This window comes from Camelus dromedarius, chromosome 29 (assembly GCF_036321535.1).
Source record: "Camelus dromedarius isolate mCamDro1 chromosome 29, mCamDro1.pat, whole genome shotgun sequence".
Lineage (NCBI taxonomy): Eukaryota > Metazoa > Chordata > Mammalia > Artiodactyla > Camelidae > Camelus > Camelus dromedarius.
Window position 1 is genome coordinate 9,101,505 of NC_087464.1, and position 72,089 is coordinate 9,173,593.

The 72,089-nt window shown below is 39.7% G+C and overlaps 1 long non-coding RNA gene across 3 annotated transcripts; it reads right to left on the minus strand.

Moving 5' to 3' along the window:
* Positions 1-2,038: 2,038 nt before the first annotated feature.
* LOC116149326 (uncharacterized) lies at positions 2,039-44,187 on the minus strand. Of its 3 annotated transcripts, XR_010378248.1 has the most exons (4): positions 44,045-44,187; positions 41,366-41,448; positions 18,872-18,983; positions 2,039-2,205 (listed from the first exon to the last, which is right to left on the minus strand). It is a non-coding gene; the product is annotated as an uncharacterized LOC116149326 (long non-coding RNA). The 3 variants fall into 3 exon arrangements; XR_010378247.1 differs by lacking the exon at positions 44,045-44,187 and having other exon boundaries at positions 41,366-41,512; XR_004132900.2 differs by lacking the exons at positions 2,039-2,205; positions 44,045-44,187 and adding an exon at positions 15,070-15,104 and having other exon boundaries at positions 41,366-41,512.
* Between the last annotated feature and the right edge of the window lie 27,902 nt (positions 44,188-72,089).

Here is a 72,089-nt window from a genome sequence, read left to right on the forward strand (position 1 = left end):
AAACACTCTAGTCAGTTCTTTTCCATTTAGTTACATTTGAGAGAGTTGGCTGCCAAGCTAAAAGGCCCTAATGTATTCTCCTCACTCCAGATACATCAAAGAAAGAGTGAAAAGATATTGAAGTAAAGTTTTCAAAGCTTTTTCTTTCTTTTTTTTTTCTTTTTTTTCCCCCTAAAGCTGGCTACTTAATGGAAATGGCTACTATGCAGTCTGCAGATTTTCCTTATTAAAAAAAAAATAAGGGAAATCCATTTGATGGTTTGTAAAGAGTAACTTCGCAAGTTCTAAGTACTTCTAATCCAGGTGCTTCATAAAAGTGGGAGCCTAGGTTGCTGCTTTCAAGGCAGGAAGTCCAGACTTGAATGTGGGAGCTGCCTTAATGCCAGGTAATGCAACTGCAGCTGAGATTCAGGTGAAAAAATGTCTTAACCTTCTTAGCAACTGACACCAGTCCTTGTTACTACTCACACTTTCATCTTTTTTATAATGTGCCCCACCTTTAAACTTCGTCTTAATTTTGGAGAAAACTCCTCATCACATTGGGGATGCTGTCTATGCAGACAGATTTTTATTCACGAAGATTTCCTTCTACTCTTTTCCAAGGACTGGCATTTACTCCCTACCTGAACGACACCTTTGCACATTGTCCAACAGCTGACAGACATCTGCTGTCTTCCTGATGAACTGCTGAAATCTTGACAAGGTCCAGCTGACGGTGACAAGTAAAATGAAGAGGTACCAGCCAGCTTCGAGTCACCTCAGACTCACTTTGTCTGCATCCAAGGAGACTCTGAGAAGTTATTTCAGCTCGGCTCTAGCAGGGGAGGTGCGCCTCTCCTTCTCAGAGTCAGCAGTAACCTCACACTTGGACTCTTTCTGACTTTTCATTCTGCAGCATCTCTCTATTTCCATTTGTAGATAACAGAACACAGTGCTCTCCTCTGAACTGGGAAGTCCTACCTGGTCACGGCAAGACTTGGGGGTGGGACAGGGTGACGGCGGTCAGACCATCTACCTGAATCCCAGAGCTAGAAGAGGCAAGAATAACAGATCATTTACAACCGGTCAATTATTGTGAGAAAAAGGAGCAGAACTTAGATGGATACAGTCAGACCTGCTTTGTGATAGACCAGAACTTATATTTTCACATATGTTTTGTTTTTCTCATGTACTTATTTCTGTCTAGTTGGCTAGTTGGTCTAATATGCACTGATTGGTGGGCTCTACACTCATTTAGTTACCATCCCCCATTTTCACAAAGGATTGAGGTCACATACAATAGGTATATGCAGTGAAATGGGCATGATAGAAATAATAATAAATCCAAAGAAAGCCTCCTTAGGAATCTACACCTATCAACAAGACCCTGCATACCAGGTGGCTTATAAATACAATTTATGATATTTAGACTCTGTGGGCTGAGTATGACATTATGTCTTTCTAGCATTTCATGTCTCCAGGAGGAGAGAAAGTGAGCTGAAGTACATGTTTTGCAGTCCCACTGATACAGAAGGACAAAGGCACAAGGCCCACAGAGAGGTTCTGTTGGACAAGGCAAAGCAATTTTCTCAGAATCCTACTATCCTTCACAGTTGGACCCACCTAGCAGTCACCTGTGCTCTGGTCCCGTCTCAGACCCTGGGGTAACTCTGATTCCCAGTTGTCAACAAGACCCGATGAGACACAGAGAAACAAAATCAATGCGAAGCAGCAGCAAATCTGTCTGTCCGAAGCTGGTCCTCCATCCCTATTCAGGGACAGTCCCCATTGTGGGTGGCTGGTTGGCAGGAAGCATTTCCAGCTACTGTCTCTGGAGACAAACAGGCCAGGTGCACCCCTGCCCTATCCACTGACAACCGGAGAGTGAGAACCGAACAAGACTTGATGGAAACGATGCTCTTACCTGGGATACAGAAGTTGAGGGGGCAGTACTTACACAGGAGCAGCAGGAACGTAGTTGGAGTGGACCTTGGTGCCAGTGGGGTCAAGGGTCCAGGCAGGAGGGCCAAGGAGCACATTGCTTCAGACTCCATCTCCCAGGTCCGGCTCTTTGGGCTTCACGTTGGTTTGTGAGCAATGGAATATCATTCTGACACCTTCCCTTCCTGCTTAAGTTAGCCAGAGGTGGCTTATTTCATTTACAACCTAGGACTCCACCTGATGCATCATTTGTTGCCTGAATTCTCACTTTGTCGGGCTGTCACTCTGTTGGGGGCATATGAGAAAATGGAGCAAAATTACATGGAGAGTACTGATAACAGGACAACAGCTCGGGCATGACATGGTCAAATGTTCTGTGAACATCACTGAGGACAGGGACGCCACAAAGAAGGAGGCAGAAATTCACAACTTGGGAACTGACGAAAAAGGTGGTCCTTTGCCCTTCACAAGTCCGGTGGGTAAAGAAAAATGGCACCATTGCAAATAAAGGATTGGTCTAGATCCCTTGAATCATAGAGGTTTTCTTTTAATTGAAGTATAGTTGATTTACAATATGGTGTTAGTTTCAAGTGTACAGCAAAGTGGTTCTTTTTTTCAGATTATATTCCATTATAGGTTATTACAAGATACTGAATATAATTCCCTGTGCTATACAGTAAATCCTTGGGGCTTATCTATTTTATGTAGAGTAGATTATATCTGTTAGTCCTATACCCCTAATTTGAGTCTCTCCCCCTCCATCTCCCCTTGGGTGAATCGCATAGTTTAATTTTCCTGCCTACAGAGCACCTTCACGCCTCAAAGTAGAGTTATATGAATTACCAACGGCATTTTACCTCCTCTCTTCTCCTGAAATCGGAAACACTGCATCAATCTCCTTTATAAAAAATAAATATACATACATAGGTTTTTCACTTTCAGGCTTCTTTAAGATGGGAAAAGACCCCCATGTTCCTCACTTTAAAGGATGCCTGCCTGGTAACACATGGTCAGTATTAAACTCTGCCTTTTGGGCAAGAGCGTCCCAATGCTGCCCGATGGTGAGATTTCTGTAAAACGGGAGGCTGTACAGCTCACACTCATCCACAGTGTTCCTGGGCATTTGTCCAACTCAGCAAGGTCTCTATACCACCCTTGCCAAATTTCAGCTTCAGAATTTCAGCCCTTTGGACAAACTCAGGCTACCTTTAGTTCCTGATTTTACCATCCACTGTCACTCTAGTTTTACAATAATCCAATGATTGCTAAACATCAATAATTTCACCCAAGCTACTGTCAAATTTGCTGTTAAATGGGATTGGGTCTCTTTATCAGGTTCTAACCTCTTTGGGTAGAGAAGCATTGTGGGGGGGCAGCAGGGGATCTGATTTATGGATCCACCCTCATTGTCCTGGTATCCTGCTCAAATGAGGGGTTCAGTGCAGAGAGATGGTTGGGAGAGCTGCTTCCCCTTAGGGCAGGTAAGGGACATGCCTGTGATGGGCACGCCAGCTAATGCCTGAGGAAACAGTCATTAGACCCACTGCAGAGCCCTGAGACACGGCTCCAGCTCAAGGTGAATTAGATCAGAACTGGGAAAAGATGCCTGGCTGCATTTAATATTAGCTTCCAAAATATCCAACTGCCAAGTCATCAAGGAAGGAAGTCCCCAAAGTAGTCTGGTAGCACAAGAAAAGTCCCTTACTGACTAAGCAGTCTCTCCTTTCTTCAAGTTACCTACCTGGACACTCCCCACTCTCCTCTGAGACAGTTTTCCTCTGTTTGTGCCCAGCATCGGCTCCTTCCCTGTCTTTTATCCCTGTCCTTATCTGAGGGACACATTTTGCTTTCCCTCACTTCATCTTCAACTCAGACTAGCCCATCTAGGGTGCTGAGCCTCCAGGTAGAACACCTTCCACCTTTCAATGCCTCCATCTAAGTGCAGACCCATGTAGCTGGTCCCCTTTGCACTGAACCAGCTCCCTGGCACTGTCACAAAAGTCAAGGGACTCATTGAGAGCAGACTATGCTGCTAAAAATTCTGACTGGGAGTTAGACTGTCACTTGAAATCTCTCAGATTTGAAATCTAAGTCTAACCATAGTTACCTGTGTCCTTGAGCAGATAACTAATCTCTCTGCCTCTCAATTTGTTATCTGTGAAATGGGAACAAGAATCCTACTTCATGGGATTGTTCTATGGCTTCAATTAAATTGTGATTAAAGAATGTCTTTAATAAATATCTGCATTTTATAAGCTATTACTTACAATCAGACATAGGGACCCCCCCCCCCGGCAAAATGTCTTCCAACATTACCATAACCCCTCAAAGGAAGTCTCCCTTACTTCCAAGCCCAGAGGAAGAAGGCAAACATCTAAAATACTAAGAAACATCATTCAGGTTGTCCATAAAAGAGGGTCCGCAGAGAGCTTGTAGCACAAAGACTGAAGCCCTTGAGAGAGATGGTGTTGGTGGCCCCAGGGGCAGTGGGTCAAGTCTTGGGTCATAAATTATTGGAATTATTGTTTTAAAACTACATTGTTGTATCTTACTCTGAAGATATTGTTGTAGTGAGGAGAAAGAGAAAGAGAGAGAGAGAGAGGGAGGGAAAAGTAGGGGCCAGATCGTGCAGAATCCTGCAGGCCATATGTCAAGAGTCTATCTCCATGCCAAGAGAATAAGAGGACACCAGTGAAGGCTTTTAAACTAGAGAGTGACATGATGAAATGTATATTTTCATCACTTTAGCTGTCATATAATAAAAAATAGATTGGAGGAGGCAAGAATGTCTGGTCCCTTGGACTAAGGCAGTGGCAGTGGAGATGAAGACATGTGGGTGGATTCCAGACATATATATATAAGAAATGAAATCAACAAAACTTTCTAATAGTTGGAATATGAGGAAGCAAGAGAGAAGGAGTCATCAAGGACGACTTCCAGCTCTTCGGGTTGAGTAACTAACCAGAAGGGTGACGGTGTCATACACCGTAGGAGGCAAGCTTTGTTTAGCTTTGTTATGTGTGGGAGAGAGATTATAAGTTATGTTTTGAATGTTCTGAATTTTAGGAGTCTCAGGTCGCACCCAGGTGACAATGGAATGTAAGAAGTTAGTCATGACCCAGTCTGGAACAATAGACATCAGTGAGGGTCGCAGGGTATTTCTTCACAGTAAAATGTCCCACACTACCCATTCTCCTCCTATTTTAGTATGCACAATAAATTAAAAAAAAAACAGATCACAATAAATAGATATAAATTCTTATCTTCTCATCCAGAGGTAGAGTGTATTTCTCCATCCTCTGAATGAGACTTAGCCACTTTGGCAAATGGAGCCTTAATAACTATGCAAACAGGGATTTGAAAAGACTTGCATTAGGGCTCACCCCCCTTTTGCTGTATATGCAATCCTGATACCCCCATGTGATGAGTCCTTGGTAGCTGGCTGGAGGGAGGAAGATGAACAAAGGCCACACCCTGGCAACTGCCACAAATGCGTGTGAAGCTGTCCTGAAAACTGAAATCATTCACACCGAGCCAGAGCAAAAGAACAGCTCAGCCGACACAGAGAAATCATGTGCTAAATAAAATGGTTGTTATTTAAGGACAATGTGTTTCACGGGAAAAGCTAACTAATGCTGCACAGGGTATTAGTCATTCTTGTTTTAAGCTGGGCACTTTTCCCAGACTCCCTTGCAGCTAGATATGCTTCTGACCAAGAAAATACAAAGAAGCATGACAGATTCTGGGAAATTTTCTTAAAAGTCAGTTGGTATGACCATCTGCTTTATCTTCTCTCTTCTCTCACCTCCTTGTCTGCCGCCTAAACTGCAGATGTGATGACTGAAGCTCTAGGCATCTTCCTGGACCACTGGAACAAGAGCATATTCTAGGCATGCAGCATTGTAAGTGGGAAGAAACCTAGGTCCCTGAAGACTTCATGGAGAAGAACCGTAGTAGCTCTGGAATGCCTGCCTCCATACATTTATGTGAAGGAGAAATAATTAACTTCTATCTCATTCAAGCCACTGTTATTTTGAACCCAGTTTACTTACAGGTGAACCTTAAGCCAAAGAATTAGAGCCATTATCAAAGTGCTAGACATACTAAGTATGCAGTTATTGGTCTTTGCGTGAGCCCAAGTTTTCTGCACCACTCACTTTTGTTTTTATGTTGCAAGTCAGTGCAATAAGCCACCTAGTTGCTTGGTCTGGATCTTCCTGCCTCATCCCAAATTATAGCAATTGTCTGACTATCTGGGAAGGCCCTAGCTGGTCCAATGAGCTCTTGCTTGTGGTAGAACTTCACCTTCATGTTTGTTCATCTTCCTCCCTCAGTATGCCAGCAGTACTTTGTTCAATCCACAGAGCCTGCCCTTGGACACTTTGCAATGCACCAGCAAGTTTTAGTTTCAAATCAGTAGTGCTTGCTCCTTCTTATACTGTTCACCAAATTAAGGTGGCATGGACTCATATTAATACTAATACTTAGTATTATGTTAATGTTTGCCCTGTGCTTTACAATTTATGGTACACTTCTACTTGTGTTCCCTATGACAAAGGGTGTTTTTTTAGACCAAAGTTAAAATTTATTTCTGAGTTATAAAATCAAATGAGTAAACAATATTTTTAATGAAATAGGAGGAGATTGAACAAAACAGAAAGGAATGGACTAGAAAACATCTGAGTCCATTGTACGTAGTGAGGTGGGTTTTCCGTTGTGAAATTATTATTTCATTGACATATTTAAATACATATGTATATGCCAGGTCTTCATGTAAAATGTGATTTTTAATTTAGGTGATGATCAAAAAGCCTGAAGAACAGCGCTACAGAGAACATCGACTATTTCCCCCTACTTGTTTTCTATCATGTTCCTCTAGTTAACATCACCCCCATTTTCAATAGGGAACCACCCTCTCTCATTCATGCCTCATAGAGAGAGGAGGACACCTGACTTAGGCCTGGCCAAGTAGACAATTACATCCTTTTAGCCACAGAATTGTCTCAGGAAGTAAAAGTCTCAGTCATTTCCAAATCAGCTCAGACATTATTGGTAAAGAGATGCTCTTCCTTCCACGAAGCTGTGAGACGAGGAAGATGGAGTCTCTCCCTGCCCTTCCCCTCCCTCCACCCCAGGGACTGCTGAGAGGTTAGAATTGTGAAACTGTGGTGGCTGTTGGCACCATCACACCACCAGGAAGCACCTGCCTGCGGCTGGGATGGATGGAACTATGGACCAAGTGTGAGCCCAGATGAAATGATTTAAGCTCCCTCCTCTAGTCACACCAACAGCCTGCCTATCTCTGGAACTTTGGTTATGTCAGCCAAGAAATTCCCTTTTGTACTCAATCCAAATTGATCAAGATTTCCATCACTTGCAATCTAGAGTCTGGACTACCATCCTGTCTCATTGGATGGTAGGAAAAAATCATCCATGTGTTATTTCAAAAGAGGAAACTGAGGCTCAGAAAAGTTGTTCCACCCATGTTATGCAAAAAATAGCAGCAGAACCTGAATTCAGATCTTCCCACTCCAGAGCTCACATGCTCCCCAGTGTATGATTCGCCTCTCGAAGGACTGCATTGACATCTGTGATAGATGAAACCATTGTGCCTTCATGACTGAAACACCAAATGGCATTTCTAGAGACTGAGTTTTATGGTCATCTGGCCTTGTGAACAACATGGACACCACAAAAATCAGATGCCATGATTTGTTTGTTTCCCAGGAGTTTGAAATATCTTAGTAAGATTTACAGACTTTATAGGGGGACTTAGGTGGGACAGGAAACAAATATATATCTCATCATTTTGTTCATTCAGGGTCACTGAACCTCTGACAGAGTCTTCTGAACCTCAAGGGGTAGACGCCATTCTTTACTGGTCAGACAAGGAAACCAAGACCCACCTAAGCCACAGAACCTAAGAAACTCCCAGCTCTGTCACACCGCAAAGAGGGACTGATCTGCTGATGTAATTTTAATGAGTTAACTGAACTTGCATCTCATTTAACTAGGTAAAACTCAGCATAACTCTTCAACAAAAAGGTCCATGAAGCAGATAATGCTGTGGATTTTATTACAATGGTTTATCAAGACAAGCATGTGTTGCCCTTGACAGTGGTGATTGTTGCCAATGAAGCTGTTCCCCCAGCTCCTCTTCACAGCCCACCTGGCCAGGTTTTCCTTCCACGGTCTCAGCCTCTTCCTGTTGCCTGCCTTGGGTCACTGCTCCTCTTACTGGATCCCTCTACATTGGGATATTCTGCCATATCCAAAACCCCTGTGTTAATAGCAAGCAGCTTTCAATTGTATCCCAAAACTCAGGATGCAGAAAGGTCTGCCTTTCTTTTTTATTTTCTCCTTCCAGCTCATTTTATTGATTTATAATCATTTTACAATGTTGTGTCAAATTCCAGTGTAGAGCACAATTTTTCAGTTATACATGAACATACACATATTCATTGTCACATTTTTTCACTGTGAGCTACCATAAGATCTTGTGTATATTTCCCTGTGCTATACAGTATAATCTTGTTTATCTATTCTACAATTTTGAAATCCCATCTATCCCTTCCCACCCTCCACCCCCTTGGCAACCACAAGTTTATATTCTGTGTCTATGAGTCTATTTCTCTTTTGTATTTATGCTTTTGTTTTTGTTTTTGTTTTTTAGATTCCACATATGAGCGATCTCATATGGTATTTTTCTTTCTCTTTCTGGCTTACTTCAATTAGAATGACATTCTCCAGGAGCATCCATGTTGCTGCAAATGGCGTTATGTTGTCAGTTTTTATGGCTGAATAGTATTCCATTGTATAAATACACCACATCTTCTTTATCCAGTCATCTGTTGATGGACATTTAGGCTGTTTCCATGTCTTGGCTGTTGTAAATAGTGCTCTATGAACATGGGAAGTCTGCCTTTCTTTATTCTTTAAATAAAGTGAAATACCACTCACACCTCCACATGTGATGTTAGCAAGTGGTCCTCCCTTTCCTCTTTTGGGATCTCACAAGCCTCCTAGGGAGCTGATGTAAAGTCCTAAGTGAGCACACATGTGTCTGTGTCTCACTGTCTTGACACCTTTTTTTTTTTTTTTTTTTGCTTTGGGGGCTGCCTTCATTTATTCACTCAGTTCAAGTCAATCATTCATGAATCCAACAAACATTTGTCAGGTACTTTATTTGCCAGGCACTATAAGAGAGGCTGAAATGAATGGGGAATACAATGACCTGGGCCCAGCCAGCCACCATCTGTTCACTGCTGTGTGGCTTAGCAGGAAGGGAGTCAGCTTCAGGTCAAGGCAGGTATTTAAGGCCTAGTTCTTCATCAAGTGTATCAAATATCCTTCATCTTTGGGTACCACAGTGTCCACTGCTCTCAGAGCCTCAAACCGCCTCTTCCTCTTCAGGAAGCCCATTTACCATCATAGCCTACACCCTGCCCGCCAGTTACTCTGAAAGAACCAAGAATCCATGCCTCTACCTCTCAGATACTCATTCCCTCATTGTGTCCAGACCAGAGAACACTACTTTGCTTCTACACATCAAACAGGACCTACAGGTCTCTCCTTTTGGCTTTGCACACTTTTTTTTCTTTCAAATGAACTTAAATTAACATTCTAAAATTAGTGGTTTTCACATAAAAGTCCAGATTCCCATTTGCTTATACAAATTGGAAAAGTCTGGTAACTAACGCACATGGGAATGCCCTTCTAGAATGACTGTTTCCACTCTGATTTTCCAAGTCATAGTTACTCCCTTTTGCATTGCCCTGGCCCTGCATCTCTCATGGACATATGCGTGCCTGTGGCCCCAGTCTACACTTGTCATGATGGATACTGCTACATGTTCACAAAACTGTCTTCCTTTCCTTGCTGGTCACAGAGCGAGGCTATAAATTCACAGGCTCCCTTATAGTTTTGGAGAGAGTAATATGGGGCTGAATTGTGGACAGCAGACTGAGGACAGGAGGGATGGTCACTCTGAGTAGGCTTGATGCATAAAAACCTCCTGTAGACTCTCCCACGTTCTTTCTCATCCTTTGACTGAATGCGAAGGACTCCAGGTATGCAGAGTAGGGAGGAGACAAGACAGAAGAAGGCTGGGATTGACTGAACAGAATAGAGCTCCCCTGCCGACTGCGTGGGATTGTCAAGTGAGCAAAAATTAACTTTATTTTGTTTTACGCACTGAGTCTTTGGAGTTGCTTGTTATAGCATTTAGCCTATTTAGCCAAAGAGCACACTCTGCTTTTCATTGGAGAGACATGAAAACTTACAAGGCTTTAGTGAGTGGAATATGGATGGGAAGATGAAAAATAATAGGGGCCAGGAGGTCCATCTTCTCTAGCTACTCATGTTACTTTTTCTGGAAGATAAATGTGGGAGTAATAACATAGTACTGGAGGACAGAGAGATAGTCAGAAGGAAATTAACATTTATCAAGTGTCTTCTGTGCCAAACACCGTCCAGATTAATTGTGTCATCACAACCCCTTCATGAGCTACATACTACTACCCTCATTTTATATTTCAAGAAGTGGGCAGGAAGCTCTGCCTCTGGCTTGCCTGAATCTCCTCACCAAAGCACCCACTGCTGGATCATGTTGGACCATTTATAGCTAAGGTCACTCAGGAGGAAGCTTAGGGCTAGGTCTCGCCTACAGGAAATGAATGACCTTGGTTTCTGATGCACGAGGAAGGTCTTTATTTCTAAATGGCTCCTACTTTAGAGTTAGAAGGAAGACCAGGGATCCTGACAGCTCACTGTCCTCCCTCTGTAAGAAACGGAAGCTTAGAGAAGTGGCCGCATCGACCAAGTGACTGGTAAAAACTGGGATTGGAAACTTATTTCTGGAGCCCCAGGACCTTTCCCACCTTCCCCATTACGCCTTAGGTTAGGGCTTTGATCCCTGTCTAAATGCAAATTTTCCTAAGAAGGGCTTTTTATACTTAATGTGATTGATGGGAGTAAGCATTTTAAGTGCCTGTGGAATGAAAATTGGCCACAGGAAAGAAAGGGCCCTGCCCTTCTTCTGCTGAATCAGGTTGCCCTGCGCAACTACCCATGAGCCCTCATCTGAGCTCAGATACAGATGTGGCCACAGCTTTGGTCTAAGTTGACTATAGGTGGTACCCCTAGAGGTGAGAATAGATCCTCAAGTTAGGGACAGAGGTTCAAAAGGCTGCCCCAGGGGCCACACAAGTAATCAGGGATAAGGGAAAGATTAGATCCAATTTCTTCCACCCTGGGGGCAATTGGCAGGTCTGTATCCTTTCAGCCCATATTTGGATCACAACGTCCCAAGTGCCCAAGACAGTCACCATCTTGCTTGTTGAGCACATGGGCCACCTTGACCTCCAGATGGGACTTGAAAAGCAGCTTCATGTGTTTTTAACAAGGAAACAGACAAAAGGAACCCACTTGGACACAGAACCCTGTGATTCATCGATTTTTGTCTTCCAATTTAATTACATTGCAGGAAATACTGGGCTAAGACATGACTGCTTACGATATCTGCATTCATACCAGGATCAGAGCGGTTTCAGGCCATTCTTTCTTTTGATTCTACTTTTATTTCTAGAATAATATCACTTTTCCTGTCTCATTTGTAACTTGATAGCAAAATAAGTGATAAGGTTTAATTGTCTCTGGAAGAAAAGCTTTTAAAAATGTGTTCTGTAATAGGCAACATATTTAGAGCTTACGATAAGCAATTTCTCTCAGGAGGAAGTTTTTCAAGGAAAAAAAAAAATGACTCTAAAAGTAATTTCAGCAGCAAAGTAGATTAGATATCCACCATATTAGTCACAGAGCATTAGATGGAATTGAATTGACTGAGCAGAGGTCAAAGAGTGGCTGAAGTTTTTAGCCCACCAGAGGAGCAATAAAATCCAACCATACTTAAAATCATTAACTTTAAACCCTTTGATATGAGATCCAAAACCTCACTGCTCATAGCGGGAACTCCCAAACACCAAGCCTGGTAAAAGAATAAATCCCTTCAAGAGCTCTACATTTCAAGAAACACTTTAAATGGAGTCGAGGCAACGGAAAGAAACCGGAGTTCCCCAGATTTCTCCAAAGAAAATACAGTCCTACAAGGCTTATTAAAATAAATGAACTTCTGGTCTACCCTCCAAAATATTCTCAGTCAGATTTGTTCCAACAACCGAATGTCATGTGTCAAAAGACTTAGAGTTAAGTTCTGGAAAGAGAGGCCAGCTTCGGGGCTCTGAACTTTCTCCTTTTCATTCCCTCCTCAGCCTCAGGGCACAGCTGAGCTCTCATTGCCACCCCCTGGGAGGTCCTGAGCTCCCACCTGAAGGGTCTTGACTTCTGGGCTGTTTGGTTTTGTTGTATTACTTTTGTTTTGTTTTGTTGTGTTATTTTATTTTGATTTTAATGACAAACTGAGCTCCAGGTCACCAAAGGTGAGAAATCTAAGAGCAAAAGTGCTCTTGCCCATTCAGGAGGGAAGCACCACGAAAGTAATCTCTGAACTTAGAAGCTGACCAGCAGGGACGAGTCAAGCTGAAGCAGCGGCTGGCAAGTAATTAAATAACCTAGAAACAGTCTCATGCCATTAAGTCAATTCCTAAATAAGAGACTAGGAAGGACAAAAGAGAAACGGCCTTTCCTAATTGTTAATTTATCTATTCCTTCCTCCACTTTGTCTAGTACACTCATCATTGCTAAATGCACGGAGTTCTGTATCCATCAATTAACAAAATTGATTTTCTTAAATTTCTATTAAGGCTGTGAATAGTGTGTCTGTAAATAATGAGATGTTCTCTTTAATGGTGGTTGTGAGAAGGAATGAAGTACCGATTTAGGGGTAGGGTGGAGAATTGGCTTTTAATTATCATTGTATTTATGACCAAATTAAAATTATATTTGTTTCTGAGAAAGCAGGTAGTCTGTAGAATTACCTGGGTGCTCAGACTAACGTGCATTTGGGATAATATTTTAGAAAAATGATGTGTTCAATTAAAAAAATAGATGTTTAAATTTGTAAGGCAAGAACTTGCAGCATTTGAAGAAAAACATGTGCGTTATATTAATGAGCAGACAGTAAAAGTTGAACTTTTGGCTAAATGAGGGGACGCTGAGAATTCATGCACAGAAGAACTGGACCAGGGACAGAAGCATCTCCAAGTGGGTTTGGCTGTTCTTGGATGGGTCGAAGGGCCACCACTCACCCTTGATGTTGGGCAAAACTGTATACAATACTGTTTGACGGAGTGGCATTTATAGTGGAAAAAGGTGGTCCTATTAAAGTCAGGAGACTTCAAAAACCCTATATATATGTAAGATATATAAACAGCATTTGTGAAGTTGCTTCTAAAACTTTAGACAGAGAGCTTTAAGGAGGGGGGTGCCAAGTGCTTATAAACAACTTATTGTCCATGTGAGCTTGGATAACTGGTTTACCTTGTTCCTGCCTCATTTTTCTTATCTGCTAGATGGGGTGATAGTAACAGTTCTAATCTCATATGGTTATTAGAAAGATTCACTGAATTAATACATATATAAGCATTAGAACAAATACCTGGTAATACTAAACACTTAATATTGGATTTTATTATTGCTTTTTAAAATACAAGTATTGGATGCACAGAGTACAAATTTTAAAATGTACAAATTAGCACACAGTAAAAGGTAAGATGGTCTTCTATCACTATCCTTGCATTCTGGGTTCTCTTTCCTGAAGCAACCATATTTGTAGGTAACCTCTTAGAGACATTATAAACAAGTAAAATATGGGTGATATGTGTATGTCTATACTTAAACTTTAAAAAAAATGAATGGCAGTGTATTCTGCATACTGCTTTTTGCACTTTGCTTTTTTCTCCTAATAATCCGTCTTGAAGATAATTCTTTACCTGCCCTTATAGGAAAGCCCCGCTTATTTCAGTGTCAGTACATGGCATTTCATTAAACAGAAGGATCATGATTAACTAGGCAGTTCTCTATTAATGCACATGTAGCTTGTTTCCAATCTTTTGCTGTTAACGAACAACGGTTCAGTGTCTATGCTTAACTAAACATCTTTGCACACATGTGTGTTTATATCTGTGGGAAAAAATGACTACAAGTGGATTTTATTTATTGGGTCAAAGGATATGTATATTCTTTGTCCAATTGTCTGAAAGGAGATCTTCCCACGTGAATAGACTTTGTCCAGTAAAAAATATATTATAAACAAAAGGTGTGATGTTACAGCACAGTTTTCAAAGGGAGGAATCTGTTCACCATCCAGCATCACCTGATGCAAAACATCCTATAATTTTTTAATTGTTTACAGTTATTTTTACTAAGTCATCCTCTCCTCCAAAGTTAGAGTGATTCGTAAGTTTGTTCAGCTTGAAAATCTATGGTAGGTCGTATGTGTATACACTTTACTCCGATCACAATATAAAAATAGAATTGGGGGCTGAAAGTCAAAGTAGGAATTATTTTTCCAACCCTGTCATGTGACAGATGTGGATACAGAGGACATACTGGGATGTGTCCATGGATATATGTGGCAGGGGAAGACCCAGAGCTATCTGGTGTCCCCACTCAGGGTCAGGTACCAATCTTGACACAAAATTGCCTCCTGTCCAATTTTTGACCCCCCTGAAGCCCAAATCAGAGGCCAAGGAGCAAAGTTTAAGCATATAAGAGCAATTTTAAATAGCTTATAATGGGGGGGAGTAGCAAAAATAGGAATATATAGTTTATGTATTTATCTAACTGACAAATGAATGAAATAAATAAGGTCTTACATAAATTATGCTTAAAAACAAGCACTTAAGATATCAAAAGTTATTTCAATAATATTGACACTAATGGTTCTCTGACGAGGTGTATAAAAATATCTTTTGATCTTTTTTATATTTTTAGACATAGAAAATGTTTCATTTCCAAGGAGATTATACCTGTAGTTTTCTGAGGAATAAAAGACATTTTTGATCAAAAATCATCAAAATGAGTATAATAATATTTTTACATAAGCTGAGGATTATTTTACAGATAACAATGGAAAAACTGAATTATCTCCCCAAATTTAGGAATTCTTCCTCAGAGTATAACTTCCTTCAAAATGTAGTTTTCCACAAGGTAATCAACAATCAATTGTTTGTCTATCATCCATTTCAAAGTCCTCCGCAGAAGATAAGACACTTTGACTATTAATTCTGAATCAAAAAAAAAAAAAAAGATTTTTAGCATTAACGTCACAAAACATGAATAGTATCACTCATTGTATTATAAAAATTTTTATTTAGAATTAAACCAGTTTGTATAACATAAATTCATATCTGATGAAAGGAAAAACATAATCAAAACACCTTACAGCATCTTTTAAGAGAGGCTTAAGAACAATGTTTAATAAATACTATGTGTGACTACCGTAATGAAACAGCTGCATTGTTTAGTTTCCTACGCTACAGAATTCTCCATAGGACATCTCTTATTTACCCCATACACAAAACACCAAAGTTAGAAGCTGACATGGCTTCCCATAAAATTAGCTCTACTACAAATCCCAAATTATGTACATGGAGTGACTAATTACTTCCCTGCTTGTTTGGCTGGTATCATTAGAGCACATCTCATTTTACTGTTTTTGTATGTGCTTTTACATGTTTCTCCAATTTGATATTATCTGTTACAAACAGTCAGCTTCTTAGGGGCTGCTTCCAAAGTATTTTATAACAAGCCCAGGCGGGTGCTTAATGAGCCTATTACAAGGGCTTCGGGAAGAAGAGGCTTTTGTGAGTCTCTTTCTGCCCCCTTTCGAGTTTAGAAGGTGAGAGAAAGTGTTTGAGAGGAGGGCTTAAATGAGCCTTTGCTGGTTGATCCACCTGTGAATAGAACTGACGTGTTGCAATTAGAAAGGGGGAGTGGCTGGGGGAGCTGAGAGCACTCCAGGGGGCATCTTTGGGGGGCTGAATTGGCGGCCACCTAAGGCTCTGGATTGGGGCCATCTCGGAGCCCTGGCAGCTGGATTCCTGCCTTCACACCAGCATAAATTTGAACAAGTAACTCTTTTCCAGGCTGCTGCTAGTGCCGGCCTGCATATTGAAAAACAGAATTGAGTCCTGTAAATATATTTTGATCTAGATAATTAGAGTCACAGGGATAGTGAAAATTCCCAGGAAATGAGGTCAGACCAAACAGCAATCTACTCCTATCTCTGCCCCTTACCAGCCCTGTGACCTTAAACAAGTTACTTACTAAGCCTATTTGTGACTCAGTTTTCTCATCTGTAAAATGGGCATAATAAACATGCCTCCCTCAGTTGTTTTGAAGATAAAGTGCTACGTGTAAATTACTTGTGATGCAAAGATTTCTTATTAGCTGTGACTGTTCCCAACACATGATATTGACTCCCTGGGAACTGTATATATTTGTATCTTCCTCACTGCCCCCCAGGGACCAAGGTAAATAATAGGCACCCAAAGTCATTACTGAATAAAATTTCTAAGTGTGTTAACACACCAGAGTTGGTTAAGAAAAAACACACAAAAGTAGTGATTACTATTTTTACTGCCTAATAATTTATTAAAATATTATTTTATGTATTTCCCCTTGACTTTCTCCAGCACCGTGATCTCAGCTGGAGTAGGTCTTTTAGTTATTTTTGTATTTCTCTGCCTCAAGGAGTTTCATAGAATTGAAAGTAGATGTTCAAGGGTTCTTCCTATATTTTAAAAAAGATTAAACAAAGGATTTCAAGCTGAGATTCTCACATGGGTATGTGTGTGTGCGTGTGTTTGTGTGTTTTGAATTGAATGCGAGAGGCTTTAGACGTTCAATTACTCTCTAATTCACTACAGTCCCCATCCCTCCTTTGTTTCACACTAACCTACTTCACTTACTTATCCTTACAGGCTCGCTCCTGAAGGAATGTGAGTCAGCAACCCTGGAAGACATGTGTATCCCCGGAGAGAACAGGAAGAAGGGTGTGTGGTTAAAGGGAAGGATGAAGCAGAGATTTTATTGAGGCTGAAAGAAAGCAAGTGTTGGGGGCAGTGCCTCTGATGGGGGAGACCGTGCCCTGCCTGAGGCAGCAGGACCTCAGAAGGGAGACCCCACCAAAGGCCTCCCAGCCTTATCCGTGATTCACCCACATCCCAAACCTGATAGAAAAGCCACCGAGCCCCTCGACTGAAGTGACTGTGAGGAGGACCCTGGGCATGACAGTATTCAGATGTGACCCGAGGACCAGTGTCGGGTGGCTGAGAGGGCATTCCCAGTGCCTTGGCGCTACATCACAACCCAGACTTCAAGCAACTCTGGAGCATGGGGAAGCTGGCGAAAAAACCCTTCATAAAGGCAGAGATTGCCTGACCACCAGCTCAACAGGAAGGCTGCTGGACTTGAGCTAAAGGAGCAAAAAGAAAACGGATAAGGGTCATCGCATGCCGTTTGTCAACCAGAAGTCCCATCTTGCTCCATCACTGTCTTTTTAATGTGATACGTTTTATGCTGAATTAAAATAAATGCTACATTTTACAAGTTTCTATCATCTAGCATAGAGAACTATATTCAGTATCTTGTAGTAACCTATAATGAAAAAATAATATGAAAAGGAATATATGCATGTATCTGCATGACTGAAACAGTATGCTGTACACCAGAAATGGATACAACATTGTATATTGACTATACTTCAACTTAAAAAATAATAATAAAATTTTTAAAAACTGCTACGTTTTAGTGGGAGAATGTCATTATGCCACTTTTTAACTTGTGAGTACTGGAGACTGTTTATACGTGAAAACCTTCAATACCAAACATTTTAGGGGTTCTCCATGCCTACAAGTGCTGTGTTCTGGCCCAGTTGAGCAGTGGCCTTATTTTGAGTGAAAAAACAACAAAAGTAAACTTATACTTTAGGTCGGACATGCATAGTCTAGTTTCTGTGTCCAACCAGAAGTTTCATATTCTTTCTTCCTGTTTGTTTGTTTGTTTTTTTTTTTTTTGGTGGGGGAGTGGGTAATTAATTTTAATTATTTATTTTCTGGAGGTATTGGGGATTGAACCCAGGACCTCGTGCACGCTCAGCACACGCTTTACCACTGAGCTCTACCTTCCTCCTCCCAAAAGCTTCATATTCATTTGCAGCCTGCCTGTCATGAAGGCTTTGGAGTTTCAGATTACGATGCAGAGGCTGACAAGATACTGCTTTGGGATAGCCTGACTCCCTGTAATTAACTCCATCTCCACTCCTTTCACTTGGTAAATGGAACTGGGGGGTTACTTGAAAGAGAAATGATCTTTTAAAACAAAGTAGCTCAAAACCATTGTTTTTCCTCCAGTTGTTCTCTGTAGTAGATTTTAGTGACTAAATGCTTGATTTTAACCTTGCCTTCAAATATGTTTTTCCTTCCTTCTTTCCTTCTTTGCTTGTTTTTCTCCCCTGAGGAAAGGAATACTTCATTCAGATCTTTGGCCCAACTAATGAAAAATCTCAAAAAAAAAATAAATAAAAGGCTGTATATGTGTGTATATGTATACACACACACACACACACACACATATACATATTTTTGCTAATTACGCAACTGACCAACCACTCCAGGCCAGATTTAAATGGGATTTGCATTGTTCACTTATGTCAGAAGTATTCACCATTTAGGCTGCGTGTTACATTTTGTTACAAACCGAAGTCATTTTCTATTAAGCTAAAAGAGTAACATTTCCCAGCCTCCATCTTTAAGTTACATCACCACCAATTTTAGGAGAAATCGTGACCCCGTCACTCTTTCTCAGCAGAGGAGATTTGGCCCCACTCACTGCAACACAGCTGTGCCTCCACCAGTGACCTCATGAGGCAAAAAGAGAAATCCGATTCTATACTCATTCGGGTCTTTGGCCTGTCTGCTGAGAAGGCCTGCAAGGATGAAAACCATGCTAATTACATAAGTGATTTAATTTTGATAGTGTAAGAGCTGACCATTAGATCACAGACCAGATTCAAACGGGATTTGCTCTGCTTCGTGATGTCCGAATTGTTCACCGTTTCGCTGTTTCACAGCAGCCTTTTTTTTCCCACTCGCTGAAGGAATCTGAAAATAATTTCAAAGATACAAATCATCAGGAAATCCTAAAAGTAGAAAGTAGACTGTGGTTCTTACGCTTTAATAAATATACAATCTCAGAAGTCAGCGGATTTGTTGTCCCAGACCTTAAAATGTGATTGATTTAGGTTGCGAGAAACCATTGACTTATTCTCTTCTTACACAAACTCATATAAAATGTCTTCTTCCAGCCGCTCAGGGTTTAGTTTGGAGTGCCTTGTAGACAGTTGATGGCAGCTCCTATGATCTACTGAAAGAGAGACACCATTTCAAATATTTGGCTTGATTCATTAGACAAATGACCCAATGCTGCCGTAGGTTAATCTTGCACTGTGTGGCGATGTTCTTTTGCTACAAAGATTAGTTTCTTAAAGATCCATTAAGTTCTGCATCAAATGCATCTTGTTTTCTATTGTAGAGGCTTACTGAACATAGTCATCTATCTGAACAAATACATTAAGATCTGTTGCCTCAATTTCAAACACAAGTTCTTCAGATCTGCCCACCAAAATTTCTCCTCATAGATTTTGCAGAAATGTGGAAATATTCAAAAGTAGCCAAAGTGAGCTTCCTCAGTTTGACATCATGAATAGAAATCAGTAGAAACAAGGCATCATTTTCTCTCATCGGGACACAGAATTCTGTGTGGTTCAATTTTGAGTAGCACCAATTGCCAAAGAACAACTCTGCAATGGACAGATATTCATTCTCACTGTGGTTTCCTAGTCCATCACTAGAATTCACTTCTGGGGCAAAATCATGGTCATTTCTAATTACACCTATAGTTTCTTAATTACTAGAGTAATTGGTCACTTGTGGACTCACAATCAGAGGCAAATGCCTGATTTCCACTGCCAACAGCAGGTGTAATTATTCGTTAGCAGAATTTTCACCTGAAATTAGAAACAACCACCAAAATTACAGGTGTGAAAAAAAATGCCTAAAATTGGGGCTGAATCAGTTTCTCATTTTGCTAAAGGGAACTAGTAACCCAGAGAACGCAAATCATGAGACTTGTCTACATGACCTCAAGAAATCTGCAGGAAATCATAACTGGAGATTGTACTGGGGGGTTGTGATGGGGAGATTGCGGATAGAAAGGAAGGTACAGAGAGAGGGAGGGAAAAAGAGGTAGCACCAACAGTCTTGGAGAAAAATAATACCACCTCATCAAAATGTGCATCCTTCCTCATCAAAGCAAGCCCGATTTCTATCATCTAAATCAGAATTTAAGAATAATGGGGAGGGATAAATTGGGAGTTTGAGATTTGCAGATACACACTACTATATATAAAATAAACAACAAGGCCCTGCTGTATAGCAGAGGGAACTAGATTCAATACCTTGTAATGGTCTATAAGGAAAAAGAATATGAAAAGGAATATATATATATGTATATATATATGTATGTATGTTTAAGCAAATCACTGTGCTGTACACCAGAAATTAACACACTGTAACTGACTATACTTCAATTAAAAAAAAAAAAGAATAAGGCTCCAGAAATCAATTTTTTTTCACAGAAAACAGAAGACAAAAATGCCAGTACATTTTTTATCTTTAAGAACCACCTCCTCCATGTCTGAAGACTATTTTTCTCCCCCCTCAAAGATGTCTTGGGGCCTAGGGAGCCACTTAAAGTTCCTTGCCTTGCTTGCCCAAGAAACACAAAGTGTTGGTGAAGTATAAACAGAGGGTGCTTTTTCTTTGACCCACTCTGCAGTGTGATGGGGTAGTGTTGTTAGTTTATGCGAGAGAAAATAGCATAGGCTTTCTGAAAAAAAAAAAAAGTGGAATTGGATTAAGGCCTTTGTGCACGCCTCAATGCTGAGGGGAATTAGCAAGAGTTGTAGGCACTTAAAGGGGCCCTCACGCTGCAGCTTATCCCAGATTTTGCACAATAAACATTTGAATATCAACAGTGTTTTGCAACTTGCAGCCCTAATGTATAAACTTCTCTCTTTAGAAACTCCCAAATCCTTCCAAATGTCTGCAACACCCTCTACATAAACATATAGGAGCTGGAGTAGAAAACATCTCGTCAACAGTACAAGTCTGCTTTTTAAAAAGATCTTTCTGCTTTTCTATCTTCAGGGTCTAGGGGCTTTATAACGGCTAGCTGGTTTGAGGACTTCAGATGCTCTGTTTAATTTTAATCATTCAACTTTCTTTCAAGCTCTGCATTCTGATATGGGGAGGGGCGTGTCCCAGGAATGGACAAGGAAACACGGTTGAGTTTAGAGCTGTTTTGACCACGATTTTTGTTGTGGCTTTTTAAACATCGGAATCCAAAAAGCTGTTTTGTTTTAGAAGGACGTTTCAGGAAGTTTTTAAAAAGAAACCCGACTTGGGAAGAAACGAACTATTTTGTCTATGACAGCCGGCTGCCTGCCCTCTTCAGAATCCACGTCTGAGAGCCAGTTCCCACCCCAAACACTAATCTGATACTCAGTCCTCCTGACTAAAGACAGTAGCAAGGTTTTGTAGCAAGAATGTCCAACATCAAACCATTATTTGATGTTTCTGACATTAAGCAAGTTCTTTTTTTTTTTTTTTTCTTCTTTTACAGTTCCAAACTCCCAAAAGTGAAATCAAAGTGCTGTAGAGCCTGGAGGGTGAAAAAAGCCTTAATTCTTCTCTCTTTCGAAACTGATCAGAAGACAGACATAATATTTTGTTTTCTGAGAACAGGGATATTTGCTTTTGGCTGCTGGGGCAGCAGAATTCTCCCCTTCAGCTCTTTGTGTAATCTGTGCAATGGTGTCGCTTTATCAGGTGCAATGCTCCTCATTTTACACTAAAGCAAACACTTGGGATGCAAGCACATTTTTCATCAAAATCTACATCAGCAGTTTATGGGACTTAATGAATAAACGAATCCCCTCCTTCCTTTCCAGCATGTGTTATACTAGAGAAGATTCTAAGCCACTCCGCCTGGTGATAATGTATTCCATCCAGTTGAGGAGTTGGCTGGGAAATATATCTATGGTGACCCAACAGAGTAGTAAAACACTTGTTTGAAATTATTTTTTGTAACTATGTTCATTTCATGCCTGAAAAGGCGGTGGTAAAAAAAAAACAAAACTCATTGCATTGGGGGCTGGGAGTGGGGGAGGGGGGTGGGAAATGAAGACATAACTCTCCTGTCCAGCTCTGAGGCGATGTTGAAGCAGTCTGCCTATTGAATTTAATACAATGATGTGTAGATGAATAAAGTTATCTCCAGTCCTGAATAGGATAGTGTCAGTGGGAGGGTAAGAAGGGGGGAACTTGGAATCTGAAAAGAATTCTCTTTTTTTTTCTTTTTCTTAAAAAAAAAAAAAAAAAAAAAGAACTTGAAGGTCAGGGTCCAGCTGCCGGGCAGAAGTAGAACACAACAAAATGCTGGACAGACCCAAATAAAGACAGCTATAGACACCCAGACATACATATTGCAAAAGTTGCTTGCTTCAAGTAACTAATGTATTAACATATATTCCTATAGGCAAACAGCTATGGCCTCCCTTTAGGCTTAGACACTGATGAAAACGTAGGGACACCGAGAGCATCTCTAAAAATTACAGCTTTAATGAAACAGATGAAACAGGCCATCAAAGGTAGGAGAAAAGAAGAAATTCTAATGATTATGGCTTAATTCTAATAGATTATAATTATTATGATGGGTATGAACCAGTTTCTGACTGACATTCCATTTTCCCCATTTAAGCTTTCATTTAAAAAGGGGAGGGGGGCGGTGGGGGCGTGGGGAACAAAACCAATAGCCTCTAATTATTCTTCAGGATTTGCTGCTTCACTCAATACCAGGCCTTTAATCAAATAGAGTAAAGAGATAAAACCTTTCAATGTGAAATCATCACACAGATCCACACTTTTCCTCATCCTGTGCTTTTGGTATTGGTTTGACAAGTTAACATTCTGATTGTTAGTAATTCGAGTTCTGTGATATCAAGAGATGATCGGAAGCATTTGCAGGGGGTCAGATGGAGGATAACTGAAAGGAGAGGGGGGAAGTTTATGGCAAATCAACTTGATCTAATAAATGCGTGTTATCTGTTCTCAACACTGTTAACTGCTTTCATGTTTTTATTCAAACGTGGTGGTATTTTCCATGAGGCCTAATGATTGTTAAACACTTAACTGTGGTTAAATGATGTTCGTCAGTACTCTGGTAAGTTTTTAGAAGACAGAAAGAATGAGAAAAAGAGAGATGAATGTAGGATAAGGAGGAACTCCAGCCACAGGAGTTCTATGTTTTCTTTCTACAGAGACATATCGGCAGAGTACCTCAAACATTCAGAATTTTGGATCATATTTCTCTACATACATGTTCATTTTTCCTTCCAATTTAAGGTATTTTTGAAAGTGTTCTCTCAACCTCGGTTCATATTCAGGTTGGAAACATGCTGAATGAGTGTTTTATTTCTCTGTCCTTTGCACTAATCGGCAATAGTAAATTAGCTGACTGTGATGATGCCAAATTACAAAAATTCAAAATGAATGAAAAAGCTTGTTTCTGTATATTTTGGCCACAGAATTTTATAAGTCCAGAGTAGGAATATAAACTTACAATCATAAACATTAACATAGATTAAAAGGTGATTTTCACAGGAATTCAATTTCACTTGATATTTGCAGTAGGGCCCAAATCTCTTACAAATTGAAAAGTACTTAACTGCCATGAAAAACTTCTTGAAACACTAATAATAATACTTAATAACCTAAATTATTTTACCAGCTTATGTAACAACCTTATTATTGTCCACATTTTATCAGCATCACTTGTCTAAGAGCCTGTATCCTGTGATGAAAAAGTCCAGGAACGATCTACAGATTTAGCTGTGTTAAGTTACAGGGTGGCACAGCTTTTTAATTAAGACGGTTAGTTCTGTGCTTCCACGGGAAAAAAAAAAAAAAAGGATGCATTTCTTCATCGTGTGTGTTGCCATTAGGCTATTGACACCCTATTGTGCGGTTGAGAGAGGTAAAGTAACCCTGGAGATTATTCAAAATGTGAGATTGTAAACGTTTCTTAAAGATGTCTCTACAGAAAGTGTGGTTTCTCTCGTGTGCAACTGCGGGCTGCAGCGCACAGCTCTGGAGCTGCAGTTGGTAAAGGCGGGATCGGTGGCATGCTGTGTTTAATGCAACTCTTACCAACAACTTGCAGAGATTAGGAGCCTGGCAGAATGATGTCAATGGAGGTTTAAGGGCTCTGCTTTCTGAAGTTGTTCTGAGTTAATAATTAATGGATATCTTTCTTTGATGGCTCTTTTATATTTAGATGCAGCTGCCTGAAAATAAGCCACAAAGGAAACTTGGTTTTGTTTGTCATTAATTTTGACTTCGCTTAACAAATGTTTTTGTGCATCTCAGCATCACAGACTTCCTAATTTGGCCTTGGTTTCATGTGGAGATGAAATCCTTGATTAACAAAACTGTTGTTAATTTGCAGGGGTTGGTGATGGTGTTTTTTTGTTTGTTTTTTGTTTTGTTTTTATGGAGTTATGTTGTTCAAAGTAGTTTTCAAATCTCTCAGATGGGCTGAATCCAAGTAACAGTTCAGTAGTGATGCTAATTTCTGGGGAATATGTTCACAGAGGAGTTTCTGTTCTCAGATAATGTAATAATTTATTCTGAGTTTCTTTAGTATATGACTATTCTGATATTCTCTCCTATGTTATACTTTTAAACGTAAGAGGGAGAATTACATGGCTGCCCACAATCAGCAAATCCTAGGCGTCTTCTCTATACATAACATTTAAGATTTGCTCATGAGTCCCGTCAAATGATGTGCAACAATTTGACCAGATTTATATGGAAGATAATAATTAAGAAACATTAAACTCTGAAGCATATCCAGCCTTGAAGATATTCAAATAAACTGTTGCCATAAGATACATGTAATTAACCTGGATTTTTATCTGCACCAAATTCAATCTGTCTCAAAGATCCCAGTATGATCTTAGAAATAAAACAGCAAATGTAATGTTTATATTATGTACATTGGATATAGTTTGGTAGAACCATACATGAAGTCATTTCAAATGACTTTTTATTCCAGAACAATTCCTGTTGACTCATTTCCAATTTCTGATTATATGAATAATTATTTCTGAATCCCACAGTTCTCCTAAACAGTGTCTATTTTAATAACTGCAATTGATACTTCCATCAGTTAATATACTGTCTTGCTTCAGCAAATAACTAAACATCTGCTGGTTGCATTTACTGTCACTGAGTAAATGATTTTATTTAAAAGAAATCATGTAAATTAGAGAAAAGAACAGACGACACAATTTTCTCGTTTTCACTAGCAGAAGATTTTCCTTTCCCTTAAGAACTGTTTTTGTACATGAAGAAAAGTATCTGACTTACTAGCTTTCCGTAACAAGGTTAGGGAATAAAATTTGATTCTAGAGAAATAATGGGAAACTAAATTCTGTTTGACTCAGGATATTCCTTAATATCCCAACTGTTGCTCTTTAATTAGTTAACTGGGATGGTTGAGATCTTTAATACTAGTTGGTATTCGTGCTTCTTTTTGCCATGTTATGTTATGTTATGCTCTGTTGTCTGACTATAGTCTTAGATGTTAATGAAAGCTTTTGGTCCCTAAATCACCATTTGCTACAGAAAGGGAAACTAGATGCTTTCAAAACTATTTTTTGTAGATTTTTCTTTCCTAAAAGCACTTCAATGTCTTTTTCTCAGCCCCTTCTAATAGCGGCAGATAGCATCCTTTAAAAAAAGGAAGATATAAGCCTTCCTCATCATTCCAACATCCCGGTGCAATTGGTGATCTCCTGTAATTGATAAGAGCATCTCTAGCTTGTTTTTATCTGACAGGTGTCAGATTCAAAAGCCACAGACGCACTGGGGTCATAATATACTCGTTCATGCCCTTACCTGTTTTTACTGAGAAGGTTAAAAAAAGAAACTGCTCCTGTCTTCCTTGATGTGTGACTACTACTTGGGTTGGACTTGACAATACCTTGGAATGATGTGTCATAACTACAGGGAGGGCACCTCTGAAAACTCCCAAACCAAACTGCTAAAAGGTGACAAGGTAGTGAACACGAAGAGGGCAGAGAAGATATGAGAAGAGTTCTTTTAATTAGTACAATCAGTAATACCATTTTTTAAAACTCCATTTGGAAAAAAGAAAGCGAAATTGGCATTTCTTGTGAAAAACATTTTTGCACAATTCAGCAATTGAATCAACCTTACGTAGTAAATACGGGAAATGCTTTTTAAAGAATAATGACACTTGTTGCAAACATTTTCCTTTGGTGATATCTCACAATCACACATTAAAAAATACATTTTTGTCCTCCAAGGGGTAATTACAAGATCAATATTGTGCAAATGATTATGACTCTGTTTCATGATTGGTTTTATGTTTCCAATATTAACAATTTTTTTTAAAAAAAGAAGAATGCTGGACTATTTTAGAGTGATTTTTATCATTCCTGAATTAATTCTGTTGAAGTTCCTCTTTTAGCTAAAAATGGAAATTGTCCTTTTCACTGTTTTTGTCAAGATACATAATTTATTTCATCACCAGTTTCCGGAATGCCATGTATTTTCCAAAGCTAGAAAAAAAATATTTATAAAGAAATGTTTGACGTTCAGGGTTATTCAGAGAAAAGGAGGTGTGCATTTAAAAGTGTGTATGTCTTCTCAAAGAGATTATGCAGATATTTAAGAAATAAAAAAATGATAAAGCACTATCAGATTTTGACACTTTTTAATCTTGAAAAAGCTTCCCATGACATTGGAAGTTACTCTTGCTGTTAATTATACTAACTTTACCTAAATGTAAGGGCATCTTCAAGGCAGGCTACCTCTGTATCAGTCAGATGAAAATTCAAATCTCCATTATGTTTAATAGTACATACACTTTCCATGGCTTCACCTAAACAGAGAATATATGCCTCATGAAGAATGAAGGGCTTAAACCATGTTCACCCCATTAGCTTTAAACTATGACAGGATTAAATATTGTTTTCCTCACATTGATTTTTACCTATTCCTGCTGTTTTTACTGAATCCTTTGCTTTGTACTTTGGTTATGTTACCCTTTGCTCAAAAGAAGTCCACTGCTGGAATATTAGAAAATGGGGGGAGAAAACGCACCATTGTTCCAATGTAATAGATATTGTTTTAGAATGTTTGTCCTTGAGTTTAAAATAAAAGGTATGTTAATAAGTATCCCATTCAATACTTTTCTCTCCAACACTAAGAAGCTTGTTTTCATTTGATGAAAACTATTAATGCTAAAACAAAAATTGTTTTGAATTCATTTATACGGGATATGCACCTACCTCTTTAGTTAAAATCAGTGATCCATTAAGGCTTTCTAGCTTTTTTCCAAGCTGTGAGCATACTGAGTATTTAAGTATGAATAAGAGTGAAGGTGGGGGGTAGGTTTAGCTAAATAAAAGATTGCTTGATATCTTGGGGTTCTTTGAAGAGTTTTATAGGCTTAGAGTTCACAGTTTGAATGAAGGACATTTTTTAAAACTTTTATATGTAGAAGTTTGTTAACCTGCATTTCAATTATGGAATAATTAATTAATTACACTAATTACCTTACTGAAAAATTTTGCACTGTGAGCAATCTACGCTTAAGTCATAAATTAGTCATAGACTCGATATTGAAATAATTAAAATTGTCTTAGAGTGTCAATAACTTTTAGTTTTTCAGCATAAAATGTTCAGTTTACATGAAAAATATTCAGGTATCTGTTCTGGAATATTAGTTTAGTATTTATCAATGTATCTAAATGTTAAACTATCAAAATAGTTTATGCAAAGAGACCAGATATTTACACATTGCAATGTTTTTTTGGGGGGGATTTGTAAATATTGGCACTCAAAGAAAAAAGTGTTTAAACAAATTTTTATGAAGAAAGCCAATTCTTATATGCCAAGAAATTAAAATAAAAGAACAGAGAAGAGCAAATGGCAAAAAACACGATTTACTTTTGGAAATTTTGCCTTTTAAAAATGTTATTTCAGTATAATCAACGGATAACCAAAAAATCTATAAATTGAAGAAAGAAAAAACTTGTAATTCTTTACTAAATGTTTGCTACTTATTTTTAAAAACTATTACTCTTTGTCTGAGAATACTTAAGTAACTTTTCAAACACACAAAGCAAATAAAATGAATCTTGCAGATGTCTATGAAATAATTTTACCAACAAAAATAAATAGGAGGCAAACAGAGTGAGACTTGTTTCAATATTGACACAAATTGATGAGAAACAGAAATTTTACTTTCATTCTGCTCAGAACGTTTTTCCTCTCCTGGTAAAACTCTCTGTCATGCATTGTTTTTTAAGGACAACCAAGATTAAGATGCTGAAATTTTTTTCACTGGTTTATTCCTTGACCATGACAGTCGTTTAGAATTTTAATAGAATTATACCTTTGAAATATCTTTCAGTCTTTATTAAGTGCAACTGCTGCATGGTCTGTACAAATAATAAAGGATATAGACAGAAGTCCAATAGAATGGTTCCAGGTAAGAGTTGAATTGCTTTGCTTGATTTTGGTATATATTATAAGCTATAGAAACTGTAGTAGTAAATAGTATAATTTTCTACAATAGAATACATTTTAATAGCATACATGACTTAAAATCCTAAATTATAAAATCAAAATCAAACCCAACAATTTTTACTTTCTCTGCAAATTCCTGATATTGCCTTTTAAGGTGACTACTGCAATATATTAAATATATCGAAGAAAAACATTTCTTATATATTCCAAGTTGCCTCTCTATTCTCACTGCCCTTGGAATATCTATTGTAGTTGAATTTTATTGTATGAATTATAATTAAGAAGAAGATTTCTTCATATATTACCATAAAATGTAAAAAGCATATTGTCACTAAAAAAAATCTCTGATTTTGATGGTTTATGTAAAAGTTGTGAAATCTGCATAAGCTTAATTTTATTTTTACTGTATTTTAGTCCACAAATAGAAACATAATTGGGTGCATCTAAAATTAATCTTTAAATATCAAAATACTGACAGCACTGACAGAGAAAAATAAAATTCTATTACATTAAAATACACTGTTTTTCTTAAACTCTAATTATCATAATTTAATACTATTTAAATAAATATTAAATGTCTGATTGCTCAATTCAAAAATTTCCGTAAAATTAAATGATTCACAAGAACTTAGATTTTTTTTTCTAATATTAAAGACAATGTTCTGAACTCTATTTCATTTAGTTATGCAATGTAAAGAAAAGGTATTTCTTAAAATACATTTAAATAAATTTGTGTGATAATTTAACCTAACATTTGAGTTAATAAAAAATAACTTGACAAATGGCAATGATCGAGAACAAAAACGAAAGAATCTCTCTTCTTTCCTGAGACTTAAATTACGAAAATAAAGGATTCATTGTTCATAGTGAAGTATTACAACACTCATTGCAATTTTAAATTTAGAAACTTAAAAAAATCATTATAATTCTCTTCATAAGTGAATCTTCTTTAGTATTAAATTGTGAAAAATATTTACTGATCCCACCTTTTTGAATGCAAACTGAGAAGAACTGCATCTTATTTAAAAAGTCCTGAGGCACAGACAGCATATCGTAATTTAAAGAAAAATACAGATATAAATATTTTAGTTTTCTTTGAATTATTTCGATGCAGATTACTTTGTCACGTGAAAATCTCAATCTTTAAGGAAACTTAACTCAATATTTAAATAAGAGCCTACCGTATTAAAATTTGAAACTATTTTTCTGCATTTGGTTGATCTGAGCTACATTACTATTTAATTATAAATATTTTGAAATCTTTAAAAACTGTAACCAGCACCAATTATAGGTATTTTGTTTGTAGTCACTGAAAGAAGAGGATGTTAAAAGTCTAAGTTTTTTAACTGTAATTCGAGGTGGTTTTATTTTAATGTTTTTTTTTTCCATATGAGCATATATCACTGCAGCTTGAAATCAGTAAATAGCTTTTTGTGCTACAGTCTGCATCCTCAGAAGAATTATCAGAGGTGTGAATTATGCTTCCATGAACATTTTTTAGATTTGTCAAAAGGTAACGGAATAAATTTTAACTGAAATTATTGCCTTGTTTATTTACACAGATTCCAGTTGAATTAAAAGTCAAAAATAAAAATAAAAACAGCTTCCTTAACTTTAACTTTTTCCCACATTAGGAAGTTTTTTAATATAAACTGCTCTGAGTTACTTAATCAGGACCGGATTGTGTACTAATGAATGAGAAAACTCTAGAATGAAAAGTAGGAGAGAATCTTGAAGAAATAAAAAGATGCAATTAAATGTAAAGAGAAGGTTTTGAGATAATAAAGGATATAAGATCTTGGGTTATTATATACAGTAGTCATTTTTTTTAAACATTTACTAACATGTTTTTAAAATGCTCGGTGACTTTACACTTGTGTGTATCACATATTTTATGCATACATATATGTATATGTACGTATATACTTTATAATACATAATTAATATTCTATATTTGCAATGGGAACAGTTAAAATCTTTAGCTTTTAAAGTGTGAAAATATTTTACATTCACCAAAGTAAGCAAGGCTGGGTGAAATAAATCTTTGCAGACCTTTTGTTGAGCTGGAGTTAAATGACCTCATTGCCATTGTATCTGCCTTTGGAGCACGTGATGAATAGACAGACTTACAAAGTAAAAAAAAAAATTGAATTGAAAACACATCATTACTTAAGCTGAAGACTTTTCTGATTAATTTAGTTTACTTATTTGGAGCCCATTAAACAAGGAGAAATTTGGCTGTTTTCAAAGTACCAAATGGAGAATTATCATTATTTTGATGGGGCCATCCTACCATGATAGGGCAGTGTTATCAGAATGTTGAATTAAGTCAAGCTCCAGCCTGCAAAGAATAAACTGTATCCATCAGTAAATGTTCTTAATGGGAATCCTGAAAATATTTCATTATTCTTAATTTAATTATGAGGCCTTGAACACTTCAGTATGGGCCCACATTCATATTCAAGAATATGTTATCAGCAAAACCATAAGAAATGGTGCACTGGATCCTGATTTCAACCTGAATTTTTTTTTTCAAATGAAAAATAGGCTTATTAGCTTTACAAACACTCATTTGGTAGACAGTTCTGAAACTTTACAATGTCATTGGTTACATGTTACCAATAGAAACCGGCTTAAACCCATATGTTAATTAAACATTAATTGATAAATATTTATACTGCTTTTATGTGAACAGGAAGTTCAATTATATTGGCCTTATCTGTATAAATAATGGATGTGTGGCCCTATCAGTAAGTGTACCTCAAGGGTAGTGCATAACATTCCAAGAATGTTTACAGAGAAGCATTGTCTTGCATTATTTTCACCTACGTTTAGAATCATTGCTTGGGGGGATAAGAGAACCCACATCCCCAGTGTTTTCAGCATCAGAGGTGATGCAGTCACATACATGGCCCAACATCAGGCATATGGTAAGCCGTGCAGAAATGGAAGGAGTTCTTAGCAGCATTACTAAAGGGTCCCTCTTCCAAAGAGCGCCACTGTCATTACAGCCCAAAGGACGTTCGCTCCGCCACACACATCTTCAAAGGTACTCCTCACATCCCCACACATTTTATCAGTATGATATGCATTACCATCCAGGGCTACACATAGCATAAGGAAGAAATTGGTGCAGGGTGAATCGACTTCTGATGAAGTACAGAAAACAGGCTTGGGAGACAATTCTGAAGCAGAAAATGCACATGACAACAAACCAACGTCTGTGTCTTAATACGATCCACGGCTGTATTTATACACATTGGCAAGACGAAGGAATTGCACAAATTGAACAGATTGGCCAAAGTCACCCTTTAAACTTCTCTCTGTTTAGGTTATTGGCTTGCCTAACTTAGTCTTGATTTGCTCCTTCCCACTCTCTAATAAGATGGCAAGGGGACGCTGGTAGACCCGCCGGCAAAGGGTACTGGGCCACACAATCCATTTCGTGCCCTTTCTGATACAACTGCTCTGAGTGGCGGTGCAGGGTGAAGGGACTGAGCATGTGTGTGATCTGATGAGCCCGGCACCACGGGGGCTGCTTCTCTAGGCAGCGAAATTAAAAACCTCCCTGCAATTTTGCTCTTAATCACCCCCTCCGAGGCTGTAATTGGTGATGATCACTTAACTCTTTCTCTGCTTCTAAGTTCAGATGTGCAGTGTCCCTTTACACCATGTGTTTCTTAGATCCCTCCAAGAGGATTCAGACAGCACCGAGTTCATTGCCTCGCCCACACAGCATTAAGAAGGAGGGTCTATGACTCCATCAGCTCTCACCACTCTAATGCATTTTTTTCCCCTTCTTTTGAGTAAGGGTGAGGAAGTGATATCTCTAAAATAAAAGTGACATAGATTCTGACTTTTTCAAATGTCGATGCCAAAAGCCCATATTTATAAATTAACAAAGGATTACATCACACACATTGGACCTCTAATCGGTGGAATTAATGAAGTCCTTTAAAATTGAAAAGCACTCTCTAAAAACATTTAGAAATGAAGATCAAGCTAGACAAAATGTTATCTTTAAAAAAAATTCCACATATAGGGACATCTGATGGCACTCTAAAAATACTCAATGAAACCAAAGCAGGTTATCTGACAACTAAGAGTGCTTGCCACCTTGGTGTTTCCTTTTTCGTGTTTCTTTTTTAACACAGAGACATAAATTACTAAAAATCACAGACAAACAGGGGTGATTACAGAAGATGCGCAAATCCCAAAGCAGTCCGGAAGGTGATTGCAGGGGCGGGGTGGAGGATTAGTTCAGTTTAATGAACACTTACTGAGCTATGGCGGCCTGGGGGATGCACACACTCAGAGGAGACTCTCTCCACCCCCGATCGTAAGGCGTTCTCTGTCCCATGGGAAAGAGAGTGGACAGTCAAAGGGACATATCACTCAACTACCAACTGAAGCACACAATGACAGAAACACGCACAAATACACAAGAGGGATGCCGCAAGGACCAAGAGTTGCAGAGAAATTCATATTTCACCCAGTAAAGACACCTGAGAAATAAAAAGCAGCCTCACTCACATCGCTGTGCTTTAATTAACACACCTGAGACTTGTAAAGTCATCTCCATGACCAAAAGGATGACCTCAGCAGGACAGGGGCGGGAGAGTGGAATGATGCCCTGTGGGCGTGTCCATGGAAACCCATGTGGTTGCCTCGTGCTTGAATCCCAGTACCGGTGTCCTAAAGCATCTGAGTTAAAGGGGGAAAGAGAGTGAAATGCTGTTGGAAGAGAGAGTCTGTTTCTCTGCCCAGGCAGAGCGATCCTCTCTGTCGGAGCAGGCTCACATCTTATTCAACAAGCATGTTGTGAATGCGGAACCTCAGCTGACACTTTCTGGGAGAGGGGAATGAGAAAGCAATTTTCCAATTTATTTGGAAGACAGTCTTCCATCACACTTAAACTATAAGCCAATCCAACTGGAGGGGAAGTTAGGAGCCAGCATCAGCCTTGTGCTGGGAACTGGCAGGGAGTCTGGTCCCCGTGGCTGGGAGCTAAGGACCATCATTACCTTTACCAACTACTGACTTTGTAGAACAGCAGTGTGACACGTACCTGCCCATCGGGTCTGCAGTGTGAACGTAAATCATCCACACTCTTCACTTCTTTCTCTGGTTTTACAGACTAAGAACTGTGCGAGCCCGAGGTATTTATAAATTCACACCAGGATCTGTAAGAAAATAGGCTCCTGGTCCCTTAATCCGCTGAACGTTTGAGCTGAAGAAAACCAGAGGGACCCCTTCTTTTATTCCCTTGGGAGAAGAAACTGAGGTCTAAGGAGGAGCAGCTTGCCCAAATTAGCAGCTTGCAAAGGATAAAGGTGAGACCAGAACCCACGTGGCTGGGATCTTTGTTCAGTGCTCTTTCTGCAACACACTAAAATTATCTTGTTGTCATTCTGATTCTTGCTAATAAGCCATTCATTTAGTCTACTGAGAGCCAGACACTCACGAGATATGAAAGTGAACTTGTTGTAATTCCAGCCCTCAAAGAATCTGTAGGCTTTGAGGGGGACAGAGAAATAACTAGAAATCGCAGGGGAAGGGTCTAGCTGCGTGTGGCACTGGCTAGGTCCTGAGAGGCAAAGGAGAGGGCTGTGCCAATTCTCATTTCTGAATTTCTACTCCTTCCTCCACCAGAGAGTGTGCTTAGAGGTCTTCCACTGTCCCACGTGGGGCACTGGGAATTCCTTAGTGATCCAGACAATAAACGAGCATCCATTTAGCATCTAACCAGAGACACAGGGAAGTAGGCATAGACACAATCCATCCTTCAATATGGGGAAAGACCCAAGCCCGGAAGCCAGCTGTAGACTACTGCCTCAGCAAAATGGGTGAATAATACTGATTGTGGCTTCTCTTGTGTTGTTCAATCATGGAGCAAGCTGTGAAGATGTCTGAGAGCAAATTGTCTATGCTGCATGTCCGGAGTGCACAGGTTTCCTGCTCTCCTCTCATCACCTGGGTCTCTCGTGCTATAGAATTGGGGGAAATGCAAGGTAACCACTGCACAGCCTCACAGAGCACACCTTGCAGGGAAGAGCCGTGAGCAAAGCGGCTCTCTGCTCTCCATCCCACCGTGCAGCGCACACTTGAGATTACTGATGCCAAGTACTTTTCCTTCAGGAATTTTAAACGTCCTCCCACTGAGCCGGAAATCATATACCATCCAGAGTTCTGATGCGAGCAGCATGAGTTTCCTGGGGCTTTGCAGGAGACATATGGGAGTGGTGTTACTTCCTCTGTGAGCTGCCAGCCCAAATGCACGGACCATTTCCTCCGTAGAAGGGTATGTGCTTCTTTTCCAAAGGGTTTTCTTTATGACAATGATCTTGCTGGGCACGGTGGCAAATCTTTAAGTCTGTTACAAGGCCCCCTGTGAGGAAGGCGCTGAAGAGTGTTATCCTGGAGAACTGTCCGGATGCGGCCCTTCCCTTCCAGGCTGGTAACAGGCTATGTGTACCCAGCTCCCCTCCTCCTGCTAGGATGAGAGGTAAAAGCACCCTGGCTCTATGTCCTGGAAGTGTGAAGAGATGAGGCTGAGAGGATGCAGGAAGTCTAACCTAAGGAAACACCAGAGACTGGGGCTGCCATCCACAGCTGCACTCCAGCGTTCCCTGTGGTTCCCTTGGTACGAGGGAGTTTGGTACAAGCTCCATCTGATGGCCGGGAATGGGACTTGATGAGTGTTATTACCATAAGGCTTTTCTAGGAGGATGGAGGAGTTTGTACAGGAGTCCCCACATGACTCTAGAACCTCCAGATGTAAACTCTAAGAGGACAGAGGTTGCTGCTATTTTGGTTGCTGCTGCGTTCCCAGAAAGGAGAGTAGCCTGGCACTCCCCTCTTCCATCCAGGAGACATTTGGTCCAAGATCAGGACAACCTCTTCCTCTCTGCTCCAACTACTGCATTTCCCTCATTCAAATAAGATTCACAAGGGATCCAGCCAGTAGGTGGAAAACAAAATAGGAACTGGACACAGTTCAGTGATGCTGACTGCAAGCCAATCTCCTTTCTAAGCATCTTCATGGACTTACTCAACTCCATGGCTACCCCATGAGGTAGGCACTCTTCATTTCCATTTTGCAGAGGAGGAAACCAAAGCAAAAAGAAGAGAATAAATGGCCAAGAATACACAGCTAATAGCTGTGAACTAGCATGTCTGGGAACGTTTATATTCAGGGTTATGAACCCAGGAGTCTGCTATGTGATCCCAATATGTGTTTTTCGTAAAACCAGTGGGCTTTTCTGTACACAGAAAGGTCTCCAGACCTTCTAAAGAAAACTTCTAGTGGGAAATAGATGACCATGGTGTTTCCCCAGCTTGAAGAACAATGGGCAATGAGTTCCCTAAAATTCTTCCTTTACACATACCTTTAATTCCTTCAATAATAGGGTACCAATGGCTGGAGGTGGTCTCACTCTCTTCTTCCAACTTCTGGCCTCACTAACCAAGGAAAGTTAATAAACACTGCAATGCACTTCCAGGTAGAGATGATGGACTTACTGGATGCATCTATTTCCATTAATGGATAAGAAAGGAAATTTTTTTTAAGGAAAAAACTACAAGGGCAAGAAAAACTGAAAATGTTACACTGTCATCAAAATTTTCAAAGCCGTAAGTAAGGCAGAGGGAAATATAGCTGACTCAAGGAAATAGAATCCTAACCTAGTAAGGGAAAAGCAGACAACCAACCCAGTTGACACCAGGCACCCCAAAAAGGCTCAAGAACACAAAAACAGAAGAAGCAATTGGGAGGGACAGGAAAGATCAAATAAACTATCACTCATATCTCCTCAAAAATAAGAGAAATAATGCGATTAGAAACTTTTTTTTTTAATTAGGAGCAAAACAAAATAAAATCATATACTGTGGGATATTATTCTTAAGGAACATTTAGTAAACCAACAAAGAAAAACAAAGCTATGAGAAATTAAAACCATAATAGCAAAAATAAAAACATCAGTAGAAGAGTTAGAAGTTAAAACTGAGGAAAGGTAAAAGAGTAAAGCAGAAGGACAGAAAGAAAATAAAGAAAACACGTGAATGAGTTACATGTTTACAATATGTGAACAAGACGTACCTAGGCCTTTCAATATCTCAGAAGTTCCAGAATAAGCAAGCAGAGAAATTAGACAGAAAGAAACCGTCAATGAAGTAATTCAAGAGATTTTCCCAGAACTGAAGGATATAGATTTCCAGATGGAAAAAGCCTACTGCATGTCGAGCATGTGGATGAAAGATTCACACAGGCACAACATCATCATGAAAGCTGAGAGTCCTGGTGACAACGACAGAGTCCTACCATCTGGAGCTGGAAGATAATAGGTTACAGAGGAGGAATCAGGAATCAGAAAGACTTTGAACTTCCTAATAGTCATGCTAGAATCTAGAAACTGGTAGAATAATGTCTTCAATGATTAAGTAAGGGGAAGAAATAAACATGTCACCCTGAAGTTCTATTTCCAGCAAAACTTACAAATGTAACAATGAATATAAACATTCCCTGACATGCTAGTTCACAAGAACATTTTCTCTCCTCTATCCCATCTGAGAAAGCTACTAAAAGATGTGCACCACCAAAACAAGGGAGTAAACCAAGGAAGAGGAAGGTGTAGGAAAGGGAAAACCAGATCCAACACAGGATAAGAGCAGAGAGAATCTCCAGAGTCACAATTAAATGCTGGCAGAATGGTAACTGAGCCCTAGGTGGAGATGGCAACCAGATCTGATGAAGCAGATCCAGGCCACATGAAAGCAGCTCCAAGAGAAAAGATAAAATTAATAGAATATCTTACATCAGAATTTCTTGAAAAGAGTGTTTGCATGGTCTTAGCGATGGAAACACTGAATATTGATCCAATCAAAATTTCAAAACAACTACATTGAATGAATGAAGATACAGCAAAGGTGTGGGTTACTTTTAAACTGAAAAATAAAGAAGTAGATGTAATAAGCATGCCAGTTAGAGCTATGGAAAGCTTACCAAAAATAATCAGAAAAGTTGAAAACATGACTGCTTTGGGGGAAAAGAAATGTGGGGTGGGGGATGGGGTCTACTGATTTTCATAACTAACCTTATAAAACAACTTTAACTCTTCTCAAATGAATGCGTATATAACTTTGATTGTTTTAGAAAATGAATCACCTTGTACTTCGAAATAAATTGCTGCTGATGTGGCACTAACAAAACATCAGCCAAGTGAAACAAAAACAAAAACAGTCTTTGTGATGGCAAGGCAGGCAGCAAGAGCAGAAAGGAAGCAACCAAAATTTGGTTTTAAATGACCTCAGATTAAGTTGAAGTTACACCTAAGGAAAGACTCCCTGCCTGTCAGCGTGGTACAGGGCCATGCAAAAGAAGAAGGACCACCCCCCATCTGTGACAGCCTGGCTGTCGATCAAAATCATCGTGTGCGCTTTTTATACTCTTAATGGAGCTAGTGAATGATTCTTCATCGATTTCTACAGAGAATGCTTAACCTCTTAGCAGATTTTCCTAAAACAAACCTTTGGTCCTCAATGTTCCCACTTAGGGAAGAAATCCTTATTTCCCACTCAGCTTTCAACATCACTGACATCTTCCTACGCTCCATCCCCTGTCACATCATCACACACACCAAGCATGTGGATAACTATAACATTAATAGGGCACTAGCAAAAATCAGTCACTATAAAAAGAAAAAAAAACCCTGCTGGTTTGGAGTAGTTCCCACTGCACCCGTTACAACTGATCTTCATTCCTCTCCCAGTCCAGAAAAGCCATGTCAAGAAAATAAAGAAGTGAGACATTATCGTAGAATGAACAATATGTCACTCCTCCGTTACTTGCAACACATCCCAAGATAGGCCCCCAGCACTGAGGTTGAGAACCCCGGCTGTGATGGCGTGCGGACAAAGTCAAAGACTGACAGCATCCCTTCCGTGTGCCCATCGTCTTGCTTGAAGATGGCTTGCTGACCCCAACCCCAGACTCATCTTTATTGGGGGAGGTATTTTTCTTAGAACCAGGCTGATTCTCAGTTTGTGTTTTTATCAAGTACCCATTAAGAATTGTATTTTTTTTCTGCCTGATATTTGCAACTGTTTCTCCCCCCTAGCACTCCCCTCCTTTAATGGCTGCACTAACGATAGAATAAACCGAAGACAACATCCTTTCTCATCGTTCAGCGGCTTGCTGACCTCTCCCTCTTGCTTGGACACAACAGTGGACATTTTTACTTCTTATGTACGCCCACATTCACGTATTTTTCGTATAGAACGTGGGACTGGAAGATTCAGCCCATCACCCCAGCCCGTTGTGATTAGTTTTTGTCTTGACTTTCTGAGCTTTAGATCATGCTTATTTTGATAAAACACATATATCCTCAGTGCTAAGGTGGACATTTTGGTAAAGGGCAGAGCCAGGGGGCCAGCCACCAAAGATGTCTCTTTGGGTGGACCCAGATACATGAATCAGCTATTTTGTTTTACGAACATTCTCCACCCCACATGTAGCCAAGCAGGAAGGTCATTCAATAGTTGATGTGGCCAAGGGGCATGTCACCTAATTAGTTCCCAAGCCAGAGTTTTATTCAACTATATCCCTGTCTTCTTTAAATATCACGTCTGTGAGTTGTCCCTTTTCCTGTTCTGTTCTTCCAGATCGCTGCATTCCGTGATGAATCTTTTGGCCCTTCTCCCGCTTTTCTATTGTCAGACTCCGATGAAGCATTCTCTCTCCTGATACGGGGCTACTTTGGATGTCTGTACTAACAGCTCACCTCTCAGAACATGACACTGAAACCCCCTGTACCGTTGAGATACCCTGATCGCTGGCATTGGCTTGGTTTGACTTCCCCTCTCTCATCTGTATGTCTGTCACGGGGAGGCAGCATAGCATAGTGGTTCAGAATACAGGCTCCTGAAACAGACGACGTGAATTCAAATTCTGGTTGCACCCTTTATTGGCTTTGTAATTACTTACTGGCTTTGCATCCTCTTTGTGCATCAGGGATGTTGCTAGATGCTTGTGATTATCTCCCAACTCATCACAATCACCTCTGGGCATTTTAGATGCATGGTCATATTTAGGTTTATTGTGAAATGACAGTGGTGCACCAAGGGGATTTGGGGGAGCTTTAGTTTCCCCCATCCTCTGCCATGTAACTTCAATTATTTTCACAATCCCGTCTAAGTAAATGCTTAGTCTATGTAAAGTCCAGAAACTTACTAACAAATGCATCTTTACAACAAATCTCCATGTTTTTCTTGCCAGCAAGACTCTGCCCCTAAATCCCTCTTACGTAGAAATTGCGAGCCACCACTAGTCAAGCAGAAAGTACCTCGAAACCAGAGAGACCTGAGTTCAAATCGTACCTCTGCATTCAAATCTGCACACTGTGGAGCCAAACAGCTTCTTGCAAAAGAGGTAGAGAGTGATCTGGGTTTACGTGCAACTTCAAGTAAAACAACGAGGGACATTTTGTCTTCCAAAAGACAGGAATTGGATACTTTAATTGGCCATTTGAAAGTCATGAGGTATTTCTGCATTTAGGGCCAGGGCAGATTAATTACCAAGAGGTTGCTAGATTAGGGCCCAGGAAGGGGTTCCAAGATTTAAGAAGAGAGTGACAATGATTCAGAATTTTAAAATCAGAATGAAGAAGGAAATGTTCTACAGGGAGGGCTGAGCCTCTGAGCGCTCCAGCAGTGGTATATATCAAATAAGAGAGGTCATTATCCCTGCGATGTCAAACAGCTGTTTGCCATTTCCCCTGAAAGCAGCGGGAAATTGGCTTAAACTGCAAGGATTTGAGTTCGACATAAGGAAAAAATTCCTGACAGTAGGGGTTGTTAAACAATGGAACAAGTTAGCAATAACAATTGTGGAATGGATTTCTCAGGGCTCTTTGGACATCGCACCCCATTTGCTGGAAGGTTTTGATATAACCTTGCCTATTGGAGACCTCCAAGGATCCTTGCCAGTTCTCTGCTTCTTAATTAGTTCAGCATGCTTTTACATTAATAGCATTATAATCCTGGTCACAACTGATTAAAAGACAGAAATCAATTTCCCACTCACATCCCCTAAACAAGAAGGCGTTTTGCTCCCCTGTGCACAAGACATCGGATGGTCTGCACATTGTCATTCATATGTTTTTAATTTCTTTGGGGGAAGTTTTAAAACTGAGATTTCCGTAAACCAAAGTTGAGCCCAAGAATACATTGAATTATAAACTGGTGGAAATGCTGAATAGAGATACATAATGGAAACATTAACAGAGCTTTAGCACTGATGGCAATAGCGTGTCACTACAATGCAAGGAAATCATGTTAAAGTAACTGCTATTGTAGATAAGGGGGTGCTGCTCTTAATAATGGATTTTTCATGCATTGCTTCTATGCTTTCAACATTTTTTCCACGTGAATAGTGACCTTGGAATAATGCTAAGAACCGTATTTTGTATTTAACCTAAATACCAAATTTAAAGACTTAAATAGATAATACAAATGACTTGATTCCATGCTGCTGAAGATTGTGCAAGGTCGTGGAATGCTTCTACAAACTCATATGTAATGGAAGTAAATCTTTTTGTATTGAAAATGTGCAATGCATAACTACTGTCTTTCAACAAAGCCAGGAATATTTCACGGAAAGGAAAAAAAAAAATTGGAACCGAACTGACAGGTAGATATCATCTTGGTGCAAAGAGGTAGGCTGAAGGAGTTTCAGCCTTCCCCTGATCATCCCCACAGTCCCCTCGGGGCCACCCTAAAAATGTTTAAAGCAAAAATAGTGTACTCACAATCACGGCTTCCAGTGAGTTCTCTTCATTCTTCTTCTAACCCAACTGCTATCTTAAGACCCTTCTCCGTCTAAACGTTAGAACTCCAGTGTGTATCAAGGGGAAACAAACAAAATACATTGAATGTGTATTTATTCTGGTCCTAGGAAAAACTAAAAAGGTTGGATTTAAAATTTGTTGACCTGCACCGTTTCCCTTAAAACACTCGGCCTTTCTTTTGCCCAGCATCTCATCTATCCCCCGTGGTGAGCGTACTCAAGTCACCCTCCATTTCTCCTGCTCGGTCCCCACGCTGATTCTGCTCACCCTACTTCGTGCTCTGGTCTCTTTCTCCCAGGATCTGGATGCCAACCAGCTGGCCTGACAGGTTCACTGTTCCCCTGGTCTGGGAGGAAAGGGGCAGGTGAGTAAAGATCACATGGTCTGAAAAAGACCGCGTGGTGCTAAGTGCTAACAGCGCCTCCCCAACCCGTGAGTCTTGGACAGCATATGTAACGTCTCTGTGCTTCCGTTTCCTCCTCTGTAAGATGGGGATGATATTAATGCCTATCTCTTAGGGTTTTTGGAGGATTGACTGGGTCAATACACATAAAACAGAGACAGTAATTGGCACAAGAGAACATACAATAAACGTGCATTGTTTTCTGGCATTCGAGAGATAAGAGCTTGGTTTCTCCGTAATCTGGAACTATGTTAGTCAGCGGTTCAGCCCAAGGCAAGCAGACAAGTGTGTTCTTTGAGACAATGAGCCCTAAAATGTAGGAGACCAGTTTCTCTGCCACGAGAAGTGGCTGAAGGAAATATGCCGTGCATGATTGTGCATATATGTACCAGTCAGGGTAGAAAAGAGGAACATTCACCAACAGAATCCACCGGTCAAACTATCCCTTAAAAATAAATTCGCCTCCAGCTTCCACCACTTTCAAACTGTGTGACTTGGGGCAAATCTGTCGACATCTAAGCTTCATTTTTCTTATCTGTGAAATAGACACAATACTGATCTCACAGGAGTTTTAGGAATTGGGTTGAGACAATGTAAATGAAAGGAGTTTATATTAAAGGAAATTATAGGGAATGACATAATTTGGTTTATTACTTTTCTTGTGGTTGAATTGTCTCCTGTTTCTACTTTCTCTAATTTGTGTTTCAGGGAAAATCGTCTTTCACCAAAACTTGGTATTCTTTTCTTGATCTGCTCATCTCCAGATTTATCTCTAGAAAATCCACCTCCTGTCTCAGCAACTGTACATGGAAAATTCTCTTTTGTCTGCTCTGAGGTTCAAGGTTAAACAACCTCTTGTCTGCCAATTTCCCTTCATTCTCTGCAGTTGAAAAGGAAAGACGGTCCCTCCTCTTGGCATAATTCTTCATATGTCATTATTGATTTGTTTTCCTTAAAAATGGCTAAGAAAGCTTTTTACCTTTCTCATGCTAATTGCTTCTCCTCCTCAGCTGCCATAGGTTATCATGTTAAAAAAAAAAAACTGAAGTTTTGAGAAACTCAAACTTTAAACAGAACAACAACAACAAAATGGCAATCCCAAAACTCCTACTTTATCCTTCCCCACCCTCTTTCCCAACCAATAATCAGAAGTTTGTTTTCTACATCTGTGAGTCTGTTTCTGTTTTGTAAAGAATTTCATTTGTGTCATTTTTTTAGATTCCACGGGATTTGCAGATACTACTATATATAAAACAGATAAACAACAAGGTTCTACTGTATAGTAGAGGGAACCATATTCAATACCTTGTTGATTAAGTATTGAATGTTGCCTAGAATGAAAAATAATATGAAAAGGAATAGATAGATGTACAACTGAATCACTATGCTGCACACTAGAAATTAACACGACATTGTAAATTGACTATATTTCAATTTGAAAAACAAAGAATGACAAAAGCTAAAAGGGTAAGTTGTATTTTTAAAAGTTTGCCTCTGTCTTCTCTCCGCTGGTTTGGTTGTAATAAAAAGAGTATCAGGAGCAGGTGAACAAAGCATCAGATAAAAGGGACCCACAACCATCTTGGAAAGAGCCAGTCTTTAGGGAGCATCTTCAAACCCTCACTCCTTCCAGGCTTGCCTGGACCACAAATCACAGTCAGAACATCGCAGAGATCCTGCAAACTGGGGCGAAAGGTATCACCAGGGCATGCTTCCAGGTACCCATGTATTGTAGGGAAAGAACGAGTGGGAAGGGTGAGAGTGAGAAAGAAGAGAGAAAGGAAAAAAGCATAAAGGATACAGCAACTCCATTTGTTGAGTGCTCACTAAGGGCTAGTCATCTTCTCATTTAATCCTTATGACAATCCAGTGAGCAAAGGATTTTTATTCTCATTTTCAAGTGAGAGACTGAGGCCCACAGAGCTAGTGAGCTGTGGACTTGGGATGGGAACCCAGATCTGTCTTATTTCAAAGCTGGAACCCTTAACCTCGAGCTTCTCTAACCTCCCACACAGCTTGGATACATGCTCAGCTCTTCGTGTTTCTTAAATGTAATCAGATTAAGCGTGCGCACTGTCACAGCCTAAAATGTCAGCCCTTTAAGGAAGAAAGCAGCCAACCAAGGTAAGATTTTGATTGTGCTGGTTTAAGAACTTGTTACTCTGATTATTCTCTTGCTGGAGTGACCACTCAACAACACATCCTCCAGCATCACACTCATTCTCTTTTCGACTTACCCTGGCTCTCAGTAGGGTTCTCATTTACATAATTTTTGTTTCAAATCTGCTTCAAGAGGCGTCAGGCTAAGCGCTCAATGATGTTGCTTTATACCTAGACCACTCTTCCTTCCCAAGGTCACTTTCTTCTGCAGTATTGCAGCATTCACACTCCATATCTGAGCTTGGAAACCTAGCAAGACATAAATCCAATCTGGCTCCACCACCAGGTGTGTGACCATGGGCAAGTTCCTTGGTTTCCTCATTTTAAAAAAGTGGGTATAATTTATGAGATCTTCTGAAGATTAAATGAAATGGTACGTGCAAATTCTCAAGCATATAAGGCACTCTCTCTTAGTCATGGTTTTAAAATCATGGTGAGATAGGATGACTTATTCTTCAAATATGATACCTTTACTGGGACCAGAAGGGTCATACTATCTTTCTTCCCTGGATAATACTGGAGAAAATTTACTAACTTCTGGTTCTTTGTGTGTCTTTTTATCAGCCCCTACGCTGGTAATATACAACCTTTTTGGATACGAAGACTCATTTTTAACTCACACACACACACACACATACAATTCACTGATCAGACCATGGCTGTCGTCAGACCCCTTTCCCATACACTGGAAACCTGGCTCTCAGCTTCTCATGCCCCTTCAGTTCAGAAATTCTCTCTCCAAACACAATATAAGAAAAAAAAGGTCTTTACTCACCAAATAGGAATTATATTCCTACCTCCAGTCCTGCCTCCTGATGAGAATTACAGAGTCGCCAGGGTTGGACAGTTGGCTATTCTTAATCTCTTCTGTTCACTTTACAGAAAATGCCTTGGTTTACTCTCACAGATGGTTGCTCATGTCCATTGTTCATGAATTTTTAACAGTTTAATACTCTGAAAACGACCTTATTTCCCTTTATTTTAAGTTCCTGGCAGAGCACGTGGGAAAGAAGAGATTTCACTTGACCCTTTGTGCTGACAACACAGACATTCAATAAACATCTACTAATTTGGTTCATAATGTTGGGATTTCAAGTAGACATTTGCGTTCTTTTTACACGCCCAGCACTTCCCCAACTCTGAGCTTTCTCTGCTTAGAGGTGCTTTTGTTCACGTTCAAATTCAGTTTATGCTTCTAGGATCGAATAATGCCCTCAAACCAGCTTCTTTAGGAAACAGTCCTCCCCTGAACTCCTGGCAGCTTGCCCCAGCCCAGACTTCTCTGTCCCCAGCCACACCACCTCAATGCATTAGTACAATCATATGGTACCGATGTGCCAGTTTATAATCAAAAATTTGAGACAACATTTTACAATCTTCCTTCTTATCCATGCCAACCATGCTCTCATGCCTGATTTTCTCTGCCCTGCTTGAATCACTTTCTCATTCTCAAAACCTTGATCTCTGAGTCTAGATTTTACTTTTCTTTGTATTTCCAACACCCTGGGTCACAGTAGGTACTAAATTATGGAGAACAGGAGGATGATGAGTTTATCAGCACCACTCCCTTTCTCTCCTTGCTACCCCATTTTCCTTCCTTCAGACAATATTGTCATTTTGCTTATGGCAAACAAACTCAGGGTGTCCCAGCACCCGACAGCCACATATATCCTCACAACAATTAAACACAAAGTAAGTGGTCAAGAGAAGGGCTTATGTTTCCCATCACATCTGCTATCTGATCATATTTTGATTCTAAACATGTTTTCCATTGTTATTTTCCTGGCTCAGTTAGGTTACTGGAATTACAAGGTGATGATTATGGATACAAAGTCCAAAGCCCATGAGTTTAATATGAGCTTAGGATGCTAAACAGTAGGTCCCAAGGATTCCTCTTACCTCAGGGCTGAAATAATCAGCACAGGGTACCACTGGATATAGACGCAGATGCAGTTAGGGATACCAGCCATTCATTTTCTTACTTGTTGCCTCAAACGTCACACAATTCAGGAACCGCTATTTCATGATTACTTAATCAACAAAGCCCATCAAGCCCAGGTATTACTTTTTATCTAATTGCCTCCCTCTTTCTCAGAGGGCTCTACTCTACAGCATCAGACCCTGCTTTGACTAGAAGGAAGGGGTCAAGGTGCGTGGCAACGGCAGTGTTAATGTGGGTGTCACATAAATGCATTAGCTCGGTGGACCAAATAAGGGAAAATATTTTGATGAGAAAATGGCATTTAGAAACGTTAGTGCATTTAAAACATTTTCCCAGTGTGGTTACATTAGCAGACCTAGACAATCAAGGGCCATGAAGCGTTGCTGCAGGGATTGTGAGCTTAAAAATTTACCCTTGTTCTGACACCTATTAATAACCACCTTCGGAGAATAATCAAGCACAGTGAAAGGAGGGTTGTTGCTCTCTGTGCCTGCAAATACTCCATAACTGTGACTCATACAGACAAAAAAAAAAAATCTACACAATATAATATATGTTTATTCACTGCTGAGTAAGAGGCTTTGGGCATTAAAAAAAAATCATAATTCTAGGTGCCAGTGGCACTTGGGAACCTTTCCTGACATTTCCCACTTAAGGAGCAGGTTGGTTGCAAGTACACAGTGTTCACCAGCAGAAGAACTCAGAACACATAAGCTTGTTCCAGCTTTGAAGGAATTTTCACTCCCTGGGCTAAAGAAGACCTCTCCCAACGTAATGGGAAAGAAAACCTTTTCTCATCTTTAACCTTTTGATCCTACTGCCCCCTGTGGCGAGTTCTGGAAAGGCTTCCACTGGCATTGACTCCTTAAAGTTTTCAATGGAGGAAGAAGCTGGTTACAGGGTTGGGTGGGGGGGAGGAAGGGAGTCTCAGTGTGTGTCGATATTTTGGGTTGTACAATCAAATGTCAAATGCCAGCCTGTTTGACAGAGTTCAATATACATGATCATGCTGAATGGCGAGAAGAAGCTTTAATCAACCTTCCACTTCCACTGGTGTTGCTAATTTGGGTGCCCTAAAATCTCCTGCCACTGATGTCAAGCTTAAGCATCACTGGGACAATCTTTATTTGTCCTTGAGGCAGAGAATCCCAAATGTAGGAGACTGCCAAAAGAAATTGAATATCCTGTGCTTTTTTCCTTAGTCAACTTCTAAAAAGCCAAGTTGGAGATCTCCCAACTTAAGCGTCTGCCCTCAACATACACAGCTTCTTTGGCAGAGCTTAGATGCCAACCAGGGGCCCTTGCACTTATCTCTGGGCAGCTGTTGTAAAGTTTAGACCAAAAGAGAGATTCCTTCAGGCCAAACCAGTAGGGGCTGTGATAAGCTAGTTCTAGTTTTGAGTCTTTCACAAAGACTTAAAAGGGATTATAGGGGAGACAAAAACCTCAGTGTTTTTGATCTGAGGCCAAAGTCAGCCCTCAGATAGAGGCTAAATCTCTCAAACAGAGCCTGTTGTAAAAGGATGCTCACATCCCCCAGATGTGAGTCTCCCAGACATTGGCTGGAGGATGTGGATCCTGTGTGAGATTTAACGTCTGTGGGACCCAGGCAACAGTGGGGTCTCCTTGGTTTGGGAGGTTTGACAAGAGTTCTTTTCTTATTACAGATAAACAAATCGAAGTACAGAATCATAAACTCATAGAAATCCAGGATGAGAAAGGACCCTAGAGTTTGGGTTGTCCAATTCCCTGCTTCTTTGGATGTTCAGATCCTCACCACCACATTCCCATCAAATCCAGTAGCACCAACTTCAGCATCAGGACCACCATCAGAGCATCAACTGAATGGCCAATATGCCCAGCCCTGCCCAAGCTTTACCCCACGAATCTTCCCATCAATTCTGGGACTTGGGTGTTATCCCGTTTCACACATGAAGCAACTGAGACATTAAATAACTTGCCAAATCAAGAGGTGCTGGGATTTGAAGGCTGGGTATTCTATTGTTTCCCCAGTTGGTCACCCAATATTGACTTGAACCCTACGCCAAGGAGCTCGGCACTACCCAAAGCAGTCATTTCTGTTTTAGGGCCATTCCCTTCGTGCCTCCATGAAATAAGATGAAATCCTGCCCTTTGATTGAATTTCTGCCTTCTGAGGTCCTGCAGAACAGGTCTAATCTGTCTTCTATAAGGAAACCCTGAAACAACTTGGAGACAGTAATTATGCCTCTCTATTTAAGTCTTCTTTCCTTCCAGCTAGATTCTTTTTTTCTTTAACTCTTCCTGTAATTAATGATGTGAGATTCTGGCCTCAAAACCCAAGCTTTTCTAGAGCAGGAACTTTTTCTTACTCATCCCATATCTTCAAAAACTAGCACTGTGTCTGGCCCAAAGTAAGCTCTCTATGAAAGCTAAAGGGTATATAGTAGGTGATCAATACATCTTCAATAGTAGGTTTTCAAGAGACGTCAAACATCTTGAATGCTTGTGGTAACTTTTCACAATTCTTCATAGAGTGTGGAGCCAAAATGAAATAGAATTTCCCTGTGTGATACGGCTTTTAATTCGGATAAGACTAGCCCATTCCTTCTAGGATATGCTACATTACTTTTAATGCAGCATAGGGTAGTGGTAGGATTTTGACGGCCTAGTTACCCTGCTCACTTACACCAAAATTAGAGAAATAAAGCTCTAGGTCTTTTTGTATAGGCTGCTCACTACCCATGCTGTGCTAGAAGAGTAGCTGTCAGACCGAGATGGAGGACTTCATCCCCAGTAAACTTATGCTAAGTCCATGGCCTACCCTGCTAGGATGTTTTAGGATTCTGCAGTCTATCACCGAAAAGAGACATTACCCTTTCTGCTTTTATTTTATTCTTAAATTTGTGAAGCCAGACATCCATGATCGTACTCCTACCATGGAAGAAAGAACTTTCATGGCTGGTTTTCTCTTTAAGCCCTCTTTTCCCACACAGTGAAGTCCTCTTGGCTCCTCCTCAGCATATGATCCTTGCCCCTGCGTCTAGAATTAACCCCCATCCTTGAAAAGAGACTTTTCAGGAGCTTCATACTGAGGATCTGAGGATCAATTCACCCTATTTCATCCAGTTCTGATCTCCTGGACTTCTGATTCATTCCTTGGTACTCTGGTCCCTGGGTTGGTAATTAGTTTAGTCCATTAGTTGCATGAAGGCCATATAAGTGAATTAAACTAGGTTATGGGCAGGAACAAAGTAACCCCTATGACTGTCAATAACGCTCGCAAGTTTGTTTCACACTCAGGCAAAGTTCAAGAGTTCACTTCCAGACTGATTCCATCTCATAGCGTCACTGTTTCAACGTGTAATCACCACCGTCACCACAGGAAGAGAGAAAGTGCTGAAGCCCATACTTGCTCTTGGGTGCTGCCTCCCGGAAGTCACACAAGCCATTCCCCACGGGGTCAGCAGTCAGAACTTGGAAGAAGGCCCCTATCTACCAGCAGTGCCTTGGAAGAGGAAAATGACACCAGACTGGATGGGCACAGAATATTGTTTCTGCTGCAACTGTCTTGCGTTCCTTCTTTCCTCCTTCCCTCCAGGATAAAATTCCTCCGCAAACCAAGCACAGTGATGGGGACTCCACTTTTCTGATGCTTCCTGTCTGCCATAGCTCTTGTCGCCTCTTGGATTTCTCATTGACAAGCTCAAAATATCTCATATATCAATCAGGACTCCTGTTATAAATAACAGACAATTCCTCACACAGAGATTTAAGCAAGAAAGGGAATGTATCATCTCATGTAATAACATAGTTCAGGTGTAGATTTGGTTGCAAATTTACAGCTCAGACAATGTCATCAGGACTCATCTTCTTCTCTTGGGCTACATCTACCTCCACACTGGCTTCATTCTCAGACTCCACGCGTTAGGCACTGAGGATACAGACTCACATTGTCACAACATCAAGCCATGTTCTGGGGCAGAGGGAATTAGTGAGTCCAATTCCTACTCAGATCAATCAAAATTGCTCAGTGCTTGACTCCCCACTTCTGATTAACCAGCCCAACCAATTGCACATTCCTGAACCAACCACTGTCTCTCATCAGATCTGATGCTTTGATTGGCCAGGCCTGGGTCACATGGTATTCCCTGGAGTTAGATGTGGGCCTCTGCAGGGACCACATGCACATAAAATAAAGGTGTGGTAGATCCTCAAATGAAAACTTGGGCTGTTTGGGGAAAATGGGAGGTCATAGACACTGTCCACTAACCATCACTCACCTTTGTGTAAACCAGCCTCCAACAGCAGAGCTTACTGCCTGCCTGGCCTGAGACTCAGCTGTGACAGCCTTTGCCAGCTACCTGCTCCTCCTCCAGCCCCTGTGAGTGGATCTGCTCCCCAGGACCTGATTTCATCTCGGTAGGAGGTTTAATTCTAGGACAAATGACCACCCAATTCCACTATTCTCACCAACAGAAACTAGCCAGGCCTGATGTATCCTGACTTGAAAAGGGTCTTGTGTCCCACTGCTAAGCACCACCTTCAAGGTGAATAACAATCCTTCTTCATGCAACACGCTAAAAAAAAATCAATCCTTCAGCCCCAAATTTCACAACTATCCGATTTGCATTTCTCCATCTTATTTTATAAGGCTCTGGTGAGAGACTGTGCCCGTTGTCTTTCTGAAGTCCTTACACACTTCATCTTCCTGACTTGTAACTGTATCCCAAAAGGAAATGGGGTTATTCATCTGGCATGATTTATTCTCGGCAAATCCATCCTAGTTTCTAGGACTACCACTTCCTTTTGTCAAGGGCTCACAAACCATCCTCTTCATAATCCATTCTAGAATTTCACTCAGGATTGACATTAAGCTCACAGGTCTATAGTCTGCAAAATCCCCTTACCCATTCTCAAAAGCCAGGGCTGTGTGTGTCAGCCTCCTGTCTCTCAGCACCTCCTCCTCTTTATGAACGGCAGCTAATGGAGGATTTGCCTAATGTCTCTTAATGAGGCAGCGCAGAGCCAGGATTAGAATCCAGCTGACTGTGAGGGTCCAGTCGTTGCTTCTCCTTTTCAGCCATGACAATTTCTTCACCCTGTGTTTCCCTAAGATGAGGGCTCTCCACCAGAACCACCAAACGCAAGATTTTACAGAAATTGGTCACCTTCCCTCTCCATGTCCAATCTCTATCATGGTACATTTCTAGACCCCTCATCACTACATGAAATCATCTCGTTTGCTTGTCTATTGCTTTTTACCCCACACCAGTGCACAAGCTCTTACTGGTCCCTGTTGAATCCCCAGCAGCTAAAATATTGCCTGGAGTATAGTTGAGATTCCACAAATAATCGTTCACCCAATCGTGGAAGTTATGAGGTGAGCTGGCACACACTTTATCCCACCAGCTCAGAGACAGGGAGAATGAGCCTGCCACTGGCCCGTTGACTGGATGGGACTGTGTTCTCCCTGGAAAAACAAAGTTAAAGTTGAAATGCCAGGTATCTCTATCTCATGAGGTGAGTGAAGACTCCAGAAGGTTCTGAGAGGCAGAAGTGGGGTCCAGGTGGACTTCACTGAGGCCAACACACAAATCATTCAATGTCGGGATGACTTTCTTGACTCAAGAAATGAGAAGCTCCGGGACCCAGAGGATCTAGGCAGTGAGTATGATGAGAAATCACGAGCTGGTGTTGGGCGTGACCATAGCTTAATTTTGAACCTGAGGACCCCTCTCTCTGTCTTGGGTTTCTTATCCATAAAATGGAAATAGTGACAGTGATTATCACCTGGTGGGCTTATTAAAAGAACTAAATCAAATGTATGAGAAAAGACTCCAGCACATAGTATGCCCTCAGGAAATAACAGTCTCCTTGCTTCTTTTTCAAAACTTACATCAATTATGATGTTTTTGGCAGCAAGTAAACCCCTAACTAAAATGGGTTTATGCAACAAGAGTTCATTTTCCTCACATGACATGAGATTAGAGCAGGTGATCCAGGGCCCAGCTACCCAAGGTGGACTTGCATGAGACTCTGTCCACCTTCCCCACACAGGGACAAATCACCCTGAGGTCTTCCAGGACAACAGTTGAAAGGATAAAGAGGAAGGGTCTTCTTTTCTCTCCCTCCCTCTCTCTCTCTCTCTTTCAACCTTGGACAGTTCTTTCCCCCCTTTGATGTCCACCATCCCACCCCTAACTTCTCCACTCCCTGGAGGCTGATCTTCCTGGACCTGGGTAGCCTCCCTTGGCCTCTGGCTTCCAGATGTATTTGGCCCTCTCCCTGCCATGTCTCTCCTCTAGTGGTCTGCACGCCTCCCGGTGGGTGGCCCTTTCCCATAGCGAGAGCCAGTCTCTCTGGGCTCTGGTAACCAATCTCCACTTGCCCTTGCAGTCCTCAAGTGGTAATAACTACCCCACTGACTCGAGCCCCTTAACCATCCCCTGTAAGCTTCCCTTAACCCTGCTTGAATCTTTGTAAATAGAAGTGTATTAAATTCTCCTTAATTACCCTGTCTGAATGAGCCATCTGTTTCCTGCTGGGACCCTGACTGGTACAGAAAGAATAATCTTTCTCAAAAGCCAACTGAAGCTCCCATCCACCTTCTGCCTGGCCCCACCAATCAAGCAAACAAACAAACAAAAAGTCTTTCCTTCTGGTCTCACTCTAGGATTGGATCATGCAATGGAGCCTGGGAGAGCAAGTTATCTGATGTTTTATAGAGGTGGTTATCTGACATTTCCATGGGGTGGTTACTGGTTGACAACCAATAATGTCTGCCTCAAGGCTACTCTAACTCTTTAGCAAGAGCAGAAACAAGCGTGGGCAGAGTAGGAGAGAAAGGCCAGACAGGTGGTCCCTCACCAGGTTTCCTGGCAGCCAGCAGGTACTGTGGTTATGTTGGTAGTGAGTAGCAAGGAATTGCTCCAGAAGTGGGGAAAGGGGGACAACAGAAGTCTGCCAGCCACCTGCTACAGGCTCATGGGTGTCCCCGAAAATCACTAGCAATGAAGAGACCAGACTGTAGCTGAGAAATAAGAGGGACTTTCCCATCCTCATGAGCAAGCCCTGCTTTTCAAACTGAGGCCCAACAGAACAGTGTGTGTTGTTGATGTTATTTTGCCATGCATTCCTTCTTTTGGGTTCCCACACAGACAAAACGTTAAATTCTTTGCCCAGTGATGGAAAGTGCATCGCCAGCACTTGCACACATAACGCAACGTATGATGAGCTCTGAACCACCCTGAGCTGATGGAGATGTTGGTGGTAAATTAGGACCTGGAGGAGTGTTCAGGTGGCTGTCAAACCTGATCAGATGTGGTCCTGAGTGACTTTTTGCTTTGTATCATACACAGTGTCATATGTCTTTTTTGAATGGCCAGGATAAAAACCCACTCTGTTCTCCACTTTAGTAAGTAATTTTGCTGTTGTTATTAGTTTTTTTGTTTTGTTTTGTGTTTGTGTGTCTTTGGTTGGTTGGTTTTCTAGAAAAAGGGTCCTGGCTTTTAACCATATGAGAATGAAGAAGAAAAGTCTTAGTATAAAATAAGAATGTGTTTAGCCATTGAACACGTATTATCTGTCCAGCCAGCTTGGATGTTGCATGTTAACTTGATTTCCAAGTGTTTTTCCCCTTGGTTCATAAGCTTCTTATGACAGCAACCAAGATTGCTAAATATACACAATATATTATATGCGTTTATCTTCTCTATGAGTGTGCCATCTACTAAAACGCAAAGGCTGGGATTTCTGATCGTGTCCCCTGCTGTATCTCCAATACCTAGAATGGTACCTGGAACATAGTAGAGGCTCAGTAAACATTTGTTGAATGTAGGATTGTATTAGTGGATGCATGAATGGCTAAAGGTGACCTCTGACATTGCCTGCTGCCTGGAGTTCAGACAGCAACTTATCATCTCACTCCACCCTTTGCCAGGGAACATGCTTAGACTGTCTAGTGAAGACGTAAGAGGCCCAGGGCTTTTTTTGGGTGCCATCTGGGAATTTCCATATATCTGAGGTCCCTCAAGTCCCTGGAAGGAGAGATCTAGCCAACAGCTTCTCTATGTTGACAATCCTCAGATGTCAGCGTGATGCCTGAGCAAATGTATATATAGTCATCAGCAGCGAGGGCATCTCAGAATAGCCCTCTGGAACATCAACTTCTGCTAAGGGTGATGCTGCTCCTGACCAGAGCCTGGGAGCAGCCCACAGCCATATGTGACAAATCTGCAAGGCAGGTAACTGATCCTATTTTTTTTTCCAGAGGGGAGGGAATGTTTCAAAAACTAAGACAAGGAGTTAAACCTAGGAAGAACTGCCCATTCTGAGTTACAGAAGGAGGCGATGGTGAAGGAGAGAAGTCTATTTCTTCCCTACCACTGACTTCAGGAAGACTGGACAGATGTTCAGAACACCTGCAACTTCATATCACCTGCTGGGCCTGCATTCACACACTCTCTATCTTGGTGGACACACCATCATTCAGTGCTTAAAAGGGGTACTATCAAATGTTCTCCTTAGAAGCATCCTTCCTGTCTCTCACCCCCAAAGCCTCTTTCTAGTCAGCTCTCTCTGGAGCTCTGCATTGTGTAGCAGCAATCACTTTGGCGAAACCCAAAATTAGGTATTTAACAAGAGGATCCCAGTCTCTCCACGAGAAGGCTGACAGTAAATTTCCAATTTTTTATTAGATCAAAAGATTTCCCTCAAAAAATTATAAGATCAAAGACTGTCAGTTTTTTTCTCATGAACTCATTGCACTCTTGCACTCTTGAAAAATTAAGAACCCAAAGAACTTTTGTTTATGTAGGTTATATGTGTCAATACTTACAGAATTAGAAAATAAAATTGAGAAGTGTATTAAAAATATTAATTTTAAATCTATTTAAAAAAACCAAGATAAACCATTATATGTTAACATAAATAACACATTTTTAATGAAAGATAATATTTGGCAAAACAAAATAAAAATAATGAGAAGGGTAGGATTGTTGTCCATTTTTACAAATCTATTTAAAGTTTGACTTAATAAAAAACAGCTGGAACCATAAAAGTCCTAGAATCACCAAAGCATTACTGAAGAAAAAGAAAGAGGCTGGAGGAATAACTCTCCCAGACTTCAGACAATACTACAGAGCTACAGTAATCAAGACAGCATGGTATTGGTACAAAAACAGACATATGGACCAATGGAACAGAAAAGAGAGCCCAGAAATGAACCCACAAACTTTTGGTCAACTAATCTGTGACAAAGGCGGCAAGAATATACAATGGAATAAAGAAGGTCTCTTCAGCAAATGGTGTTGGGAAAACTGGACAACAGCATGTAAATCAATGAAGCTAGAACACTCCCTTACACCACACACAAAAATCAACTCAAAATGTATCAAAGACTTAAACATAAGACAAGATACAATAAACCTCCTAGAAGAAAATATAGGCAAAACATTATCTGACATACATCTCAAAAATGTTCTAGAACAGTCTACCCAAGCAATAGAAATAAAAGCAAGAATAAACAAATGGGACCTAATGAAAATTACAAGCTTCTGCACAACAAAGGAAACCATATGTAAAACAAAATGACAAACTACGGAATGGGAGAAAATTTTTGCAAATGAAACTGACAAAGGCTTGATCTCCATAATATATAAGCAGCTCACACGATTTAATAAGAAAAAAACAAACAACCCAGTCCAAAAATGGGCAGAAGACCTAAACAAGCAATTCTCCAATGAAGAAATACAAATGATCAGTAGGCACATGAAAAAATGCTCAATATCACTAATTATCAGAGAAATGCAAATCAAAACTACGATGAGGTATCACCTCACACCAGTCAGAATGGCCATCATTCAAAAGTCCACAAATGACAAATGCTGGAGAGGCTGTGGAGAAAAGGGAACCCTCCTACACTGCTGGTGGGAATGCAATTTGGTGCAGCCACTGTGGAAAACAGTATGGAGATTCCTCTAAAGACTAGGAATAGACTTACTATATGACCCAGGAATCCCGCTCCTGGGCATATATCCAGAAAGAACCCTAGTTCAAAATGACACCTGCACCCCAATGTTCATAACAACATTATTTACAATAGCCAAGACATGGAAACAGCCTAAATGTCCATCAACAGATGACTGGATAAAGAAGAAGTGGTATATTTATACAATGAAATACTACTCAGCCATAAAAACTGACAACATAACGCCATTTGCAGCAACATGGATGCTCCTGGAGAATGTCATTCTAAGTGAAGTCAGCCAGAAAGAGAAAGAAAAATACCATATGAGATCACTCATGTATGGAATCTAAAAAAGAAAAAAAAAACAAAAACAAACAAACAAAGCATAAATACAAAACAGAAACGGACTCATAGACATAGAATACAAACTTGTGGTTGCCAAGGGGGCGGAGGGTGGGAAGGGATAGACTGGGATTTCAAAATTGTAGAATAGATAAACAAGATTATACTGTATAGCACAGGGAAATATACACAAGATCTTATGTTAGCTCACAGAGAACAAAATGTGACAATGAATATACGTATGTTCATGTATAACTGAAAAATTGTGCTCTACACTAGAATTTGACACAATATTGTAAAATGATTATAAATCAATAAAAAAGTTTAAAAAATGTTTATATATAAAAAATAAAAACAATAAATAAATAAATAAAAAACAGCTGGATTCTCATATTTGTTTCTGCATTTTATGTAGTGTGACATCACACAGCTTGGAGCCTCTGGAAAGTCCCACTGTACACTCATGAGAAAATGAAAATTAAAAAGACAGAAAAGAAAAAAATAATCTTAGTATTATTATGAGAGTTATTTTGACCAATCCCCTTCTTATTTCCCTGGATCCCGTGTCTCCTTCCCCACTGAGGCTCTGGCTGAAATAAATGGGTGCTCCTCTCTGGTGGAAGACTGAAAAAATTCATTTTCTAAACTCAGTATCCTTTCTTTTCCTTAAAACAAGCAGATTATTTCCTCCTTGCTAGTTATAGTCATTTTGTTAAAATCAACACAAGTGTTCTACAGCACAGGTTGGAGGAGTCTCCCAGACACTGAGCATAAAAATTCCAGAAATATATTCTAATAGAATATGCCAATATCCACCGGTATTTGAAGCCAATGGTTTTCAAACTTACTTTAACCATTGACTATATTATTCAAGTGAAATAATATACAGGAGCTCATAAAGTCAACATAGGCAGAGATGCTCCAGTTGAAATAGGCTCACGGCCCCTGCTCAGCCTGTCTTTGTGTCTGTGTCCCAGCACTGCTCCCCCAAGACCCTCAGAGGGAATTCCAAGGATGCTCTGGGATGAGCAGAGCACAGTCTGAAAGCCAATGAGTCAAGCCATTGGACATCCCTCTGGGTCAACTTAACTTGTGTCCCAGGCTGCCTGTCAAAGCCTTGACCCACTTCCAATGTCCCCTATTCTACCCCAGATCCAAATCCATTTCTATGGCAACTCAGAAGAGTCAAAAAGTAGCCCCAAGAGCTAAAAATTAAAACAATAATGAGATACCATTTTATACTTGTCATGCTGGTAAATTTTTTATTTTTATTCAAGAAATAAAAATCTTTAAAGTAATGAGATTTCATTTAATACTCATTGTATTGGTAAAAATTTGTGTTCTATCATGTTAAATGTTAGAAAGAATGTGGAAAATAGGAGTATGCGGCTGGTGGAAGGGCAAACTGATACAAGTTTGGAGAGAAAGTTGCCACCATCTAGAGCAATGGGAAATGAACATCCCTTTAGTCCAAAGCTCTGTGTCTATCCATTCTCTCTGAACCCTAATATGTGAACACAAGAAGGTGTCCACTAAGGTATTTGTCATAAATTATTTGCAATAGCAAAAAAATGTGAAAAAGATTACGGTACATCAATGGGGAATATATAAGCAAACTGTGCTTTATTTATATGCTAGAATACTATGCAATATTTTAAATTAACTAAATCTGTATCTATCAAGGGTGGTTCTCAAAAAATAATAAATGGGAAAAAAGCAAGCAATCAAATTACTTCTAGTAGGTAACATTTATGTAAAACTTTAAATGCTAGAAAATACTCCATGTTATTTGTGGGTATTGACTGATATAAAAAAAGTATATAAAACTGCTGGAAGAATATGATGGTGTTTGTTTCTTGAGAGGGGAAAAGGGCTTTGGGACTGGGTGGAGTGTCAAAAAGGACTGTAACTTTGTAATGTTCTCTCTGATTGTGTGTGTGTGTGTGTGTGTGTGTATAAATGCAAAAAAAAATGTTAAAATGTTAACTATTACATCTGGATCATGAAGACACAGACATACATTGCTTGATTCTTATTCAGGATTATTAAACTTTGGGAAAATTTGGAAAGTAAAAGTAGCTAAAAAAAAATAAGAGTAGTTAACCCTTTTTTGAATGCTTAGTCTATGTGAAACAGATTGTATCACTCAAGCCTCAAAACCACCCAATTAGGTGACTACTGTTATTATCTGTAGGGGATCAGCAGAGTCTAATTTCTCTATCTCTCAATCTGCACCAACCATAGGTGAAGTAATAATATTGTGTGTAGTCCCTGGCAGGTGACCTACAGTGTAGCTGGCATTGTAAAAGTATCCACTTCAATCTCAAGACAAAGTATTTTTAAGGACTATACTCCTTTCAGAAAGGATACTGGACAAAGTAACAGTGCTGATACTGGTTTCCTTTTAAGAATTAATCAGAAGTCGGCAGCTTGTAGTTGGCATCATAAAAAATACCCATTTCAATCCCAAGGCAAAGTATTTTTGAGGACTGTGCTTCTTTTAGAAATGATACTAAATAAAGCAACGTGGCTACTTGTTTCACTTTAAGAATTAATCAGAAGTCTTCAGCATTGCACATTTGGAGAGCTTTCATCCCCCTTCTCTCCTCTGTTAAAGTGAAGAGGAAAGAGGAGGCTCCTTTTCTTCCTCAGAAAAGGTCGTGTGCTTAGTGCCTCGCTGCTTACCCTGATGTGGAATTTCACAGAGCCTCTAGGGGAGAGACCAAGAAGAATGTCGCCAGTCTCCAGATGGCCTCAGCCTAGCTACATGATTTAGCAGAGGAAGTAGCTGTTTTGAAGAATTCTGGGTCAGTCCAGATTTCCAATATTATCTGCCTCCCCAACAAGAAAATTCACCTTTGGAAAAATTTACTTTATTAAAATAAAGCACAATTTTGATGAATATTTTCATCACACTTTTTGGCTAAAGTTTTTTGTGCACATTCTTGATTGTTTATAGTAGTGGCTTTACCGCCAAGGGAAAAAAAAAAAAAAAAAAAAGGAAAGGAAAGAAATATGTCCAGCCAAAGGGCATTAGCGAGGTTCACGATAGCATGAAAGAGGCAAATGTGTGTAAAGTGTTTAGTGCAAGCCTGGAACATAGTAAGTTATCAACAAAATGCTATTTGTTTATTGCAACCATACTGCGGTGATCCAGATCGTAGGCGAATATTTTTGAAGACGGGGGAAAATAAGAAAGAACACCATGGAAATATGTCCATAATACACCAGGAAGTAAAATCATCATTACAAAATACTACATGCTTGTGATGTCATTTAGTTTTTAAGACACTAAACTGGTTCTATTTGGGTAGTAGCATTATAGTTTTCTTATATACTTTTCTTTCAGTAATTTTTCTGTATATTTTTAACTTTCTAATGAAAATTTCAAACATACAGAAATTTGAAAGAATTTTACAGTAAACACCCATATACCCAAACCTAGTTTCTACTATGAATACTGTACTATTCAGTCACCTTGTTTTGCCACGTATCTACACATCTACCCATTCTCTATCCATCAACAATCCACCTAATTTTTAAAATTTATTTCAGACATTATTATGCTTCTCCCTAAATAATTCAGCATGTGGATCATTAATTGGAGTTCACTATTTCATATAGTTTATTTTGAGGTCAAATTTATATACAATGAAATACAAATCTTCAGTATACAATTGCCAAGTTTCGACAAATACATACACTCATGTAACCCAAACTTTATCAGCATTTTATTTTTGACTAATTTTTTTACAATATTTTCTAGACTTAAAGCCCACTGATTTTTAAAGGAAGGAAAATGTTCTATATTCAAAACATTTAAATCATCAGGGTTACTAAAGTTTTCCACCTTCCAGGCTCCCTCCCTCAAGTAAAAGGCCATGACCCCTGTGAGAGGGGGCACTTGCAGCCTTCTGGGTAGATTTAGTTGCAGACCAAGACTCCACTGAAGCACAAGATGGGCTGGGAAAGGAAGAGTTGGTTAAACAGGATAAATCCATGGTTTTACCCAAGAGTGTTTCTGAAGCCATCAGGTTGATTTTCAGCAGAGAAGCCTTTCCCTCAGTCTGGAATATCAGTTATACTAGGAGAGACGGAACACAATCAGAATCTCAATGGAAAGTCAAGAAGCGTAGATGCATCTATCTCTCCTCCACGCCCTACCAGCCGTGGGTCCTGGTGACTTGGAGTGAGAAAGACCAGACTTGGGTCTCACCTTACTGACCAAGCAAGGAACCAGGGCCAGATTCAGATGCTCCTGGAGTCAGTTTCCTCACTTACCAAGTGGGAATCAAATTTTATCAAACTTCTCAGAGTTCTGTGAGCATTAAATAAGATAATACACAAGGTAATATACAAGATAATAAGATAAGGCCCTTAGCACAATGCCTGGTGCAGATGGAACACTCAAGAAATGTCAGCTACTGTTATATTCATTTGTCAGAGTCAAGGGGGGAAAATGAGTTATTTTTAGACTCAAGAATATTAAATACTTTAAACCATAGCATGCTAGGTATTTCTGTAGCCCTTTCACAATTTCCTATTTATTCTAGAAAATTCAGGCATCTAGCAAATTTCCTATTTTAGAAATCTACTTTCATAAGACTTTCCTTTTAGCCTGAAGGCTACAAAGTTTGCAGTTCAGAAGTTCACTATGTCTATTTTTATCTTTAATTGGTCTGACAGCTTTTCTCTAATAGGAACCTTCTGGGAAAGAATAAGAAGATTATAACAGTACTAAACCATTAAACAGTACTAAACAGTACTAAAACAGTGCTCAAACAGTACTAAAATGGACTATATGGACCAAATATATAGCCCACTTTATTTAAGAAAGATCTATATTCCAGAAAGTTACAATAATATTCCTTAATGGGTTTTTTGAGAATAGGTATCAATGGATTCATCATCCCCATTTTCATTTGTTTTTAACTTAGAAATCCAGTAAACTACTGTCAGGGCTTCTTTAAAGTTGTGTGTGTGTGTGTGTGTGTGCACTTAAAAATAGATGTACTCATGTACTTATTAGGGAAATTATCCTAGAATAAAATTAGGTGAGAAGCCACTTTGCACTTTTATCCAAGATAAAAATGTAAGACATATCAGAGAAGCACCATATCATAAAAGTGAATAATATGCCCAATAAATAACTATGCAGATGTAGTAATAGAATATTCCTGGCAGTTTCAACTTCAAGTATGTCACTCTGGAGTACCCATAGGCACATTATTATTATTATTATAAGACCATGAATCTCAATTTTGGGTGTGGAACATGTGACCTTGGGTATGCAATAGATCTGTCTCTATTGGAGCCCTCACAGTGAGACCCAAGCTTTGCTCCCAGGAGGCAGTCTCCAGGCTGTAACATGGAGAGGGGAAACCCAAAGATGATCCAATTGTCTCACTAAATTGAGGAGGGAGAGATCCACATACAGAGACTTTAAGAAAGTAGTAGAGATGGGAGACAGAATGCTAGAGAGGAGGGAGCTACCGTAACAGAAGCTCTAGAAAACTGCAGTGGTATCTCCATGAGTTTTTAGTTGAATACTGATTGACATAGGCATGAAACCACCTAAGGACAGAGAAAGAACTACTAAAAGTTAATGGGCTGGCTGAACCATCCCCAGGGCTCACATAGGGCTGGAGATAATTTTTGTGCCTACCACTTATAGTGAAAGAACTCATGGTACATACGGAATTGGGTAGAACTTTCAGAAATGTATTACTTAATAGCAGAGTAAATTAACCCTAAAGGATGCTCTAAACCACTCAAAAGACTCAAATTCAAGACTTGAGAGGATCAAAATGACCTCAAGTAAATTAACTGGTGCCACACAAAATCTGACACTATTTAGAACAACATGTCAAAATCCAGCACCCAACAGTGTAAAATTCATGTCTGACATCCAATTAAAAAAAAAAAGTGTTCAAAGAAGCATAAAAATATGACCCCCATAACCAGTGAAGAAACTCAATCAATGGAAACAAATCCAGATTTGACCAAGATGATGAAACAAGGATTAACAGACATGGATATTAAACAGGTTTTAAAAATATGCCTCAGAAGTTCAAAAAAGTAGATGAAAACATGAGCATTAACGAGGACTAAAATGCAAGGTTTTTAAAAGATCCAAATAGAATTTCTAGAGATGAAAAATAAAGTATCTCAAAAGAAAAATACACTGGCCAGTATTAACAATAGATTAGACACTATAAAAGAAAAGATCACCAAACTTGAAGCACAAAGAGAAAATTTTAAAAAATAAACAGACTATCAGACATATAAAGCAATTTAGCATAAATATAAATTGATTCCCTGAAAGAGGGAAGAAGGGGACAGTATTTTGAAAAATAATTATCAAATTGTTCAAACTATGAGAAAATGATAAACCAATAGATACTAGAAACTCAAAAATTCAAGCAGAAGGAACATAAAGAAAAATGCATAAAAGCACACCATAACTAAATTATCTAAAAGAATAAAAAAGAATGACAATAGACTTCTGATCAGATATTATATGGAGCACCATCTTGAAAGGAAGGAAGAAAAAAGTTTCAATTTAGAATCCTATGCCAAGTAAAAATATCTCTTAAAATTAAGGCAAATTTTTTCAGACAGTTAAAAGCTGAGAGAACTCATCACCAGCAACCATGCACTATTGTTGAAAGAAGTCCTTCGGGCAGAAGGAAATAATAACAGATGGAAATTTGGATCCACACTAAAGAAATGAAAAGTGCAAAAACTGGTATGTGGGTAAATACAAATTACTAAAATTTTTTAAACTGTTGCTCTTAAAAGACTCTTAAAAATCAAAAGGTACACTAAGACTAGGATTAAAATTTGTCCAACACATGTTTTATGAAATTTAATTTATTATTTCTTTCTTTAATAGTTAATACTGCCTTATCCTGTTCAGAAAGTTTAGCATAACCACATTTTCACAAAGATTTTCTCTTATGTTTTCTTCCAGATGTCTTAATAGTTTTAGCCTTCACACTTGGGTCTACTATGATATATTTTAGTTAATCTTGTTGGTGATATGAGAAATGCATTGAGGTTCCTTTTTCATATATGGCTGTTTAGTTGTCCCAATTCCATTGGTGGAGAAGATTATCCATTCTCTAATGAATTATCTTGGCCTCTCTCTTGAAAACTAATTCATTATATATATCTGGCTATGTTTTTGAACACTCATTTCTACCATTGAGCTATTTGTATAATTTTATGCCAGTACCATGCTGTTATGGTTTTTGAGGCTTAAAGTAAATCTTAAAAAGGGATAGTGTAAGTTTTCCAAATTTGTTCTTTTTTTTTTTCAAAATTTTTTGGATATTCTTGGTCCTTTGAATTTACACATAAATTTTAGAATAACTTGCCTATTTCTACAAACATGCCTTCTCGTATTTTGATTAGAATTTCATTGAGCCTATGTATCAATTTAGGGAGAATGGTATTTTAGCAATATTGAGTTTATAAACATGGTATACTGCTTCATTCCTTTAGGTATTCTTTAAGTTCTCTCAACGAAGTTTTATACATATTCTGCTCAACATCACTAATTATCAGAGAAATGCAAATCACAAACATAATGAGGTATCGCCTCTCACCAGTCAGAATGGCTATCACCAAAAAGCCTACAACTAATAAATGTTGAAGAAGGTGTGGAGAAAAGGGAACCCTCCTATACAGTTGGTGGGAATGTAAAATTGGTGCAGCCACTATGAAGAACAGTATGGAGTTTCCTTAAAAAAACTAAAAATAGAGTTACCATGTAACCCAGCAATCCCACTCCTGGGCATATACCTAGAAAAGAAAAGAAAAAAAGAAAACTGTAATTCAAAAAAATACATGTGCCCCAATGTTCACAGCAGCACTATTTACAATAGCTAAGACATGGAAACAACCCAAGTGCCCATCAACACACGATGAGCTTAAGAGGATGTGGTGTGTATATATATATGTGTGTATAAGTGTGTGTGTGTGTATGTATATGTGTGTGTGTGTATATATATATATATATATATATATATATATATATATATATATATGGAATGGAATATTACTCAGCCATAAAGAAGAATAAAATATTACCATTTGCAGCAACATGGAGGGACCGAGGAAATTATTATACTTAGTGAAGTAAGTCAGACAGAGAAAGACAAATATTATATGATATCGCTTATATGTAGAATCTAAAAAATAACTCAGTGAATCTATATACAAAACAGAAACAGACTCACAGATATAGAAAACAAACTTATGGTTATTAAAAGGGAAAGAGATGGAGGAAGGTTATTAACAGATATAAACCACTATACATAAAATAGATAAGCAATAAGGATTTGCTGTATAGCATGGTGAATTATATTCAATATCTTCTAATAACCTACAAGGAAAATAATCTGAAAAAAATGTATATATATATATATATATATATATGTAACTGAATCACTTTGCTGTACAGCTGAAATTAACACGATGTAAATCAACTACACATCAGTTTAAAAAACTACACATACATGCATAATAAAATGCCAGTTATCTAAAATAAGATAACAACCACTCAAATGACAAGTCTTTAATAAAAATTTTATATACTGGCTTTCTCCCTTTCTACCTTGAATACCTACAATATGATACCTACATATTTTCTGTACACCAGTAGTATACGCAATAGCACTGTCAGTTTCCCTGACAGTCCACCCCCAAGTACTTATTAACTCTAGTCCCCAGTGCAAACTTTTCATTTGTTAGTGGACAAAATGAGACTGTGGTTGATGAAAACCTAATTTCTAATCCATATTCAGATATATCTTATCAGACTATTTCATTTAGCAACGGCTGTGAAGAGGTTTTCCAGCTATTTGGATAACTGTTTCCGAGAGAAAACCTCAAAGCCATGCTGACTCCACAAGCATCTACTATTTTCCTTACAACATAACAGAGCAGGATTCAAGGTTAAGGACAGAATACCAAAGATTTGCTCCAGGAGCAATTTTAATAGCAAAGGAACCTTGACTTTCACTTATTTTATAACTTCGAATAAAACTGACCTTCAGCATATGAAGATTTCATTTTCATGAATAAATGGCTGGACCGGTGTCTTTTATTAGACTCACAAACAGTAATCAGCATAGATGCTCTCAAGGCCGCACTCTTTCTTTTAATTCAAACTACAGATAACAGAACGGAAGTCATGGGCGGCACTAAAACCTAAGAACACATAGCTATTTACTTAGGGATCTCATTCTGCCTTCAACAGTATCAACAGTTATCATATTTATCCTGTTAATGGGATGGATTTATTGTTTGTGTATAATGATTTAGGCCCACGCTGCCTTGATGTGTTTTATGGTGTGTAGTCAACGCCGATATATTGCGGGTCTATAACCGCTCCATAAACTGCAGATGCCATCATTGAAATGAATCGGCCCATGTATCTACTGAGCTGTTTTTAATTATATGTTTATCTTTTCTCATTCCTTTGACTCACATTTTATTTATACCACATGTGGTTACATGTGGTATAGAAGCAATTTTAGGGGGTTTTGGAAAACCCTAAGCAATCATCTTATTTTACTCAGCAAAGCCACATTACTTACGTTGACAGCAATTATGTCTCTATATATCATAACATTCGTATGATTGCTGGTCCCTTCCAACCACACCATTTCCATCTGAATTCTCATAAAGACAGAATACTTTAAAATGAAGCTTATTCATTGGTCTTGAAATTTTTAATGATTCTCTTCATTGTGCTCCTAGTTATAACCTTGACATAGTGCCTAAACCAAATTATTTCATTATTCTATGTCATCCCACGCTAAAAAAAAAAAAAAGGAGGACAAATATTTACTGAAAATTTTAAATCATCATAGGAAATAATTGCCTGTAGATCCAATTTGAACAGTTATTTTGATTCACAGATTTTTATCTAGGCATGCATTACCTTTGCTTTGACTTAACAGGGTCTTTACAGGTAGAACAGACTGAAACTTCCCTGCTGCCCAGAGCCAAGGTTTGCCACAAGGCAGCCATGGTCACTTGCAAACTGGGGAGCCAGATATGACCACTTTCTGCCTGTGTGGCTTCAGCTCACGCTTTCCAACCCCACGCTGCACTGGTTGCAGTGGTATGTGGCTAACTTCTAACCTTAGTTTCTTTGACTTGCTGCCAATGGAATGAGAACCCTCTCCCAGTGTCCTCCTGGTGCCTGGAGCCCCGACTCTAAGCCTGGCTTTTCCTGACCTCTGCCCTGAAGGCCAGAATTCACATTTTGCATTTATGCCTATGACCCTTACTGCCTGGTCAAAACTTCCTACATCTCTGAGAGTACCTTGCATTGAAGTCCACTCCAAGTATAAAATTTCAAACTGCATTTGCATTTTTCTATGGGCAGTTAATTTCTATATATAATTACTATTTGAATTTCTTTCCATGCTTGTTCTGCTGCTTAAGATTATGAATGAAATATCACTGGGATGACTTTATTAAGGGGACAAGGAATGTTCTCTAGCTCCATAACTTACCATCATCTCACTGTTCTGAATATTTGAGTTAAGAGATCTTTAGGACTGTGAGTTTTATTATCAGGATTGGGTTCTTGGGGAAAAAAAAAAAATAACAGGTTGCCTGGAGATAGCAGAGATCAGAAAAGCATATCAAGACATTCAGAATAATTACCATCACAAATCCACTTACACACTTGCTGCTCCGGACAGGTGAAAGGTCAAGGGCCTACCAAACCATTGGATCCAGTGCGTCCAGACAGCCAGATACAGCTGGGCTCGCACGCACGATTTAGTCTTCATCAGACTGACCGTCATTTGCGCTTACAGCACTGGCTCAGGACGTCTGTCTCAGCTTACTCGCTATAAACCAGATACACACGCCCAGCAGAGCACAAGGGGAGGTAAGCTCCTCCTGGGACATATTTCATCACACAATGGAAGCCATACATACTTTCTGATAAACATTCTTGACTCTGTAGAGAAGGAATCTCAAAGGGCCAATGGTTTGTTTCAAAGCAGGGAAAGCAGCCAGTTGAAAGTGTTAGTTTTGTTCCATTTCTTTTTTTAAGAGCATAGTCTGTACCTAAATCTGAATTTATAGTTCTCAGGGTGGGGATGGGGGGTTAATTTAGAAGCACGTGCAGGGCTTTTCATTGTCTGTAGCATTTCTGAGAGCTCATTTTAATCCTAGAAAAGATGGCAACACTTAGGCTTTGAAATTCATTCACTTGTTCGTTAAGCCGCTATTTAATGGCCGCATAGCCTGTACCAAACACTGTTATAGGTGTTGAGGATCCTGTAGGGAAAAAAAAAAAAAAAAACAGATAAAATACTATCATCATGGAGCTTGCATTCTGATGGCGGAGGCTGACACTGAAACAAAAAATTAACATGGGACTGAATGAATCCCAGGCAATAATGGGCATCAGAAAGAAATTAAAAGAGAGTAGAGGCTAGACACCAAAGCAAAGGACGATTTTATAGCAAGGTCAGGAAAGGCCTCCCTGAGGAACTGAGACCTACATCCCTGGGAAGCACAACCCAGATCGATATCGGGGGAGAGGAGTCTTCCAGCAAAAGGAATAGAAAGTCCAAATTCCCTGAGGTAGATAAAACTAGCCTTGCTCTGTTCAAGGAGCAGCAAGAGGCCAGTGTGCCTGGAGCTATGGGAGCAAGGGAGACAGGTTAAAAGTCTCCAGCGTAGGCATTTCATAGCATGTTCATTTTTTTTTTCCACAGCATGCTCAGTAAATGCTGCTTTAAATCAAGACTTTTTTTCCCTGACCCCCAGCCTGACTCAGAAGTCACCTTTGTTTGAATTAATTATTTTATCACTTTCATCACACACAGCTTCAAGAACCGTCTTGTGTTTAATTCAAGACAGTTGGCTTTCTCTTTGAAGACAGATTAAAAACGGAGTGGCAGAATGGAGAGGTGGTGTCTTAAGCTTAAGGCTGCTTTAAAGAAGAGCCAGGAGCGGGGGGTGAGGGGGGTGTCCATGGTGTCTTTCTTTGATTCACAAGAGACGTTTAGATTCTGGCAGTGACAAGCTCCAAATTTACCCAAGTGACTACGTTCACATCACAGAACAGGGAGCACGAGCTAATATAGTAAATAAATAAACCTAGTGTAGGAACCACACCTGCCCAGTGGCCATCATTATGCGACCAGGGGGTTCTGGAGACAAGAGAACGGATGAGGGTTAAGCCGGGTTAGAAAGAGGGCAGAACCCCATCATGCCAAGCCTCCTGCACCAGCCAGTGTGTGATCTCCTGACTGCAACACTGTCTGCTTTATCTGATTTTTTTTTTTTTATTAGACAGCTGTGATCTTCTCCCTTCAAACCCTTGTCACCGCTGTTCACAGCAATGTAAGTGATATGATTAGGGAACATGGCATCTTGTGTAATCGGTCATAATCACCCTCTGAGGGCTTCAGGAACATGACACACACTTCTAGGGCTGCCTGAGAGCAGGCACGCAGGAGAACAGGAGGCCCCCTCACGCATGCCCCTCTCATCTTGGCCAGCGCATGGAACTTCTCCTCCCCCCACGCATTTGAGAACCCTGTCTCTTTCTTATCTTCAGGTGAAAAATTAGCATTTTCTCTGTCAAGGTGTTCTGTGTGAGAGAATTTTCCGGATAACTGAAGAACTTCCCTTAAGTGTTAAAATAATTCATCTTTCAATGCAATTTAAAAAAAACTCTTAAGATAGATGTTAATTCTGTTATTTTTAAATTGTATAGCAAACCTCCCTCTTTTCTTTAAAATAAATATATTATTATTTAGCAGTACCTTGAGATCCAAAGAGCCTCATTTTTATTGTCTGAAATGATATAATGAAGCCCTCAGGGTTTGTAAAGATTTAGGGTTGTTCACCCCTTATATGATGGCCTATGCAAAACAACACAAATAAACAAAAAACCTCATTTGGGAACACTAGCTCTGTGACCTCGGGCAAGTTGCTTAATCTCTCTGAATTGGTTTCCTCCTTTCTCAGAAGAGACATAAGCCTCACAGATTTGTCCTGAGCATTTGTTCTGGTCAGGGTTCTTAGCTGCAAAGAAGAAAAAGAGAGTCTGGCTCATTTCAGTGGAAAACAAACATTTGGAAAGATATCAGGTAATTCATGGAATTGAAGGAAAATACAGAAAACTAGGCCAAAAAAAAAAAAAAAGTGGGAACCAAGAAGCCAGGCAGCAGGAAACGTAGGAGAAACACAAATACTGTACAGTATCACTTATACGTGGAATCTAAAAAATACAACAAACAAGTGAATATAAAAAAAAAAAGCAGACTCACAGATACAGAGGACAAGTTAGTGATTGATTACCAGGTTGGGAAGGGTGGGAATATAAGGGTGGGGGAGTGGGAGGTGCAAACTACTGGGTGTAAGACAGGCTCAAAAATTTATTGTATAATGTGAAAAATACAGCCAATATTTCGTAATAACTGCAAATGGAAAGTAACCCTTAAGAGTTGTACAAACGATAAACACTATTCAAAATTTTTCTTCTAAAAGATCTAGGTTGTGAGTGAGACCATGAAAAGTTTTGAATACAGAGCAAAGAACTAAGCAAATTTAAGCTATTTGTATACATGGTCATGTCATATTAAGCTTCGATCCTTGCTTTCAGAAAGTTGGAGTCATATCACTAGATCTGGACATGTGAGGGGTCAATTTTTATTCCTCAACTGTATTCCCTTAAAAACAGCAAATGTAGAGTTAGAGCTCACAAGACATCTTGCATGGCACCTGCTTTTGGAATCTCAAGCCGGAGTTACTGCATCCTCCCAGAGACCAGTGGTGAGTGTTGTACAAGATAATACCAATGTGAAGCCCCCACCCAGTAGCCTGGCAGTTAATAGGTATGTTTTCATCAGAGGCTTCTTACTCTTTGGAGTGTGCTGAGATCTCGGTCTTTTCTTCTCTCTCTGTATCCATGGGGGTTTTAGGAAGTCCCATGCCCAGACTGCACCCCAGACCAATTATATCAGAACAATCCAGGGACAAAACCAGGCATCAGTATTTTTTCAGCACTACTCAGGGGACGGTCACATGCAGCCAGTTTGGGGAGCAAAACTCTTTAACTCCATCCCTTCTCATAACTTCACTGAACGTCTGAGTACGGAGGTCTAAGCCCTCCATTTCCAGCCCTCTCAGTCAATGGAATTAATCAATCTTTTATTCTTAGCTACTTATAGATAATCAACATGCCAGCCGTTACCTGAAATTCAGCAGCTTTATATCTAAGTTTGCTTCCTTCCCAGTCCTACTTGAGATACCACTGGTGCATCTTCAAACCTCCCCTTTCTGTGCTGGCCCTCACCACTCTCTTGGTGACCAGGGCTCAGAACCATGGGTATATATTCTCTCCCCATCACCTAAAGGGTCCTCAAGTTCTCTGTCATCTCTCTCTAATTCAACTTGTTCTTCAATACCATATCCCACTTCTAGTACATCACACCTGGAGCTCCCCTGCAGCTTTATTTTTCCCCAGCTCAAATCCATGTATCCTGACTCCAGATTAATCTCCCTAAAGCTTCATTTCATTTTCAAAACCTTCTGTTACTCCATCATGAGCTTTCATTATCCTATTGGATAAATTCCAAATTCCTAGTTCTGGCAAGCAAAGTCTTCGCAATTTACAAAAATCCTATCTTAACTTATTAGTAATTAATCAACTAATCAATCAGTAATCATTAGAGATTAGTAGACACTGACCAATATCCCCCCCCCCTTACGAACCAGCATAGTGACAGGGTTCAGAGATTCATGGCAGTCAATACAGACACCTAATCGTACAGAGAGTGAATTGACCTGTGTGTGTGAGCTGCTCACCCTTCTGAGTGGAATCAGTTTTCCAAGGACACTAAGTCCCTTCTAGAAATAATCTCTTGCACCCCACAGTGGAATTCCAGAGTTAACGGAGTGCACCTTACTCAGGTTTGCTACTGAATCAGAAATCCTTGGCAAAAAAAAAAAAAAAGCTCCAATTAGACCTATCTCCCTTGTAAAAACAAAACAAAAAAATCCGTTCTTCACAGAATTTACAAACCCTCTCACTTGTTCTAGGCACTTACCATATGCCAAGCATATTCACTTTTTTCCCACTGCCATGCCTTTGTTGTCCCCATTGAGATGCCAGTGGTTAGAAGACTAGTTGTCACAACTAGTTGAAGTCAGATCTCGGCTGAGCCCCTGGGATGTGCCTCGCCAAGTGTGCGTCCTTGGCTTCACGCAGGAAAGAGTTCCAGAGCGAGCCACAGTTGAATAGAGGTAGATTTATTTAGATACACCAGAAGGCAAGAGAAAGGCCACAAGGTGTGGGGGTTGGGTGCTCAGATTAGAGTAAAAGTAGGTACACACGCCATAGACAGAGTGTGGGCCAGTTTTGAAAAGGGAGAAAGATGGGCTCAGTGGCTTCATGTGCTAGTAAGTGGAAGGACCAGTCTAACTAGCCTGGGGAAGGGGCTGGGATTCCCAGAAAGTTGGCCATTTCCCACTCTTTGATCTTTTGTGGCTAGGCTGTCGTGGCACCTGTGAGCATGTTATTCACCACGTTAATATATTCCAATGGGCATTTAATGAAGCTCAAGGAAGTCAACTCTCCCACCAGGTTGAATCTTCAGCCATCCTGATGTCAATTGCTGTGTTGCTCCTTGAATGGCTGTGCCCTGCCCCCTTCCTGTCTCAGAACTAGGCCCATTGCCCCACTTGATCTCATGCTAGTCTCACCACCTGAAGTGCCCTTGTTTTCTTTCTTTCCTTTCCCAAATCCTTCCCCTGTCTCCAAGGCTCAGTGAACTTCATTCCCCAACTACACTGAGCTCCATTGATTCTCCCGGTTTTGATCTATAGTGGGCCTGCCTGT